General features: G+C 34.0%; 2 protein-coding genes and 1 pseudogene across 2 annotated transcripts; 1 reads left to right on the forward strand and 2 right to left on the reverse strand.

Moving 5' to 3' along the window:
• Positions 1-27916: 27916 nt before the first annotated feature.
• On the forward strand, positions 27917-31061 carry LOC101252537 (ras-related protein RABA4d-like; annotated as a pseudogene).
• A 7755-nt stretch (positions 31062-38816) lies between these two features.
• LOC138338868 (uncharacterized) lies at positions 38817-40754 on the reverse strand. Its single transcript, XM_069289952.1, has 3 exons — positions 39927-40754; positions 39058-39272; positions 38817-38877 (listed from the first exon to the last, which is right to left on the reverse strand). Exons 1-3 carry the CDS (start codon positions 40752-40754, stop codon positions 38817-38819), a joined length of 1104 nt encoding a protein of 367 aa, XP_069146053.1.
• A 21-nt stretch (positions 40755-40775) lies between these two features.
• Positions 40776-41267, reverse strand: LOC138338869 (uncharacterized). The gene has a single exon (XM_069289953.1). It carries the CDS (start codon positions 41265-41267, stop codon positions 40776-40778), a length of 492 nt encoding a protein of 163 aa, XP_069146054.1.
• Between the last annotated feature and the right edge of the window lie 30822 nt (positions 41268-72089).

Here is a 72089-nt window from a genome sequence, read left to right on the forward strand (position 1 = left end):
TTTATTTTTAGCTATTGATTAAACAAGAAAATATATTCTAGACTGATTTTATATTTTAAAAGTTGTATTTTGCAAAATTGTATTCAAAAAGTTGTTATATATGCGTGCGTGCGTGCGTGCGTGCGCGTGTGTGTGTATTGATGCATGACTCTTGATAAATAAAGTTAAAAATTCTTACATGAGACTTGTCCATAAATGATGATCAGTCCACTTCACTTCTACGAAGAATGAGGATTATCAATGGACAATTGAAAATCGATAACAAGATCTTAATAAGAATTGTTTAATTAAAAAAAAATTATCCAACGAAAAGTGAGACAAATCCATGAAAACTTAAATTCAATTTCAATAGAGTTATTCGAAAATAGATATTGAAAATATGTAGAACAATGGTGAAAGGTGTTTAAAAAAATAAGAGAGAGAGAGATGACAATTCATATTTTTCCAATTGCAGCAAATTAGTAATTAGAGATTTAAGCGATTTTACCTTTTATAAAATATCTCTCCCTTGATTTTCTACATTCTAATGTTAAAGATTTGCATTCTTTCTAATTAAATAAATTAAATAAATATAAAAATTAGTCTAATATAAAATTAAAATATTATCATTTTAAATAAATATTAAAAGTGTTGACAAGAGATCCTATTAAATACTAAAATATTATTGTTTTGAAAATTTTCCCTTCTTTTATTCATAAATTGAATAATGTTTAATGCGTCATCTAAAAAATTCTAAAGTAGGCCCAAACGTCATTTTAGATGACCCTTTTTCTATTCAATAATTGAATAATAGCTAATGGGTCATCTGAATCTTGAGTCTCAAATCCATCATTGTAGATGATTAGATAAACGATTCACGATTTCGAATCATCAAGTCGAAATCACTGAATATAATAAATCGTTGAGTAATTTGAATTCAATTTATACATAGATCTGATTGGACAACCTTGGATGCTACTAAATTGCTAACACGATCCCTCTGTCAATAAGTAAGTTTCTATTACCCTTTTTCATCTTTCGTTTCTTAAACTTTAATTTGATTTCAGAGAAGTTAATTCGGTCTTGTTTAGAAAAAATTAACGAATCTGAGAAGTTCCTAATAACTAATATTTTTCTCAAGTGCAGTTGCAGATCCAAATATATATATATATATATATATGTGTATATATATATATATATATATATATATATGTGTGTGTGTGTGTATATATATATATATATATATATATATATCCATTTTTTGAGCATTATATGTTACTATTCGGGATCACAAGTGATGTATAAAATGCTCTACAACATCTTTAGAATCATTACGCCTGACAAACTGAAAAGGAGGACGTATACCGCGCGTTGAATCATATTGTAGTTGATAAAATTCAAGTTTAACTGCTTAATGTTGTACACACTGCAGTGTTACATGAGTTTTGGTACTCTAACAACTAAAACAAAGTACTGGTCATTACCTTTGGACATTTTTCTTCGGCATAAACAAAATCTAGTGATTAATTACAAAAAAACTCATTTATGGTTTTGTTTTTCTTTTTGATATAAAAATATATAAGTCATGATACATTAGTAGCAAACGACGCGCGTATATTGTAATTTTGAATCTATGAATATTGATGTAATAAATATTTTGTATCTAGATGAGATTTGTATAGAATGTATCATCATAATATATTGTATATGATGCATGTAATAAGTAGATTAACAATTGAGATTGATCATATATGTTTTGAATATCGGTGTGTACAACAAATAGGTATAACTGTACTAGGGTTCAACCTATTGTTGTGTATATTGAACATATAAATAGTGTAACAATCAGGATATGTAAATTACTTATTTTGATCTATAAACAAGTGTGGGTGATATATATATATATATATATATATATATATATATATTGGATTTTGTTGAATGGTTGTATCATTGATAATTTTAATGTATCTGGTACATGCTATAAGATGGTTAAAAAATTGTGTCGTTATGTGTTAATTTGATGCTGAAAGAAAAAATATTGTTTCTTTCAAGCAAAGTATGTAATTGTGATGGATTTCAACTAGATGGATACCTTGTGGATGTTGTAGAAAGAAGAATATATTACTCATTATAGATTACTATTACTAAAGCATTTAGTAAATGTCTAAATATTGTAATCCTATCAGATACATTAGAAAAGTAAAGATTTTCATAAAATATTTTATTTTAGATCGATACATTATTGTGACCTAGTTATTAAGTATCATATACATACAGTGCTAGTTTGTCAAAGAGTGAATATGTATCATATATGTATTATTAGATATGATATATAATGCTTCAATTATAGAACATTATGATTTATGTATCAACATTATAATTGGGGGTAAGACAAATATTGAAGAGTTCAGATACATAAACACAACTGATTTGTTACTGCTAATAACCTTTTAAATCTGACTAAGATTGATGATACATGTAAATGATACATTAGGTATTGTTTATGTATCGACAACATTTATATTGAATATGATCAAACTCATTGAATATTCAATAATATTAGGGTTATGTATTAATACCTTAAATACTAATATAATATATTGCATAAAACAAAAGTTATTGTAACAGATATGTATCATATCAATGATGGCACTTACAAATTTTAACTTATTAATTAAAATAAATGAGATACATTGATTTAGAGACATTAGACATATCTATTTATGTATATTTTTGAAATCATATGTATTATAAAGGATGAGCAACAAAATATCAGAAAAATCAAACAATTAATCTGTTGAAACCAAAAAAAAGTGACGAAGAAATCCCCCTACACTTCTTTCTTTACTCCACATCAACTTCTGTATCGTTTTTTTACTCCCAACTATAAAAAGTGTTTTCACCAACAAAAGAGGATTCTCTAGAAAAAAATGTTATCTGGAACAATGGGAATTCATTATCTCTTTCCCTTTTCCTTATACAATTTGTGAATGTGGAAAAGAGGAGATATGGTAGGTCTTCGAAAAGAATTTCAGAGCGAAAAATTACTTGGATTCCTGGAAAAAGTAATGGAATGATATGATGGTGAGAGAGCTAATCTGAAAATAAAAAAAGAAAGGAAATAAAGATTGAGGGAGTGAAGTAGGGAGAGATTAAGGGAGGAAAATTAGGAAGAGAAACATATGTTTTGAGTTTTGAAATTTTATGTATCTGGAACACTGGGGTTTAGGAGGAAAAAGAGGGATTTTTGAGATATATTATTATTGTAGGGAATAATGGAAATTATGAAAAATAAAGTAGTGTATGTAAGTAATTTATCCAAACAAGGATACAAACAAAGACAAACAACCCCAAAATACAAACAAGAATATAGGAAATTACATTACTATTTTAACATCTCGTAACTCAAAAAAGATAAGATACTAAAAAGAATCAATTTTGAAAAAAATGGAAAAATCTAGAATATTTCCTAAGTTAAGAATGTGAATTTTTTTCATTTTCAAACAGTCATAACTCCTAGATTAGGAGGAGTTAGAGGTAGTTTTTGATATAAATGGAAATGCCTTAAAAAGATCATTTCAATGCTGTTGAGTTTGCACATTTTCAATATCCTATGAGGGAGATACGTTTTTCGGAAGTTGGGTTGTTGAATTAAGGAAAAACCCAATCCGGTTTCAAGGAAGGAAAAACTAGTATTTTCATCAATTAATTTCTTATTTCGTTTTACGGGTTTATTTGGGGTAAAAATAAGTTTTAGTTCAGATTGGAAAATTAAACTTTACGTTTAGGGCTTGGAGAAGAAAGAAGAGACGAAGGAAAGAGAGAAAAGGCACTAATTCGCAAAGAACACCAAGGTTTGCGAGTGGAATTCGTCGAAGGTGATCCTTATCAAGGTATGTGAGATCTTTTCGTGTTGGGTTAGTTCACCCACACACCAACTTATTTAAATTCAGCGATTTTGTATAGATTGAATGATGAAAAGTGAAGTTCTTCAAAAACATTGTTGAATTCCTGTTGGTTGACTTGTTGCATGCCTAGTGTTGATTTGTTCGTGTTTCTGGGTTGTTTTTCAAGCCAAATCTATTTGATATTGAAGGTAATAATGATACTAAGTGTTTGGGGAAATAACTATGGAAGTTTAGAGGGGTTTGATATTAAAAAATGGAGGATAAAAGTCAAAACGACTGTCTGTAGGGCCCTAGGGCACCGCACCTCCAATAGCCCCATATGACAATTTCTGTTCGCAGGGCCTTAGGGTGCCACGCTAGCCAGAGCGCCCTGCTTGGCCTCTGAAATTTGTGGTTTGGTGCCCCACGCCTCTCAGAGATCCAAGGACGCCAGTTCATCCCATTCATTTCCCATTTTTTCGTACTAGTTCCTAAGTGATGTACACACGTTTTTTAATTGATTCCAACACTCTAATGTACATCTAAACATCATGAAATCATTCATAAACATGAGATCATGAACCTTGAATCTATAATCCAATTCAACGAAAGTTATGATCAAAGTCTAAGAAGTTGAGAGTTAAGTCTAAAGGTTAAGAAGTAAGTCCAAGTAAAGTTTCTTCAAGTTTTCAAGAGTCTTTAATAAACGTTTTAACATTATTTTAAGGCTGAAGTTTCAAGTTAAGTAAAGAGTAAAGATTTGAAGTCTTTCGTTCAAAGAAATATAAAGGAAATAAGTATTTCCTAAGAGTTTATTTAAGAATAAAGTTTCAAGTTAAAACAAAAAGTAAAGAGTTGAGTTTATTTCTCAAAAGTTATAAGGCAACTAAGTATTCCCTAAGAGTTAACATTTTTAAAAAGAAAGGAAGTTGAGACTTCCAAGAGAGCCTTTGGCTAATTTTAGTAAAGAGGAAACTATGATTTCCAAGAGATAGTTTAAAGATAAGTTTGAGCAATTTCCTCGAACCAGAGAAGAAGTTATTTTAAAAAAATATATGAGCTCAAGTATTTTTGGGAGTAGTATTGAGCACCGATATGAGATGTGAGTTCATATTAACTCAAGCCTCCATAAACCATGTAGCAAACATGGACAGAAGAAGAGTCAAATTTGTTAGATGGTTCCTTTGTGCTTTTAGCATAGACTATTGGAATCACTTAGTAGTTCAATATCTATACTGACGGCAAGGTATAGGATGGTGCTCTTGCAACATGAGGTAGGATGTTGTACCATCACTCAAGCTAATAGTGATGGTTGTTAGTTAAAAAATCTCCATAGAAACTATAATACTTAATATATAAGTAAAGTTATGTTGTTACTGCATTTTCTTTAACGAACTAAATGTTTTCATTGTTTTACAAGCTTTTATACATTGCATATGCTTTATTGCTTTGTATTAAGTCAAGTTATTCATTATATGAGTAGAGCCAAGTTTAGTGTTTCTTCTTACTCTTTTTCAAGCTTAAATTGTTGTTAGCATTCAAACAAGTATACTCATACATTCAATGTCTTGATGCAAGTTAGACTGCATCTTATCATGGTGAAGAAGCATGTAATAAGGATCAACATCATCCACCGCCTCGTTGATCCAACTGAGTATTTAGAGTCAGTGGTGAGCCTCCTTACATTCTAGAGGACACATTTATTGCTTTTTCAGTCTTTCTTCTTAAAGGATGTTGTGGGGTCTGTCCCAACATCCATCTTAGTATTTTATAGTCTTCATAGACAGTCAGACAGTTTAGCGTTGAGTCTCTTCTTTGTATTGCATATATTCTATTATGAGAGTTAAGTGTCATTTTTGGCCAAGTTATTTAATTCAATTTTTTTATGAGAACGTTTCTTGTAGTGAGTTAAGTCTTTCTCTGAGTTAACAAAACTAGGCTAATGGTCCACTCAAGGCCAACAATGGTCATTGAGTGCCATCCACGTCCAGGTGTAGGCTCAGGTTGTGACAACTATATGTTATAGGAGTAAAATAAACACGTAAAAAATTAGTTGTTCACAAATGTTTTAAAAAATTTACATATATTAAATGTGTTTCCTTGATTTATTTTGAGTTAGGTTATTTATGAGTCGAGTAGAGTCAAATTAAGTGTTCTTTAAAATTATTTTCAAGCCTATATTATGTTTAGAAATCTAACTTGCATACTCGTGCTTAAAATGTAATGATGTCAATTGTTATGTATCGTCCTTTGATGTAGACGCAAATAACAAGGATCAACATCCAACGCATCATTTATCAGGTTGATCACTCATAGTCAATTGGTGAGCCTCATTGATTTCCAATGAGCTCCTTTTTCATTTACTGCAGTACCTATCAATTGTTAGGATGATCATGTGTTTTATCCTAACATCCATCTTAGTAATTAGTGGCTTGATATATAGACATTTAGCATCTAGTTTTCTTTACATTTTTATTCATTATGTATAAAGACTTGAGTTGATATTTTTGCTAACTTGAATGTTTATCTTTAAAAATGTTCTAAGTTATCTTTTAAACAGTGAGTAAGTTCATTTTAATTCCTTGTATTAATGTTTTAAGTCTTCCGCTGAGTAAGTAAGTTAGGCCGGGGGTTCGCTTGGAACCAAAAATGGTCTTTGAATGTTAATCTCGCCCATGGTGTAGGCTCGGGGCATGAAAAACATGGTATTAGAGACCAAATTTTAAGATTCCTATGGAGTCTATGAAGCCATTTCTAAAGGTTCCTAATTATGGGTGTGAAGCGCGCCACATATGTTATTAGGAGGCTGCAACATTTACAAAATTCCTTCACTTATTTCATAATCATTTTGTGCGTTGGAGTTTTACCTCGAGAAATTCTTTCTAATTCGTGCTTATGCATAACCATTTGTGACTTGGGTTCGTTTATTAGACTGCAATCATGAGGCGTTTCTTTCCCCATAAATTAAGAGAAACAAAGAAATGCTTATTGATATGAGAAGAAAGATGATTATGTTCATTGTTAGGATGTGTCATTTTCCATGTAAGAAAGGCAAAGTCAACAATGCTAATAGGTGACAAGATATCTATGGGTTGATGGTCTATTTGCAGAAGGCTGAGGAAGAGAACATGAGGGATAATAAGGAATTCAAAAATTAAAAAGCTAAGACAGAGAATGAGTCCGGGAAGGAGAAAGGTAATGTGAATGGTTCATCCTTTTAGCAAAAGAAAAAAGGACATGCACTATCATCTGCTAGTGCACCTGGACCCAGGAACAAAGTGAGTATAATTTTTAGAATTCTATGAATTTCAAAGCTAGACCGGCATAGTGTCAGGGTAGTGTAGCACAAGGAGGTAACTGGGCTCTTGCATGTACTAGGTGTAGTACAACTCGCCCAGGTAAGTGTCTTGATGTACATAAATGTTTCTCCAAGTGTGGACTAGAGGGTTAATTCATAAAAAGTGCCAAAAAAATAGGCAAGGTAGTGAAAATTAGGACAGCAGAACCCAATCTTCATCAGTTGCTCCACCATAGACAGGGTTGCAACTTCAGGAGCTACATCTGGTACTTGAAGAAGAGCAAACCTCCTTTATGCGATCACTAGATTCCAAGAGCGAGAAAACTCTCCAGATGTTATCGTTTTTATGATAAAAGTCTTTACTTTTGATGTTTATGATTTGCTAGACCCATGAACAAGTTTGTCTTTTGTAACCCCTTATGTTGCAAATCAATTTGATGTTATTCTTGAGAAACTCTACAAACCCTGTTGTGTTTCAAAACTAGTTAGGGAGTCTATTATAGCTGAGAGAGTATATTGTGATTGTGCCATTTCCATCAATCACAAAAATAACATGGATGATTTAATTGAGTTAGACATGGTAGATTTTAATGTCATTAGAGGTATGGACTGGTTTTAAGTTGATTATAAATTAAAAGATTGTAGGACTCGAGTTATGAAGTTCCAAATTTCTAATGAGCTAGTCTTAGAGAAGAAAAGTAGTTCAGCAGTGCCTAAGGTTCGTTTCATTTAGTACCTTAAGTCAAGAAAGTTAATTTCTAAGGGTTGTTTTTATCAATTAGTTCCAGTTAATAAACCAATTGTTGATATACCTTTAATTTATTCAATTCCCATAGTAAAAGAGTTTCTAAAAGTCTTTCAAGAAGATCTACCCAGAGTCCCTCCTAAGATAGAAATGGACTTCGTTATACATATTCTTTCAATTACTCCTCTTATATCTATTCCACCACATAGAATGGACCTAGTGGAGTTAAAAGATCTCCTAGGTAAAGGTTTTATTCGACCAAGTGTCTCACCTTAGGATGCTCTGGTCTTATTTGTGAGAAAGAAAGATAGAACCTTTAGGGTATGAATAGATAACCGTCATTTGAACAAGGTTACCATCAAGAAAAAATATCCTCTTTCGAGAATTGATGATTTATCGGTCAGCTTCATAGTGCGTCTTATTTTTCAAAAATAGACCTCAGATCTGGCTACCATCAATTAAAAGTAAGGGAATGTGATATTCCCCAGATAGCATTTAGGACCTGTTATGGTTACTAGGAATTTTCGTTCATGTCATCCGGTTTAACCAATGCACGTGTTACCATCTTCATTGATGACATGCTAATTTATTCAAGGAAAGAAGAAGAACATGCTAGTCATCTAAGAATATTTCTTGATACTTTGAAAGATAAGGATGTATATGTTAAGTTCTCTTAATGTGAGTTTCGGATTGAGTCTATGGTGTTCTTGGGACACATACTTTTGGGTGATGGAATTAGAGTTGATACCCAAAAGATAAAAACATTGTAGAATTGTCTTAAACCCACGTCTCCAACTGATATTAGGAGTTTCCTCTGTTTTCCTTGATTTTATAGAAGGTTCGTAGAGGGGTTTTCATCTATTTCATCCCCTTTGACAAAGTTAACTCCGAAGTGAAGTTTGAATGGTCTGAAGCTTGTGACAAAAGCTTTTCAGGAATCGAAGAAGAGGTTTACTAGTTCCCTAGTTTTGACCTTACCTTAAGGTACTCAAGGTTTTGTGGTGTATTATGAAGCATCTAGAGTTGGTTTGGTTTGTGTATTGATATAAGGTCAAAGTTATAGCTTATGCCTCCAAAAAGTTTAAAGTTCATGAGAAGAATTATCCAATCCATCACTTAAAGTTTGTTGTTGTAGGTTTTTCTTTAAGAATATGGTGCCATTATATATATTGTGTACATGTGGATTTGTTCACCTATCATAAGAGTCTTCAGTATGTGTTTACCCAAAAAGAGCTTAATCTCAAACAATGAAGGTGGTTAGAGTTATTAAAAAATTATGACATGACTATTCTTTAACACCCATGTAATGATGATGGCTTCAGCAGGTTGTGTATGGGTAGTACCTCTCATTTTTAGGAAGGTAGGAAAGAGTTAGAAAAAGATGTGCATAGACTTGAATGACTATAGTTAGACTAATGGATTCCACAGAAGGAGTAGTAGCAGTGAAGAATGGGTTTGTATCCACATTTGTGTCAGAGGAGAAGGAAAAGCATGACCAAAACCCCATTTTGCTTGAATTAAAAGGAAATGTTCATTAGCAAAAATTAATGGCTTTTGAATAAGAGGGAGATAGTGTTTTGAGGTATCAAGGTGGATTATGTGATTGATTTCAAGGGTAATTGAGATTATTACCTACCTTTCATTGAGTTGCTTACAATAATACTTACAACTCTAGCATCTAAACGGCTTTTTATAAAGCTCTATACGGGAGAAGATACAGATCTCCTATTGGATGGTTTGAAGCTAGTGAAGCTAGGTTGATAGGATCAGATTTAGTTCATCAAACTATAGATAAGGTTAAAGTGATTCAAGAAAGGTTGAAAAAGACTCAAAATCTTTATAGTTTTAAGTAGATAATTGGGTTTACTTGAAAAGTTCACCTAAGAAGGGTATTATCAAATTTTGTAAAAGGGAAGCGTAGTCCCGATATTGTGCCCTTATATAATATCGAAAAGGGTAAGTAGTGAAGCTTATGAGTTAGAGCTACCATAGAAGTTAACATCAATTCATCTTAAATCTCCATGTTGAAGAAGTGCATGGACGATCCTTCATTTTTCATACCAACTGAATGTAATGGTATCAATGATAGCTTATCTTATGGGGAGATTCCTACACAGATTTTATAACACAAAGTTCGCAACTTGAGAACAAAATAAGTAGCATCAGACAAAGTTCCATGGAGAATCAGTTTGCAGAGAAGCTAAAGAGGATATGAAGAAGAGATACCTACATCTCTTCGAATCTAGAGAATTTCAGATTTAAGGTACTAATCCTTTTCTTGGCATTTTATTTATGAGTTAGCATGTTGTAACTATATTGCTTGTTGTGTCTTTGAGATGATTGTTGCATGTTACATTCTTAGACTAGTAAGAGTAATCTCATTCGAGGACTCAAAGTAAAGATATTGTAACATCTCACAATTTGAAATAACTAGGAACAATCAAATAATTGGAAATAGCCATTTTTGTAAAGTATATGAAAGTCTAGGAAAATTGTGAAGTACGTTAGATGGGTTTTTGGTCAAATTCAAATGGACACAACTACTAGATTAGGATGATTTAGGTGTACTTCCAGGTATGCTAGAAAGCTCTAGCAATAAGCTTTTAAACACCACCAAGTTTGCGCGATTCTGAGTTCGTATGAGTTAGACATGCCCTTTGGAAGTTGGGCCGTTCTAATAAGAAAATGTCCAATGCGGATTTTTAAAGGGTTTTTTGTTTTTTTCCATACCCTATTATTTTAATTCATTTTTTGAATCAATAACGGGTCAAAACTGAATTGGTCCAGTTTAAGCAATTGGAGATTTACGCTAGGGTTTTTTAAGAAAGAATGCAAGAGGACAAAAAAAGAAAGAACAAAGTTCGTCGATCTTGAAGGTTTAGCTTGTGTATTTCGACACGAGTTGATCCCTAAAGAGGTATGTGATTATTTCATAGCGTTGGGTTTGTTTATACATGCAACATTGATGTTTATTTCACTAAAGTTTTTTTTGGAATGTTGAAACGTGATAAATACTGAATGGTGTTCATGAAATTTGCTTTAGTTCTTTAGTTTAATTTAGATTGAGATGTTCCTTGAGGTTAAAATTTTCTTTCCTTGTGTTTTTTGAGTTTGGTTCTTGTGTATACATAGTGGTTATCTAAATGTAAAGCTAATTTGAGAGGAAAAAAAACCAAGTTCAGGTGGGGGTTAGAAAATGAAAATGGAAAAGTTCGGCAAAAACTGGGTACACGTTACTCACAACTCTAATTTTCCCTTTGCGCCACACTCTCTACCTCAAAAGTTATTTTTGCGACAAAAAATTAAATACATATGCCCGTCACGAACTACTTTCCAGCAGTGATTTCTTGATCATTTGTCATGTTTAGCTAACTAAAATTGTTCCTAAACATCATAATATATTTCCTATCACAAATCATAATCCTTGAATCCATAATTCAATTCAACGAAAATTAAGAGTCAAGTCAAGATAGATTAAGAGTGAAGTCAAGAAAGTTAAGATTCAAGTCAATAGAAGTGAAGGGTTATGTTAAGACAAGTTCATTAAGTTTTCCAAAGTTATTTTACAAGTGTTTTTACATTTTTTTTTTAAGGCTTGAGTTTTGAGCTGAGTAAAGATTAAAGTTTGAAGTGCATTTCTTCAAAAGAATATAACGGGACGTGTATTCGCAAAGAGTAAATGTTTTCACATTAAATAAAATAAAACTGAGATTTCCAAAAGATCCTTTGAGATAGTTTTCTGTAAAGAGTAAGAGTAAAGTTCCCTCCTCAAAGATTATAGAGGGACTAAGCATTCCTAAAGAGTTAAAATGTTTTCACATTTGAGCAAGAAAGGAAACTGAGATTTCCAAGAGACCTTTTGAGCTAAGTTTTTTAGTAATTATTCTAAATTTATGTTCTGTTTTTACAAACATATGAGCTAATGCATATTTTTAGAGTAGTATTGAGAACCGATATGGGGACGATCTTGAGTTCAGATCAGTCACGTCTCCATAATCCATGAATTCATCATGGGTAATAAAGGATCATACTTTTTAGATGACTCCTAAGATATTTTTAGCATAGACTAGTGGGACCACTAAGTTAACAGTTCTATGTGATGGCAAAGTATAGGAAAGTTCTAGCAGTGTGGGCAAGACGTCGTATCACCACTTAGGCTTCTAGTGGTGGTTGTCGGTTCGAGAAACTTCTACATAAACTATATAAATTTATTATATGAGTAAAATGGAGTTTCTTATTGCTTTTTATTTAATGAACTAATGTTGTTTTAATGTTTTATAAAGCATACCATATACTGAATGCCTTATATTGGTTTATTTTAAGTTAAATTATTCATGAATTGAGAAGAGTCAAGGTAAGTGTTTCTTTCAAAAAAAAAATCAAGCTTGTGGTATGTGTAGCATTTCAACTTGCATACTCGTACATTAAATGTACTAATGCTAGTTGACCTAAATCGTATTATGATGCAGATGCAGGTAACCAAGATCAGCATTTAGCGCATCATTGATCATGTTGAGCACTTAGAGTTAGTTGGTGAGCCTCTTTGTTTTCTACGGAGATCCTTTTTCATTTAATTCAGTAGTTCTTAGTTGTTAGGATGATCGAGGGTCTTTTTTCGACATCCATCTTAGTTATTAGGGGGTTCATAGATAGACAATTAGCATTCATTTGTCTTTACATTTTTATTTATTATGTTTTAAGACTTGAGTTGTCATTTCGGCTAAGTTGAATGTTTTATCTTTAACAATTTTCTAACTTATCTTTTAAATACTTGAGTAAGTGAATTTTAAATCCTTGTATCAATGTTTTAAGTCTTCCACTGAGTAAGTACTTCAAATCAATGGTTTACTTGGGACCAATAATGGTCTTCGAGTGCCTGTCCCACCCATGGTGTAGGCTCGGGGTGTGACAATTATCATTCAAATGAAGTTAGCAAATCAAACTGAAATATCTAGACTTAATAAGATTGTACCTAAAAATTAGAAGACATTTTTGTACCCACTTAAAAATGGAAGCTTATGCTGAATGACTAATATTGAGTATGTTTAGATAGTGTAGTCTTGAAAATATGTTGGTAAAAACTCTTTGATATTCGTCAATTGCTTATTTTGTTTCCTTTCAACTTCTCATAATTACCAAAATATGTTTCGACTTCTATATTAATTGAAACTTTATTAGTGTTCATCCATTACCATCAAAAGAAAGAAAACACTTAATGATAATTTTAAAAAGAATATAATATTTCGTTGTTTCACACATAGTAGTTGAGTAGGACTATTGAACTTTCTCATTTTACTCCTCTATTATATAATTAGGATATTACCCATTTACTTAGATATTTAATTTACATTTCGATTAATTATTTTATTACATATTAATTTTGTATATGGGAAAATAGTAATCTAGCTTTGCACTATTAAGTTTCCTATTTTTAATAATACTAGTTTCTGAGTACGTGCATTGCACGTGTTCCAATTGAGAATGTTGTGATCAAAGATAACTTGTCTTATGAGTAGGTTCTGATTTAGATTCTAGATCTTCATGTTCGCAAGTTGAGAATAAACAATTTAGCCTCGGTCAAAGTCCTTTAGAGGAACCAATTTGTTGAAGAAGCTACTTGGGAAGCTGAGGAGGACATGAAGTAGAGATATCCGCATATCTTTGAATTCGGTAAAAGTGCAGACCATGGTACTAATTTTCTTCTTAGTACTCTTTAAATCTTTAGTATACATATTATTTGGTTGAATTATCTTATGGGTGATATGACTGGGAATGAGTTTGGACAGTAGAAATGTGGTATGAATCGCCCGCAATTTTATATACAAAAGGGGTCTGCACCATCATCTTCTAGTGCGCATCCACCTAGAAACAAAGTGAGAATCATGTCCAGAATCCACAGATCTTCAGAGCTAGACAACCACAGTATCAATGAAGTGTGTCACAGGAGGTAGTTGGGCTCATGCATGTGCTAAGAGTGATAGAACTCACCCAAGTAAATGTCGTGATGGCCAGAAAGGTTTCTTTAAGTGTGGGAAAAAGGATCACTTCATGATGGAGTTCTCTAAGAACAAGAAAGTTAGTGAAAATTGGGTAATAGAGCTCAATCTTCATCAGCTGCACCACCACACAAGACTGCACCTAAAAGTGCTACTTTCAGTATTGGCAGAAGGCCAAACCGCTTCTATGCGATCATTAGTAGCCAAGAGTGAGAGAACTGTCCAAATTTCGTCCTTTGTATGATCAAAGTCTTTACTTTTGATGTTTATGCTTTGCTAGACCCAAGAGAAATTTTGACTTTTGTAACTCGTTATATTTTTAAAAAGTTTTAAATTCTCTATGAGAAACTTTGTGAACCATTTTGTGTTTCTAAACCTGTTTGGGATTCCACTCTAGCGGAACGAGTCTATCGTGATTGTCTTGTATCCATCAATCACAAAAATACCATGTCTGACAAGTGGAGTTAAATTACTCAAGGATTATGAAATGAATATTCTTTACAACCCACGTAAGGATAATGTGGTTGCCAATGCTTTAAGCATGTTATCTATGTAGAGTGCCGCCCATGTTGAGTAAGGAAAAAGAGAGTTATCCAAAGATGTGCATAGATTTGCACGCCTTGGAGTCAAACTTATGGATTCCACAGAAAGAGGGATAGTGGTGACTAATGGGGTTGTATCATAACTAGTGTCAAAGGTAAAATAAAAACAAGACCAAGACCCTATTTTTCTTGAATTGAAGGCAAATGTTCATAAGCAAAGAGTATTCACTTTTAAACAGGGGGGAGATGGTGTGCTGAAGTATCAAGGTAGATTGTGTGTACCTACAGTGGATGGACTCTAATAGAAGATGATGGAGGAACCTCATAGATCTAGATATTCCATTTGTTTAGGTTATACAAAGATGTACCGTGATTTCATAGAGGTATATTGCTGAGAAGGTATGAAGAAAGGCATTGCTAAGTTTGTTGCCCAGTGCAGAAATTGCCAACAAATTAAAGTAGATAACCCAAGGCCTGGAGGGTTGGGTCAAAATATTGAACTTAGGAAATGAAAGTGGGAGATGATTAATATGGACTTCACCATAGGGTTACCAATATCTCGCAAGCAGCGTATTTCAATTTAGATGATTTTTAGTAGAATGACAATATCAACCCACTTTTTTCTGGTAAAGACCACTCATTTGGCAAAGGATTATGCAAAGTTATACATTCAGGGGGTGGTGAGACTTCATGGAGTCTCAGTTTTGATCATTTCAGATAGAGGTGCACAATATACTTCACATTTCTAGAAATATTTCCAAAAAGGTTTGGGTTCCAAGATGAACTTAAGGACTTCTTTTCATCCTCAGACGGATGGGCAAGCGGAGCGTACTGTCTAGACCTTAGAAGATATATTGAGAGCTTGCTTGATTGATTTTAAGGGGAATTGGGATGATCACCTACCTCTCATTGAGCTCGGTTACAACAACAATCATTATTCGATCATCCAAATTGCCCCATATGAAGATCTTTATGGGAGAAGATGCAGATCTCATATTTGGTGATTCAAAGTTGGTGAAGAGGGTTGATAGGGTCAGATCTAGTTCACCAAGCTATGGAGAAGGTGAAGGCGATTCAAGAGAGATTTAAAACAACAGAGAGTCGTCAAAAATCCTACGTAGATGTTAGGAGAAAGCCATTGGAGTTTAGGTGGATGATTGGGTATATTTAAAGGTCTCACCCAAGCAAGGTGTTATGAGGCTTGGTAAGAATGGGAGACTTATCCCCCGATATATTGGACCTTATCACACAGCCAAAAGGATTGACAATGTAGCTTATGAGTTACAGTTTCCACAAGAGTTACCAATAGTTCATCCTGTGTTTCACGTCTCTATGTTGAAGAGATGCATGGTCAGTCCTTCATTTATTGTACCAACTGAAAATGTTGGGATTAAGGATATATTATCCTATGAGGAGATTTCAGTTCAGATTTTAGATCGCCGAGTTTGCAAGTTTAGAATTAAAGAGGTTGCATCAGTCAAGGTCTTTTGGAGAAACCAATTTGTTCAATAGGCTACTTGGGAAGCTGAAGATTATATGAAAAGAAGATATCCACATCTCTTTGAATCCGTAGAAGATGCAGATCAAGGTACCAATTCTCTTCTTAGTACTTTATAGACTATAAGTAAGCATGGTGTTACTTGCTTTTGTTGTTTAGTGTTGAACTTGATGTTACTATCCTTAGCTTAGTGAAAGAAATCTCATTTGAGGGTGAATTACCCAAGGGGGAGATATTGTAACATCTAACAAATTTATATAGCTAAGAAACTAAAAACATTTATTTTTGGAAAGAAAGGGGAACATCTGGAAAATTTGTCTAAGTTAAGAATGTGAGTTTTGATCATTTTCAGACCATCTAACTTCTAGATCGAGATGACATGGATGTTGTTCATGATATGGCTTGAAAGATCTTGGAGATATCTTTCCCAAGCCGTCGAGTTCGTGTAGTTACAATATCGTACGAGGAAGATATGCTTATCTGAAGTTGGGTTGTTAAATTGAGGAAGGTTCGAATCCAAATTTATGGAAGGGCAAATTAGTCTTTTCACTAAGTAATTCCTATTTCATTTTTTTGTGATTTATTGGGGTAAAAATTGAGTTTACGTCAGTTTGAAAAATTAGAATTTACGCTTAGGGCTTGGAGAAGAGAGAAAAGAAGAGAGAAAGGGAGAGAAGTCAAGGTATTCACCATGAACGTCAAGATTCTGAGTGGAATTCGTCAGGGGTGATCCCTATCCAAGTATGTGAGATATTTTGTGTTGTTCTAGTTCAGCCACATTCCAAACTTGTTTCAATTCAGTGATTTTACAGTTTTTACATATCAAGAAGTAAGTTCTTGAAGATCCTTGTCAAATTTCTATTGGTTGAGTTTTTGCATGCCTATTGTTGTTTTGATTTGTGGTTCCGGGTGGATTTTAAAGTTAAAGATATTGTATATTCAGGGTAATAATGATCCTAATAGTTTTGGAAAATAAATATGGAGGTTTAGCGGGTCTAGGGTTGAAAAATAAGATAACAAAGTCGTCAGACGCACTTGGGCAGAGCCAGCCGCAGCGTGCCCTATCTATGCCAGAAGGCCGGGGGCAGCAGACCTGCAGTATGCCAGAATGAGGGCTCTTAAATTCACCCTGCCGCAGCGCTCCTCGGATGCGCCCGAATCGGCGTTTTCTCCCAATTTTCATACTTTAGCCTATCTAAATCCTCCTAAAGTGTATTAACACTTTCCAATGAGTCTTACTACATCAAATGATTTCTAAACACCTAGAAATTACCAAAAACGCAAATCATAACCTTGAATTCATAACTTTATTCAAGAAAAGCTAAGATCAAAGTTGAAGGAGTGAAGATTCAAGTCTAAAAGTTAACAAGCAAGTCAAGGAAAAGTTCTTGAAGGTTTTGAAGAGACCTTAGTAATGTTTAACTTTGTTTTTAAGTCTCAAGTTACAAGTTATGTAAAGAGTAAAGAGTTAATTACTTTCTCAAAAGTTATAAAGGAACTAAGCATTCCCTAAAAGTTTATAATTTTTTTCACATTAAGATAAGAGGAAACTAAGATTTCCAAAAGAGTATTGAGAAAAAAATGGGAACATCGATTCCGAGAGAGTTTTTAAAGCTATTTGTTGAGCAATAATCTCAACCAAAAGAAAGAAGTTGTTTTAAAAACACATGAACTAAGTATATTTTTGGGATTAGTATTGATAATCGATATGACGATGCGAGTTTGTAATAACTCAAGTCTCCATAAACCATGTAGCCATTATGGGTATTAATGGGTCATACTTTTTTAGATGATCACATAAGTAAATATAGTGGGTCCACTAATTTAATTAGTTCTATGCGACCACAAAGTATAGGACAGTTCTAGAAGCATGGGCTAGATGTTGTATCACCACTTAGGCTCATAGTGGTGGTTGTCAGTTAGAGAATCTCCCACACAAGCTATATTATTTCATATATAAGTAAAGTAAGTTTGCTATTGCATTTCTTCGACGAGCTAATTTTTTTCATTGTTTTACAAGCTTTTATATATTGCATGTGTCTTATTGCTTTATATTAAGTCAAGTTATTCATGAGTTGAGCAGGCCAAGGTAAGTGTTCCTTCTTACTATTTTTCAAGCTTAAGTTGGTGTTAGAAATCCAACTTACGTACTCGTACATTCAATATATTGCATGTGTTGCTTTCTTTTAACTTAGTAGTTATAAGCATATAAAAGGGAAGTAGGATTTTTTTATTTTTAAAGAAAGTTGAGCCATAAAAGAAACATTTTGTCTCTCAAACTCTTTCATTTTCCTCTTCACCCAACAAAAACCACTATTCTGGAGATTTGTTGTTCCTATCATCTCTGATTGTTGGACAGTTCTGGCAGTGTGGGCAAGACCCATATCACCACTTAGGCTCATAGTGGTGGTAATCGGTTAGAGAATCTCCCACAGAATCTCCTACATCGAAAAAACTAAAGATAATTCCAAAATTGAATATAAATGAAATTATGGGACCCGCGTTGGAAATCTGAAAGTTGATTACGTCAATTGGTTCAATTTTACTCAAGAACTTTTGCCTAGAATGTGAGCTCAAGACGAGCACAAAAAATAGCAAAATCAGATCATGCAACAATCTCATATAGAAATCACCATTAAAGAGGTAACCAAGATCTCTCGGGACAAGAAACTTATTATGCACTCCCCGCACCTTCTCTATGATCCCACCATGTAGTCTAGCAAATTTTCTTGAGTTCTTGATATCCTGAGTTCTATAACTCAAGATATCAACTTCAAAAGAATAAAAATGCTCTAAAAAGGGGACTAGTCTTAATTAAGAGACCAGTTAAATGACTTCCACAATTGCGGGACACAGTTGGTGAAGACGGGAGTTCATCCCTCCTTATATATGTGAATGCGGCATCGAGCCTGAAAACATAAAGGATCGGCTTCCTTGAAAATTGTGCACATAGCATAAGGCCTACGAAACGATGACCAAGACCTTTGGTCTCCATGAATGCCAAACTAAGATCGTGAACAATACTCTCAAAAAGTGCTAATATCCATTCAGAACTACGTGCATCAAAACAAAATAAGTTAACCCACAAAAGTCATTATTCTGGACTCAACAAGGATGTTGAACTTTTCAGTTAACGTCGTTTCGACAAAACATGGATCTCACACCCTTTGTTTGAATCCAAAATCTACGATGTTGCTTGGAATGAGCCTAAAAGCTTAAGATTTTGTATCAAGGGTCCTTGTAGACAAAAATCGACGCTATAGAGCTAATGGAACAACAAAAATAAAATTCTAAGACTTTCTACCAGATGTTTTGACTGACCAAATTGTTGGTCCCAACAAGTGATAAATGGTTTGGCATGGCTATAGGAAAGCTTCAAACTATTAATTTTCCAAATATAATGAACTTTCAATACAATTAATTAATTTTTCACAATAATGAACTAGGAATAAAAACTATAAATAGAAGTTTGATGTCAATCAATGTCTAAATATTAAATTAACTTTTTCTTCACATTGACTCTTTCATAGCTTTGTCCAATGACTAAGGCCGATGTCGCTGTCTCTTATATCTCACTGAAAATTGTTACAAGCAATGACTTCTGTAATGATGGTATACCTTCAGACAGGGGCGGAGCTATAGCTAACGAAGGCTGTGCAAGTGAACACCCTTCGTCGGAAAGTTATACCGTACCTACGAGACACATTATGATATGTATAATAATATTTAGGTTTGCACACACTTGAGTAATTATAGGAGAGGGCTCAATGGTAAAATGAGGGTTGGAAGTGCGAAGCGGAAGGTTGAGGGTTCGATTTTTGGTCCGTTCAAGTGTTTTCAAACATTTTTATTACTCAAAATTCACATCAAGGAGTACTTTTTAAAATTATGCACAATCTTTATAAAATGGCTGGCTCCACCACTGCGGCTTCGAACCCATTGTTGCTGCTAGGAAGCTACGTTGATGTTGATCTGGATGTTAGGGTAACACCACCAAACCAAACAATAGCGATGTACATAATGAAGAAAATGTGTATGATATAACTTGGAGTAAGTTAAAGATTCATATAAAGATTACACCTATGTGTCAAGTGAATCCATATAGGTCGAAATGGTTGCCAAATAATTGGACCTTAAGTCCATAGCGGTGGAGCTAGTGCAGCACAAAAGGACCTTAAGTCATAAAACATGTCTCAAGAAGGAAAAACTTTAACCTAACTGTGATGCTGCTACACCATCTAAGGGCAAACAACAGAAGAAGAGTGGATCGAAAAAAGAAAAGAAGAATGTTGATTAATTTCCTCAATTAGTGCAGTAACTAGTGAAAAAGAATTTGTTTTACTTTCTCTAGCATTTTATCCATCTTTCACAATTTTAATTTGTTTCTATTTCATAGGAGTTAGTTGTTACTCAAAGTAGTGTATTCAACATGGAAACATGTGCACGTAGTTGCTGAAATAAATGGTATAGTTATTGCATTTTTCTTGTATTTTAGCACCATTTCTATTTAATGAAAGATTATTTTTTGAGCAGGAAATATTTCTTTTCTTTGTCTTTCCTTTATTGATGTTTTTGGAGTTGAAATCTCCACCTTTGAAACTCCAACCAAAAGTGGTATGAGAGAATTTTCTTGAGGGATCAATAATTGGGGAAACTAATTTTTCTTATTCCTTTTTTTCATATGTGTGTTCCTAAAATCCTCGCATTGCACTAGCACCACCTATCTTCAACGGTAAAGGTTGTCATGTGTGGGAATCAAGATTGGAGGCACATATCGAGGCAAATGATCCGTTGGAAGCTATTTATGAGGACTACAAAGTTCCTCCCTTGTGTAAAAATAAAACTATGGCGTAGATAAGGGACCACAAGGAGAAGAAAACAAGAAAATTGAAGTCTAGAGAGATCTTATTTGTTGTTGTCTAATATAAAATCTTTGTCAGGATTATTAAAATTTAAATAAATCAACATTTGAGATCTAAAATTTCCAAAAGAAATAATATAAAGGAGATGAAAGGATCAATAATAAGTGTATTCTCAACCACAAAGGAGAATTTGAACTTCAAAAGACGAAAAATTCATAGTCTGTTATGTGTTGGCAAGATTCTTGACATTGGTTTCAAGCATCTCTTTGAAATCAACTATTGTCAAATCAAGTATGAAGATGGAAATAATTTATTTAAAATAATGGTGAAGGTGGTTCACGCTCACCTAGAGAGAAGGAAGAACCTTTTAACTACTATGGTAAAAAGCCTCTAAGATGTTATTGTTGCGGCGAAGTAGGGCAGATAAAGAAATATTGCCGAGTCAAGGAGAGTAATATGGCTCAAAAATTTTCCGAAGAAGAAGAAGAGTGGGGAAAATGTTTAGTAGTTGACGCTTGAGAAATAGATTCCATGATTTCCATTAATCTTGAGCATTTAGAATATAATATAGACGATCACTAGAGCAAGAAACTGATGTTGTTGACATTAAGCAAGAAATTTTTGAGGATGTTCCAAGTGGTTATATGATAGCTTCTATTGAAGAAATAGAACAAAAAGATCCCAAACAGACAATATCTGAAACTACATGTGCTAGTGGCGACCTTTACAGAGAAAGCATTGATGGAGATGTATTAGAAGTGGAAGTATTTCGTCAATCATCAAAAATATCAACGCCAATTAATGGGTTGGAGCAATTTTTGAAAGAAAATGGAGAAAGTAGAGACCAAATAGAGGAAGAAGTTGATATTAAAGTCATTGAGTCAAAAGATATGTTGTTTAAAAGTGGATGGAGAAAGTAGAGACCAAATAGAGGAAAAAGTTGATATTAAAGTCTTTTAGTCAAAATATATGATTTTTAAAATTTTTAAACTGCCAAGAAATATATCAAGGAGATTATAATATAAGAATATATGAAAGTTTATTCTATGTTGGTGTTGAGACTTCACAAGAAACTGATAATGCTTCTCTCGATAATATAATTGTTGAGAAATTTGGAGAAAGGAGAGTTTGAGAACTCAACTAGGAGATAATCAACATGGATCAGAAGGAAGAGGAGTCCGAAAGAAAATGTTAGAGATTTTCACGAAGACATGGCTCAAAGCTTTGTTTGAGTTCTTCCACAACATGCGCGGGGTAGTTTCCAAAAATCATTGTAAGGGGGAGTGTAAAAAATGATACAGTTAATCTTTGGAATATCATAGATTTTTCTAATATAGTTTCTAGAATGGTCTAGTGTAGGACTTGGAATAATTATCCTGAAGATATATCTATATATTCTAGAGAAAGTGCTAGAAGATAAGTTCACTAGAACTTTCTTGAAGATTTTTTTTGTAGTAAATGATATAATAGTCTAGAACTTGTAGTATCTAGAACAATCTATTGGCTAGAATAAATATGGGATGATATTGTACATTTGTAATCAACCCAAGTAAACCAAGAACAACCTAATAAAAGAGTATTCTTCCATAAATAAGTTCTCATTTCTAGTTTTCCCTTCATTAGTTGAATCTTCCGATCTTAGTTAACGATCATGGTGTAGCAGAAGGTTTCCTAGTTACATTTTTCTTCTATCCTCTACAGGATTAGTTACAGAAATTTGATCCCCAAATCTCACATTTATTTTATAATACAGAGACCCGTGTCCCTTTAAGGACATCCAATATATTTTAACGATTCAGGATATACTAGGACACTGCTTATATTCAAAAAATTGAATGAAAACACAAAGGCAGCGAGCAATATCATTAGATACACAATCAACTTAACAGAAAAGTGTATGGGAAAAGCAGTTAACCATTTATCGAACTGCTAGAAATTAATATTATTCATTAAAACATCAGCAGAGAATATTAGTAAGTCTACTACTATGCAGAGTGAAGAAAGTACTGTACAAGATCTTTTTCTTGCACGAATCAAGTGAATGCTAGTATATCCTTTTTTTTCAACAAATAGTCCTTATTAACTAGTAGATCATAGCTATGATGTCCTTTGTTACCAGTTGAGTACCTTTTTTCTAATCTTAACTCTGAACTATGAAGTATGAACTCTGTTACTTGTTTTTATTAGTAATTGGTAATATGAAGTGAAAGTTTAAAAAGGAAATGTGTTGGAGAATTTGGTGCGAAAATGAAAGCTGAAAGAGCAGCGATATGTAGATTTTAATATGTAAATGAAAGATGCAACGGAGAATTTGTGCATTTAGGCATAAGAATAAGAGTGGGGTCAAAATGATAGCATTTTAAAGTCTTAAAGTAGTGAAGCTGTCACGAATCAAAATGAGACGTGAGTGGCACCCACACTTACCCCCCTAGGTGGGTGAACCAAGGAATCTAAACCCCCAACATATATCAATAATGTATCGGTGAATACTAGTAAAATGCGGAAGCTCAAAACATATGAAGTAACAAATTAAATAAGCTTCTAAAGTATAACACTTATTATCCCCCAAAATCTGAAATTCATCACATCAAGGACATTTATTTTCGAGTTACAAAGTCTAAGAGTGTTTAAGAAACAAAAATAAGCAAAAAAATGGCCCATGTCTGAAACTGAAAGACATCAAGACGTGAGTGAGAGAATCCAGCATGAGCTAGAAATAATAGCTCACCCTAAACTCTGATGTGCTGGAGAGTGGCTAGAGCTGAGGGCGAGTCAAAGTCGATGGTACACTTACTACACGGCACAAAAGAACAAAGAAGAAAATACAAGTAGGGGTCAGTACAATGAACATGTACTGAGTAGATATCATCGGCCAACTCAAATAAAAACCAATATATATTGAATAATAATATAAAATCAACTACAATATTTAACAGGTGGCAAGCAACAAAACACATGAATCATTGGCTACAACACCATAACAGGTACACCATCAATCACAACATCAAGCACACTTATGAGGACTCATGCCTCCACACCATACTCATTTGGAAAATAGACTCTTTTAGATTAAGTATATTAAGTTACTTCAAGATTCCTTCCCTTTAATGTTATTGTGTCGGAACGTGACACTCCGATCCCATATACCTTGTCAGAATGTGACACTCCGATCGTATAATACCGTGTCAGAACATGACACTCAGATCCAATAATACCGTGTCGGAACGTGACACTCTCATCCAATTATTTCATTATTTTATTTCATCAAGTCTTCAAGGCTTCATTATAATAGAGAGGGTTCAACATTAGAAATTCAACAGTCTCATAATTTTAGGCCAACCACAAACCACACAATCAAGACATACAGCCACACAATCAAGTACATAGAAGACTTTACAATATCACTTAATACATATCAATCTCTATTGAGAGTTTATCTATCAAATAGAAATAAACCATAACCTACCTCCACCGAAGAATCGGAGTCAAGGGTAAGTCTTAGTTTCTCCCATTAGCATGTTAATGTATTTCATATAATGTACTACACCTTTATTTAATTATCAATCACAATATGTTAAAACTTATTTTATAATATGATAATGAAGTAAAATAATAATGGTAAACCTAGTTGAGTAGCAACCCATGACGTACTGCAAAACATGGAAAGATTAACATATTTCTAATTAATTCCTATAACTATTGCAATACTCAACATAATGATCAGCCATAATAAGGCATAATAACTAATAAAAATCGTTACTCTTAAATTTAGAACATTATCACAGTTTGACAAATTGAGACCTTTAACATTACAATTCTACTTTCATTCTTCTTTCTCAATTATAATAACACCTTAATAGTATTATAGGATTGCTAATCATCCCATCTTTGTTAGCTAAGTATAATTAAATTAATGGCTATTAAAGTTTTTCCCACTTTCACTTTATCAACCCCACGCCCCCAATATTAATTCAATTGAAAATCACTCTTCCCGACTAACATATAATATTAGTTTTTAACACTTACATTTTGTATCAAATTTCACAAGAACAAAGTCTGGAGAGATTGTACCTGATGGATTTTACAAGCCTTTTAATTGTCACCGCCCTATTCTCTCTCTTTTTTTTACAGATTCTCTATTACCCTAATATTATATAACTAATTATAAAAGTGATAAAGGTGACCCACTATTTATTTAATTGATATTTTCTTTAACCGCTAACTAAATAAATTATAAAAATTACCCCACTAATTTCATAATTATAGTTATGAATAGTTCAATACACCCATTTAGATCTACCAGGAAAGTATTTTTTTGACATAAAAATTTTTAGTGACCAAAACGATCGAAAATGGTCGTTAGAATAGATACCAATTTACCCATCGTTCGTCCTCGAATGATCATATGAAGAATGGAGAGGGTGAGAAAGAGTACCTGAATCTGTAAAAAGATGTGGATATCATTCTTGTATATCAACCTCACTCTCCCAAGTGGACTCTTCAACTTGTCGATTCTTCCACTGAACCTTGATAGATGTAATCTCCTTTGATCTCAACTTGCGGACCTCCCTATCTAGAATAACAACATGATCCTCCTCATAAGATAGAATCTCATCAAGAAGAATTGAATCCCAATGAATAATGTAGTTTCCATCACCGTGGTGATTTTTTAGCATAGACACATGAAATATCGGGTGCACTCCTGACAGCGAGGCAAGGCCAATTCATAGGACACCTCCCCATGCTCTTAAAAACTTCGAATTGTCAAATATACCTTGGACTAAGCTTACCTCGCCTACCAAACCGCATCACACCTTTCATGGGTGAAACCTTCAGCAAGACTTGTTCACCCTCCATAAAATCCAAGTCCCTAACCTTCCGATCTTCATATTCCTTATGCCTACTCTGAGCTGCTAAAAGCTTTTCTTGAATAAATTTCACTTTGTCTAATGATTCCCTCAGAAGATCATTACCCCAAGTCCTAACCTAAAATGCATCAAACCAACCAATGGGAGACCTACATCTCCTCCCATACAATGCCTCAAATGGGGCCATATCAATACTTGAGTGCAGTGGCGGATCTAGGAATTTGAGGTTGTGGGTGCTCTAAAGTGAAAATATAAAAAAATATGTGTTAACAGTGAGATTTGAACCTTGGTATAAAAACACTAAAAAGGTCTTAATTACCCATCCAGGAGCCATTGGGCCTACTAAATCATATATTCATTGGGTGCTCTATGTTAATTTTATATGAATACCTATCAACTTCTACATAGATATATATATTCCGTAACGAAGTTAATGGGTGCTTGAGCACCCGACGGACACCATGTGGGTCCGCCTCTGCTTGAGTGATAACTATTGTTGTACGAAAACTCTGCTAAGGGTAAGAATTTATCCCAATAACCACCAAAATCTACCACACACGCACGAATCATATCCTCCAACACTTGAATTGTTCGCTCAGACTGCCCATCGGTCTGAGGGTGAAATGCAGTACTAAGTTCCAATCTAGTAGCTAATTCAACATGTAGGGTCCTCCAAAACGTAGAACTAAATTACATACCTCTATCTGATATGATGGAAAGTGGAACTCCATGCAATCGAACAATCTCCGAGATATAGAATTTTGCTAACTTCTCTGCATTGTAAGTCATCTTGTCTGAAATGAAGTGAGCAGACTTAGTTAACCTGTCAACAATTACCCAAATAGAATAAGACTTACCCAATGTCTTTGGAAGAATAACTACAAAATCCATTGCAATTCTTCCCAACTTTCATTCAGGAATGGGCATTCTTTGAAGTGTCCCTCCAGGCCTCTGGTGTTTATACTTTACCTACTAATGATTCGGTCATTCGGAAACAAAATCAAAAATGTCACACTTCATTCTACTTCACCAATAATGTTGCCTTAAATCACGATTCATTTTGGTTGCACCAAGATTTATAGAATACCTCAAACTATGAGCCTCTACAAGAATAGTGTGAGTCAAATCATCAACACGGGGCACACATACCCTTCCCTTAATTCTCAAAATGTCTTCCTCATCAATTACTGCCTCTTTAGCCTCCCCTTGCACTACCATATATCAAATTCAGCTCAACTTCTCATCAGCAAACTGCCTTCCCTTAATCTTGTCAAAAAAAGAAGATCTTGCCTCCACACAGGCCAAAAATCCTCCTTTCTCTTGTACTTTCAGTCTCATAAAGTCATTAGCCAGAGTTTGAACCTCTCTAGCCAATGGGCATTGAGAGACCTGTAAGTGGGCTAAACTACCCATGCTCCCTGCTTTTCTACTTAAAGCATCTGCCACAACATTAGCTTTATTCATAATATCATAGTCTTTCAATAGTTCCATCAACCTCCTCTTCCTCAAACTTCAATATTTCTGAGTAAATACATATTATAAACTACGATGATCTGTATAAACTTCACATTTGACCCCATATAGATAATGTCTCCATTTCTTTAATGCAAATACAACTACATCCCACTCCAAATCATGGGTTGAATAGTTACGTTCATGCATTTTCAATTGTTTCGAAGCATAAGCAATTACGTTCCTCTCCTGCATTAGCTCTGTACCCAAACCAGAATAACATGCATCACAATAAACAATAAAATTCTTACTTTCCACTGGCAAGGTAAGAATTGGTGCGGTAGTCAACAAGGTCTTGAGTTTCTGGAAGCGTTCTTCACATTCGTACGATCATACAAATGAAACATTCTGCTTAGTCAAATTTGTCAGCTAGGAAGTAATACAAGAAAATACCTTGATAAATCGACTGTAGTAGCTAGATAAACCAACAAAGCTCCTTACCTCCGAAACATTAGTAGGTCTTACCCAACTCTTCACTTCTTCAATCCTAGAAGAATCCACCATCACTCCATCCTTAGAAACCACGTGCCCCAATAAGGACACTGAATCGCGTTGAAATTCACACTTGGAGAATTTGGCATAAAGCCTTTTCTCCCTTAACAACTCCAATACAATTCACAAATTCTCCTCATGTTATTTCCTGATCTTTGAGTATATCAATATACCAACAATAAATACAATAACAAAGAGGTCCAAATATGGCTTAAAATCCCGTTCATCAGGCTCATGAAAGCAGCAGGGGCATTCGTAAGCCCAAAAGACATTACTAAGAATTCATAATATCCATACCTCATTCGAAAAATAGTGTTTGGCATATCTGTTGCCCGCATTTTCAATTGATGATAACCGGATTTCAAATCAAATTTAGAGAACACACAAGAAACTTGTAACTGATCGAACAAATCATCAATGCGAGGAGTGGGATACTTGTTCTTGATAGTTACCTTATTCAGTTGCCTGTAGTTTATGAACATTCGGAAACTTCCATCTTTCTTTTTTCACAAATAAAATAGGAGCACCCCAATGGGATGTACTTGGTCTAATAAAGCCTTTACCTAACAACTCCTGAAGTTGGGCCTTTAACTCCCTTAACTCATCAGGAGTCGTTCTATAAGGGGGAATGGAAATGGGGTGAGTACTTGGCTCCAGGTCAATACAAAGATCCATATACCTATCCAGTGGCATACCAGGAAGGTCTGTAGGAAACGCATTAGGTTAAAACTTATTTTATAATATGATAATGAAGTAAAATAATAATGGTAAACCTAGTTGATTAGCAACCCATGACGTACTGCAAAACATGGCAAGATTAACATCTTTCTAATTAATTCCTATAACTATTGCAATACTCAACATAATGATCAGCCATAATAAGGCATAAGAACCAATAAGAATCGTTGCTCTTAAATTTAGAACATCATCACACTTTGACAAATTGAGACCTTTAACATTACAATTCTACTTTCATTCTTCTTTCTCAATTATAATAACACCTTAATAGTATTATAGGATTGCTAATCATCCCATCTTTGTTAGCTAATCATAATTAAATTAATGGCTATTAATGTTTTTTCCACTTTCACTTTATCAACCCCACGCCCCCAACATTAATTCAATTGAAAATCACTTTTCCCGACTAACATATAATATTAGTTTTTAACACTTACATTTTGTATCATATTTCACAAAAACAAAGTCAGGAGAGATTGTACTTGATGGATTTTACACGCCGTTTGATTGTCACAGCCCTATTCTCTCTTTTCTTTTATAGATTCTCTATTACCCTAATATTATATAACCAATTATAAAAGTGGTAAAGGTGACCCACTATTTATTTAATTGTTATTTTCTTTAACCTCTAACTAAATAAATTATAAAAATTATCCCGCTAATTTCATAATTATAATTATGAATAGTTCAATACACCCATTTAGATCTACCAGGAAAGTATTTTCTAACATAAAAAGTTTTAGTTCTCAAAACGACCAAAAAAGGTCGTTACAGAAGCTCTCATAATTCCATATATTCTTCTTCTTCTTTGATAGTTTAAAAAGAAAAAAGTAATTGTTGCTTCTGTTTTTTTCTTCAAATTTTTCATCTTTCCTATGAATGTATGAAGCAAATTCTAAATTTCCCACACAATTTAAATTTTATGAGAAATTGATCTTGCTCATTTCCATATTTATCAGGGATTTTTATTTATTTGTATATTTTTTGATAGAAATTTTGATCAACACATCTCAAATTTTCAATCATATGCTAAAATCCGGAGAATTGGAAGATACATTCATACAAATTTTGGGTTGAAGAGGAAATTTTTTGAGTTTTAATATCTTCGAATTTGTATGTTGATCATTATAATACAAAAATTGATTATATTTTTAAGATTTTTATAATTCGAGATTCCGTAGTTGGTAAATTCTCAATTATGGGCTAGATTTTCAAGAAATAAATTTAGTTTAGATTCAAAGCCTACAATTCAGGTTGAGTTTCAAACAAAAACTTTGCATGTTGATAACAAAACCATAAAGTCACAAACTTGGGATACTGCGGGACAAGAAATGTCAGTTTACTTTTTCAATTTTTCTATGTTTGGTATTTTTCTCGAATTTTGTCTTTTTTTTCATTTTATCGTGCAATCCATGAAAATTTAGTTAAAATTTTGTGTAGATTGTATTAATTAGTTTGGAATTATGTGTTAGTCATGTCAGTACATTTACTTTAGGTCCTATGTTTTGCTGGAAGTCGTTTGGTTACAAAAAGAAGAGAATTTTAAGTACTTTCTATTTTTGTGTAATATTGGTTTGACATGAGCCTAAATGTAACGACCTGGTTAGTGAAGATTTTGATATCCGACCCTAACTTGCTTGGAATTGAGGTGTTTTGGGAGTTAGTACGTTTACTATTTCTTGGAATCGTTTAGTTTTGTCAGAGGTATAAAAACATATAGAGAAATCCTAGTGCTTTTTATATTTTATTTTTTGGAGTATTGGTCTGAGATGAGCCTAAATGGAGCGACTTGGTTATTAGTTAGAATTCATATTGCTGATATGACTTGTTTGAGATATTTGAGACGACGGTCTTGTTTTTGTGATAAATCTTCTTATAGAGTGGTTTATATTGTGAATTAGACTTTAATATGTATATTTCTTCTTGATTTACAATTCATCTCTTTTAAGTCGAGGATCCGTTGGAAACAAACTCTCTACCCCACAAAGGTAAGGGTAAGGTCTACATACATATTACCTTCCCTAGATCCCATTTTTGTTTGTAAACAATTTCCTTTTGTCAAGCTATGTTGGTCAGAATCTTGACAGAATTGTTGTCGGTATCCTTCAAAATGCTCTACATCTGAAGGATCCGCTTTTGAATCATCTCTCATTCTCTCAGGTATAGAGCAGTAACAAATGCGTATTATCGAGGTGTAGTTGGCACAATGCTAGTCTATGACTTAACAAAACGCCAATAATTCGATCATATGGCTAGATGGCTAGAGGAACTAAGAGGTCATGCGGACAAGAACATAGTTATATTGCCAAAAAATGTGATATAGGAAGTCTTCGAGTTGTACTAGTTGAAGATTGTTAAGAATTCGCAGAAAGGGAGAATTTTTTCTTTATGGAAACATCAGCACTTCAATCCACAAATGTCGAGGGTGCATTCATGACATTTTTAACAGAAATTTATAAAATCATTAGCAAGAATATGCTCATTGCAGCTCCACGAGCTAATTATGGGAAGTCACAATCTTTTAAGGGAACCAGGATCATAATTCCTGGCCAGGACTCGGATTCCGGTGGGAATAGTGGTGGTTGTTGCATGTCGTCATGATTTTTTATTGAGTTATGAAGTTCTTTTTATTTATCCGAAATCATAATATTACTAGGAATGTTTTATGTTTTATGTAGAATAGGGAATTGTTGTTGATGATGAAGTTGATTTAGTTAGTTTGTTTAGCTATTTGTGTATACACTTCATTAAATTGTTCACTTGGGCATCAGCCTACAACCCGGTCTATAAGTTTTATCATGTATTTGTGTTAAAAAAATATCAATTAATGCGTATAAACAATTTATCCAGAATCTACTATGCTAGCTTTTCTAGAATACAACACTGATAAACTCAAAATCCTAACTTCGTTAAAGTTACAAACACACGAGTACGGTAAACACCATTGATAAAAAAATCTTGTAAGAGATATTATACCACCATGGCCTAGGTCTAGGGAGACAAGCACATCTACGGTTGATAATAAAATTAGATGGGCCCGCGATTGTACGCCTGGAAGAAAGCAACATTGAAGGTTACAAGGTAAAAATCTATAAAATTATGCCTAACCAACTAAAATTAAAGGCAACAAGGTTTTCATTTCATGATTAAACACAATGAACACGTTTTACAAACTTCAATCTTGTTGAACTGTGAAGGTAAGTATAGTCAACCAGGATAAGGATTCCAGATCCCTCAAGGTGGAGTAACTACAATATATTACTCCCACGAACATATGTATCAAGTGATGTTTGAGGTTTTACTTGGATTATTACATTGAGTACTTACTGACTTCTGGCATTACTAGCTTCTTGTTCCTGCAGGAAACAGAGAATGCTAAAGAAGAAAGAGATGACTGGCTTATTAAGTGAAACAAAGTTGATGAAGTATCTAAAACGAAAAGAAAGCAGTAGAACGCAATTGGAATATGTAGCTAGCGGAATGAGACATACCTTTTAATTGAAACTTTGTTGTATCCGTTTATTCAGATCCTCTACTTTCACCTCATAATCAATGTTCACACTTTTGAGACAGGGTGTACTCACAGATACTACATGTTGGACAAACGTCTTCATTTCAGGGCATTTAACAATCGTCATTTCACTGAGAAATGGAAATGTAAGAGCCCCAGCTTAGGAATACGGATAAGATCCAACAGTTCCAATCAGGGAAATAAGGTTATGATTCCTTCTCCTTTTGTGATAATTTCTTTCATTGATTCACAAGCAGTTATATAAAGTTTCTTGAGATTTAAAAGACCTCTGGCCACTGATGGACACATAAGGTTTCTCAATTTTCCACAAAACCATACTTCCAATGTTTGAAGTTTGTTGAAGTAGGCAGTTGGAAGTTGGTGAAAACATAGAGCACTTATTCCTTCGAGTTTCCAGAGGTGTAGGTATTTGAGGTTGGGACAAGTGAGCTTTCAAGTATCAAACTTTGTTGCAGATACAGTTGAAGTTATTGAGTGGAGAAGCCAAAAGTGCTTACACACATTTATTTAAAAAAGTTTTTTAGTATCTCAAATGATAGAATGTATGCCTTCACTTAATAAGTAATGGACCAGGTCCCTTACATCACTTCAGAAAAATACCAGAAAGTTAAAATGCAGTAAAATCAACACAATGATTTTACGTGGAAACCTCCTTGCTTAAGGGAGTAAAACCACGACCTGTCTCACAGGATTTTCAATCGTTTTCACTAATCTTCACAAGCAAAAGCAAAACACGATTACACCAAACGTAAGAAAGAGTTATCAATCTTACCGTTAAGCAATAGTCCTCTATTGCTCAACAAGCCTAAGTAGAAAAACAATCTACCCACTAAGCTATCCCACCTGGACAACCTAAACTTCTAACACAACACACCAATTCCTTTATAGAGTTAGGAGTGGTTTACAATTTAAGAACAAGAGAATAAATTCCTAAACAACTAGACGATAAGCTCCAGATGTTGCTGTTGTTCTTGGAATAATTCTGCCTTTGCTTTGTGTAGCTTTTACAAGAGTTCTTGAAAAGTTTTTATCAAGTTGCAAAAACTAAGTCACAAATGTTTAGGAAAGTGCCTTTTATATGGGCAAGTCACTTTCCTAAACTTCTTTGCCATTGGCTGGAAAGGTCACACTTTTCTGACGCCATCGGGAAGTGTGCACCTACTTTCTGTACCGTCTCCAGCTGGCAGTCGACTGGCTCATCATCATGAGATCCTGGTACCTCTACTAGGTCCCAGGGTTTGTTTCATCTGCAATACTTCAAACAAGACACCTGCAATACTCAAGTAGAAAACCCGGTACCTTCATGAGGTCCCTAAGTTTGTCAAATCATCAAAACTACAAATAACATTTTCCCCCTTTTTGATGATTACAACAATGATATGATCTGAGATCTGTTCCCCTTGACAGTGTATTCCCCCTTACTGTATATTCCCCCTTATTTAGGTACTAACAGATTACTTCCCCCTTGTTTAGCTACTAACAGCTTACTTCCCCCTTATTTAGCTACTAACAGTTTACTTCCCCTTTTTGGCATCATAGAAAAGATGTGCAGTAAACCATTGAGTCAACATAAATACTGAGTAAGATCAGAGCTAATAAGCAATCAAACAGTAGAGGAAGAGAAATCACAAAAGAACATAGGAAGAACAGCAAAGGAATAAAGTAACCAACATGTCATTATAACATAAATACATTAAAGACAAACTAAAAATCCATCAACACGATGATCAGCCACAAAAAAATGACACAGGGAAGGATTTATTGACAATTTAGGAAGGGGGGAGTTTGAGATAGGGACTGGATAACAAGAGCGAGTCGTGCATTGGCAGCATCATTATCCTTGATGGCCTTTTCTTGCAGGGCAATTATCTTCGCCTTCAACTCATTGTTCTCTTTCTCCAGAGCTTGTACAACTAAAGAACCAGGTCCCTCACTCTGTGCAGAAAGCAGCTCTGCTTTGAGTACAGCAATTTCAGCCTCTTTACTACTCAACCGCACAGTGAGTTCTTCAGTCTCATGTTTAAGCTGATTCAGGTCCTCAAGAAGTTGAGCCATCTTGCTTTTTGGTAAGCCTCTGCCTTCAATACATTCACATTCAAACAAGGTATGCTCAGAGATAGTTTATTTAACTGCCCCACCTTTCCAATACCAAGAGGAATCTGAAAGTGCTTGAATACTTCAGTGAGAAGTATCCATACCCCATTCCATGTACTCCTTTCCTCTCAATAATTGTTTTGTGAATGTGTTCAATCATGAGACTAAAAAGGCTTAGAGCCTCAAAGCTGCACAGCATCTCCATTACGTACAAGTCAGCAGTAGTAGCAATTGTTCTCTTTTCTGTGCGAGGAAGAACCATCTTGTTGACAAACTCGAAGACCAGCTGATACTCACTCTTCATAATTTTCTTATATATCCCAGCAACCTTAGTTGTGGGAGTCTTAGAAATCATGGAGGCAAATTCTTAAGAGCAAGTTTTGTTCAGCACGGACCGAGTCCCCTCTATAGGCACTCTGAGGATTCTGCCCAACACCACCTCATTCAAAGAAATAGCAATATTGTTCACACGTGTGAGGAGACTCCCATCTTCCATGAATTGAACATTATAATAGAATTCACGAACCTCTTCTTCATGGAGGATGGGGGATTTCTTGTTGAACAGGTGCAGCCAAGATTGGATCTCCACCATGTCATGTAGAGAATCCATGCCCGGAAGAGTAATAATCCCCATATCAAATACTCTTCCAGCGAGAACTGCTTGTTTCCTCAGACTGTCAACTACTTCCTGCAAGTTGACATTCTCAACTTTCCTGGCTTGAGGACCAGGTCCCTGTGTCCGCTTTCTCTTTTTCTCAGATCTCTTCCCTTTTGACTGTGACTTTTCAACCTTCTTTGTAACCCTTTCCCTTTTCTTTTCTGACTTCTTCTTGTTATTTTTCTTTTCAACCTCTTCTCCGGACAACTCAACCAATTTTTCTTTAGGTATCCTAAAATTTGATACCTTGAAGGTTCGTGCATTTCTGACTACAGCAGCAGAGCGTGCGCTTGCCTTCAAGGCATCTACCATCAATTTTTGTGCAGCAGACCTTGTATTAGGTCGTCTCTTAGGAGTCTCCTCCACGACCTTTTCTTTCCCTTTTCGACTCTCAACCTTTCATTTTAATGGTACTTCCTCACTTGCAGATTCAGATGAAGAGGAAGAAGAGTACCGCCCCAAATTGGGGGTTTTATCGAAAATGGGTTGAGAATGCCTGACCTCTTCTCCTTCCAGGACATCAGTGTTTTCTGCTCTGTCCTCTTCTCGCATCATTGCCAGACTTTCAATCACGAATTCCTCACTCGCTGCCAGAATATTAGACTTAGAAGCCCTATGTTTTGGTACATCCCCTTCAAACATGTTGTCAGGCAACATGTCTTCACATGGAACAGGTCCAGTGGGCACTGCAGAAGTTTTTAAATCTATGGAGAAGAAAGGGTTATCAGGAGTATTTTGTGGAGGACTGGGTTTGGAGGAAGTCTGGCTTGAGCAGTTGTTGGAGAATAGAATGCAAGGGGCTCAATTTCACTAAGGGCATCTAACATTTTCTTAGAAGAAGATGAATAGGAAGACATGTTTGTGATACTGGAAGGTTTCGTTGAAAAGAAAGGGAAGAAGAAGACAGGTTTTGCCTTTGAATTTTATAATCCTTTTGATAAAAAGAGAGAGATAAAGTTAAGATACAGATGAGAGTTCCAAAAAGAAAAAGTCCTTCTTAAAAGAAGTGAAAGGGTGCCAGGTCCTTGATTATATGCGTCGTTTGAGGGAGAAACGATTGGACTAATCAGTTAGAGTAACCGATGACTTACACGTGGCATTTTCAACGGTCAAATTTTTAGTTTAAATTTAATGTAAAAATGCTAACCTGGACAGGTACCAGGTACCATGATAGAGTTTAACTTCATTCCTTAATTGTTGTAGTCTCTTCTTTTGCTGAGCAGGTCCCTATTGAGAGTATACCTACGAAAGATACAAAAAGTGATCTTGTTCAAATATTTAAGATTCACACAAGGGATACCTGCACTGCAATTCTAACCATCAAGGGAGTTCTACTATTGGAGGCTAAAAGCATCACTTGGAGATCAACATCCCCAACTTTAATCGATTTCTCTCAAATTGATCCTTGCTGAGAGCCTTGGTAAAGATGTCTGCAATCTATTCCTCCGTTAGACAGTATGTGAGCACAATATTACCCTTCTCAACATGATCTCTCAAAAAATGATGTCTGACATCAATGTGCTTTGTTCTCTTATGATGAACTGGGTTCTTTCCAATACTCACAGCACTAGTGTTGTCACACATGAGAGGAATTGCTTTAATGTGGATTCCAAAATCTTCTAAGTGTTGCCTGATCCACAACAATTGAGAACAACAGGCTGCAGCAGCTACATATTCAGCTTCAGCAGTTGAAAGAGCCACAAAGTTCTGCTTTTTGGTGCCCCAAGAGATAAGTGATGATCCAAGGAAATGAGTCATTCCACAGGTGCTCTTCCTGTTAACTTGATAACCTGCAAAATCAGCATCTGCAAAACCAACCAGATCAAAAGTATCACCTGCAGGATAAAAGAGAACCAGGTCCCCTTTTTTCTTCAAGTATCTAAGAATATGTTTTGCAGCCTTCAGGTGTGAATCACGAGGACATGCTTGAAACCTGGCACACATTCCAACGCTATACACAATATCAAGCCTGCTAGCAGTCAGATATAGCAAGGAGCCAATGATTCCTCTGTACATTGTCTGATTCACAATGGGATCAGATTCTTCTACTATCATCTTGGAATTTGTTCCCATAGGAGTGTCAATAGGTTTGGAATCAAACATATTGAATTTCTTCAGCAGCTATTTGATGTACTTCTCCTAGCATATTGAAATTCCATTTGATGATTGCTTGATTTGCAGCCCCAGGAAGAATGTCAACTCACCCATCATACTCATTTCAAATTCCCTTCCCATCAGTGATGAGAATTATTCACAGAGATGTTCTGAAGTAGCTCCAAAAATATGTCATCCACATAAACTTGAATGATAAGCAATTCTTGTTCTCTTTTTAGTAAGAACAAAGTATTGTCTATCTTGCCTCTTTTGAAACCATTCTTCAGCAGAAACTTTGACAACTTTTCATACCATGCTCTTGGAGCTTGTTTCAGACCATATAGTGCCTTATTCAATCTAAACACATGATTTGGTAGCTCTGTATCTTCAAAACCAGGAGGTTGCTTGACATACACATCCTCTTTGAGATCTCCATTCAGAAATGCACTCTTCACATCCATTTGATACAGCTTGAATCCCATAAAAGCAGCAAAAGCTATTAAAATTCTAATAGCCTCCATTCTGGAAACAGGTGCAAAAGTCTCATCATAGTCAATTCCTTCTTCTTGATTGTATCCTTGCACCACCAGCCTAGATTTATTTCAAGTAATAACTCCATTTTCATCAAGTTTGTTTCTGAATACCCACCTGGTTCCTATTATTGTTCTGCCTTCAGGTCGAGGAACCAGGTACCATACCTTACTTCTTTCAAACTGATGAAGTTCTTCTTGCATAGAATTGATCCAGTCTGCATCACCTAATGCTTCTTTAACATTCTTAGGCTCAATGGATGATATGAATGCTGAGAATGCAACTAGATTTCTTGTTTTTGATCTAGTTTGAATTCCAGAATTCAAGGGAGAAATGAGATTATCAAGAGGATGTGATGAACTATGCTTCCATCCTGATCTTGCAGCAGACTGGTTTGGCAGATCATCATGATCTTCTTCATCAGGAGTGACATCATCTTCTGGGGAGTCTGATGTACTCTGGCTGGAGTTTTGAGTAGTACCAGGTACCCTATCATCCTGTTCAACCTCAGCATCCTCTTCAGGTAGACTGTGATTCTGATCATCACAATCATTTTTGAGTTGTTGATCTGCATCAGTTTCAGCACCTTCAATCTTCTTGGATTTTAGCATTTTGAGCATATCATCATCATCATTTGATCCATCATTCTTCAAGCTTCCATTTTCATCAAAAACAACATGAATGCTTTCTTCAATGCATCGTGTTCATTTGTTGAATATTCTGTAGGCTTTGCTGGATGAAGAATATCCAACAAATACTCCTTCATCACTTCTGGGATCAAATTTTCCCAGATCATCCTTCCCATTATTCAGCACAAAACATCTGCATCCAAAAGCTCTAACATAGTTCAGCATTGGCTTCCTGTTGTTGAGAAATTCGTATGGAGTCTTATTCAACACAGCTCTTATTAGACACCTATTGGTAACATGACATGCTGTGTTAACAGCTTCAGCCCAGAAACTTTGAGGAAGATTTGATTCAATAATCATAGTTCTGGAATTGTTCACCAAGGTTATGTTCTTTATCTCCACTACTCCATTTTGTTGAGGAGTTCTTGGAGCAGAGAAGTTGTGGCTTGTACCATTTTCCATACATAATCTATCCAGTGTTGAGTTTTCAAACTCTGTCCCATGATCAGATCTAATGCTGCAAACAACTTGATTCAATTTGATTTGAATCATTTTAAAGAATACCATCAGCTCATCAGCTGTATCTGCCTTTGAACTCAAGAATCTCGTCCCAGTGTATCTTGAATAGTCATTAACAATCACCAAAATGTACTTCTTGCCATTTCTGCTTTGAACCTTCAAGGGTCCACAAATGTCCATATGAAGCAGCTCTAAGGTTTTTGATGATGTTACCTGATTCTTGGGCTTGAATGATGATCTGATTTGCTTTCCTTTAACACAAGCTTTACATATTTTATTTTCAGCAAACTTCATTTCGGGCAACCCTCGGACCAGGTTCTTTGAAATCAACTTATTCAATTAAGATGAACTCACATGTCCCAGCCTAGGATGCCAGAGATCAGCATTTTCATTTTGAGCACTGAGACATGTTAAGTCATCTCCATGAGAGATTTCCAAGTTTGCCACATGTATATTTTTACTTCTGTGTGTAGTGAGAATTACCTTGTTTGTAGTTAAACTCACCACAGTGCATTTCTCAGAAGTAAACTTGACCTCATTTCCTTTGTCACAGATTTGTGACACACTTAGCAAGCTGTACTTCAACCCATCCACATGGTAAACATTGTCAATTGAATCTTCAAGAGATCTTCCTACTTTGCCAACTCCAAGAATATACCCCTTCTTGCCATCACCAAATGAGACACCTCCTCCTTGGAGGGTCTTGAGTGAGAGGAAGTTCTTTACATCACCAGTCATATGTTTAGAGCAGCCACTATCCATATACCAACATTGAATGTTGCTCCTCTCACTCACCTGCACCAAAAATTACTTGTTAAGCTTCGGAACCCATTTCAGCTTGAGTTCCCAGTAGGCAGACAAAGGAGTGATCAGATTGTACTTGGTCCAATATGGTAGACTTTGAGGCTTTCTAACAAAATACATAGGAGCAAGAACAGATTTTTTCTTTGAAAATCTGTGAGTTGAGACAGGCTCTGTAGGACCAGGTCTCTATTTTGGTACATTTTGTCTTTCAACATAATTAGAGTATCTTTCACACGAGTTTCTCCAGCTAACACACTCATTCTTCAAATGTCCGTTCTTACCACAATGAAGACACAACATATTGTCAGACACAAACACATACTTACTATGAGGATTGTAAGGAGGACTTATGTTTAGACTTCCTAGTCCTTTCTTATTGAAATTACTCTGATTTGTCACATTTGACAGCAACTTTGAGGATTTGGTCCACTTAAGAGAATTTTTAAGCTCTTCCTTAAGTTTCACAATATCCTGTTCCAATTTGTTACTCTATTCAAGTGACAGACTAAGATTTTTCTCAGAGTTTTTCAATTTTTCTTGAATTTCAGCTTGTAGACTATTTGACTTTCCATTCAGCTTTTCAGCTTATTCAGTAATCTGACACAACTAGTTCTTAAGTTCAGAGTTATTTAACTCTAGAGACACCATTCTTGACATTGTGTCTTCAAATTGACCTTTGTTTTCAGTTAAAATTTCAAGTTCAGCATTCATGGTATCTCTTTCAGATGTTAACTCTATCACAGAATCTAGCATGACTTTTGCCAAGGTTCTCAATTTTTTAAGAGAATATTTATCCAAGTCATTTTTCATGTCAAGAAGAGTTACCTGATTGTCCTCTTCTTCATTTTCTGTGTGTGCCATCAGAGCAAACATTTCATTGAAGACAATTTCCTCCTCATGCACAGCAACCATAGACACATCTTTTGGCTCATCAGGATCTTCTGAATCACTTGAAGAATCCCCCCATGCAGCAAGAGCCCTTTTGAAAACCATATCAGCAGCAACTTTACGATCTATGTTACCACGTACCAGGTCCCTTCTGTTTTCTTTGTCACCCCTGTGTTTTTGATGTTCCTTGTTTTCATTCTTGAGCAAAGGACACTCTCTGATGAAGTGCCCAGATTTTCCACACTTGTAGCAAGTATCACCTTGAGCAGCATTTCGAGTCCCGTTTGTTCCTCTTTTATAAATTTTGTTTTTTCTCACAACCTTTTGAAATCTACTGATGAGATATGCCATATCATCATCATCACTTGAATCTTCATCTGATTTATACTTCAACATCAATGACTTGTCCTTCTTGGCTTCCTTTTTTGACAAATCATAGTTTTGATTCATCTCATGTGTTTTAAGATTACCAATCAAGGCATCCATGGTCAGCACCTTCAAGTCCTTGGCTTCTGTAATGGCATCAACTTTGCTATCCCAAGACTTTGGAAGAATTTGAAGCACTTTCCTGACTTTTTTGGTCATGCTTATAGGTTCACCCAGACTTCACAGCTCATTTGTAATGGAAGACAACTTGGTGAACATGTCATGTATTGTTTCTCCTTCCTTCATTTTGAAGTTCTCATATCGTGAGGTGAGCATGTCAATCTTAGATTCTTTGACTTGTTCAGTTCCTTCATGTGCAATCAACAAGAAATCCCAAATTTCTTTAGCATACTCACAGGCTGACACTCTGTTGTACTCATCAGGTCCTATCTCATAGACCAGAAGAGTTTTAGCTTTGAAACACTTTTCAATCTTTTTCCTGTCAGCATCATCATATTTTTGCCTGGGCTTTGGAACAGTAATGGTCTTTTCTCCATCCTTTTCTTCCATCATTGGAACAAAGGGTCCATCTAGTATAATATCCCATAACTCGCTATCTTCAACCATGAGGTAATCGTGCATTCTAACTTTCCACCAACTGTAGAAATGTCCATTGAAACGAGGAGGTCTGTGTGATGACTGACCTTCTTCGAGGTTAAGTGAAGCTGTCATTCTAGAACAAAATGACTTCCTTGGTGTTAACCAAATAGGTAGTGTCTGCTCTGATACCACTTGATAGAATGTATGCCTTCACTTAATAAGTAATATACCAGGTCCCTTACTTCACTTAAGAAAAATATCAGAAAGTTAAAATGCAGTAAAATCAACACAATGATTTTACGTGGAAACCTCCTTGCTTAAGGGAGTAAAACCACGACCTGTCTCACAGGATTTTCAATCGTTTTCACTAATATTCAAAAGCAAAAGCAAAACACGATTACACCAAATGTAAGAAAGAGTTATCAATCTTACCGTTAAGCAATAGTCTCTATTGCTCAACAAGCCTAAGTAGAAAAACAATCTACCCACTAAGTTATCCCACCTGGACAACCTAGACTTCTAACACAACACACAAATTCCTTTATAGAGTTAGGAGTGGTTTACAATTTAAGAACAAGAGAATAAATTCCTAAACAACTAGATGATAAGCTCCAGATGTTGCTGTTGTTCTTGGAATAATTCTGCCTTTGCTTTGTGTAGCTTTTACAAGAGTTCTTAAAAAGTTTTTATCAAGTTGCAAAAACTAAGTCACAAATGTTTAGGAAAGTGCCTTTTATATGGGCAAGTCACTTTCCTAAAATTCTTTGCCATTGGCTGGAAAGGTCACACTTTTCTGACGCTATCGGGAAGTGTGCACCTACTTTCTGTACCGTCTCCAGCTGGCAGGCGACTGGCTCATCATCATGAGAGTCTGGTACCTCTACTAGGTCCCTGGGTTTGTTTCATCTGTAATACTTCAAACAAAACACCTGCAATACTCAAGTAGAAAACCCGGTACCTTTATGAGGTCCCTAAGTTTGTCAAATCATTAAAACTACAAATAACATCAAATACATTAGTATTTCACTTTTTTTCCATTTAGGCTAGGTCTAGAGGGGTAAAAAAAAGTGTGAGAGTTCATGAAAGCCACATGACATTTTTGAAAATAAAAAATCACTACCATATATATTTAATTAAGTAAATATAAATTTATTAACGAAAAAGAAAACTATACACCATATATTAGACGGTAGAGGTATATATGCATTATTTTTATTAATAAGAGGTATATTTTCTCAAAATCACAAAGTTGAGCAGTATATTCGTCTCTTTTCCCTTGATTTAGTGAATAATTTAGATTTCACTCATCTTCTTGTAAAGTTTATTATAAATGGCCTAATTTTCTGGAAATATAAAAAATAAACAAAAAATGGTCTAAAATGCCTTTATTGTTACTTAATAAATCAAAAATGACCTTTTTCAAATAAATATATTATTTATTTTCTTTCTTAACACATTCTTTTCCTTGTGATATTTTTTTATTAGCAAATGTTCATCCTACTTCAATTGAAAAAAAAATAACAATAATTATATTTCTTATTTTTATTATAAATATCAAAATTCAAATTAATGATTGATTTACTATTATCTTATATATATGACATATACAATCTGTTTAAAGGGTACACTTTTAATATTTAAAGCAATTTTAAAATAAAGAAAACAAGAATAGAGTATTTAAAAGTAATATCTTTTAATAAGAATAGAATTTGTTTAAAAAGAAAAGAAATAATGAAAAAAAAATATTTTTGATTCAGTAACTGTAGGAATATTTCCTGAACAAACTACTAACGGGAAGAATATTTTTGGACAAAAATATTGAGGACAAGGACATCTTTGAAGTAAACTATAAATTGAGGTCATTTTTTTTATCATTTCACGTAATTTAAGGCATTATCGACCCTTTTTTTGAAAAAATAAATTAGAATATAGCTGGCAAAAAAATAGCCTTAAATTTTGTTCTTACTTATTTTTTCTTTATCATATCTATTTATTTTCACACTAAAGAAATGAAATAAGAATATGAGACTCAAATAATGACAAGCTAATAAATCCACAAGGGAGATAATTAAAATTTAAAATAAGCGTTGAATAAAAAATTCACATCAAATATAGCCCTATATCGATTTTTTAAATAACAAATTAATTTAAAATTAATTTTTCACTAGTTAGACAAAAAGAATATATCTGAGCAATAGGCTTTGTTTAAGTAAATATCTTTAATGCCCAAGCAGAAGGTAACATTTTGGTGATAAGAAGCTAACCTATTCATCAAAAAGATGATTTGAGTTGTTGGCTGTAGGCGTGAAATTCTGGAACTCAGGTAGTTCAAAGAAGAACATTGTTTGTAACGGAGGGAACTCAATGCGCTCAACATTGTCACTGCAAATGTGAGTCAGGCATCCCAAATGTCCAAGCTCCAAGTAATATAAATTGGGGAACTTGATTACTTCATGTGTTCTCTTCGATAAATGTGTCACTAAATCACAATCAAAGAGGCAGAGAAATTTAACGTTCTGAAATTCATTCAGCTGCAACTTAGTCAACACATTATTATAGCCATTTCTTCTTGAACTTACAAATTTTCTTTCCTTCAACAGGTGGCATATCCAATTACCCAATGGGGCAGTCTCCGTGACAACTAAATCAATACTCTTGTCGTATTCATCAATGCTTGACACAACCTATTTCTTGCATCTTCTAAATTTTCAATTCCCAAAAATATGCCAAGCCCCATTCAATATTTAAGCGATTCTTCAATCCAAACATCACTATCTTTCTCGAACAAAGAACAAAGCAAAAAGAGGTACTTACTTCATTTTCTCCCAAGTGATCATAGCTTCGCCGCAGACATTTGTACACCTTTTCGTACACTCCATGGATATTTCTTGCTTCTGCACGACGTAATTTTCTAAGGGAATCCTCCCATGAAGGCTTGATTTTACGCTTACGTGCTCCTGCAACTATAATAATTGCAAGTGGCAGCCCCTTAAATTCTCTGGCAACATCTTTTGTTGTGCCATGAATAGAAGGAACGTCGACTGAATCACCAGCTTTATCCTTGAAAAGGCACCATGCTGCCATGGCTTCTTCTTCTTTCAATTTTCTGGAGTCAAATACCTCACCATTGTTACTAGGTATATCCTCACTTTGAATTGGACGATCGAAGGAGATTAGATCAGGCTTGTTTCTTTCAGTTTGAAGTTCAATCAAATCAACTGTAATTTTATTAGCTCCCGTGCTTATCGAGTAACGTGACTTCAGGTTTGGACACCAGCCATAAAAGCAACCGCTATCAACTTCAATTCTATCTCGTCGCAATACAGCGGCCACATATGCAGTAGTGGTATTAACATTCCTTAACAAAGACTTGCCATTGGATGAAATTTTTAGTAAGTTTCTCCGGGCATCTGTGCCTCTTTCCTCCACCTAACTTTTGATATTCTTCAGCTTTTTAGATTCTTTATCCAGACATCTGATGTTTCTCTTGTTATTATAAAAATACCCAATCCATCGCACAACTGGCTGCATCAAGAAACCTGTGACTTTTTTCACAAAAACATAAAAGAATTCAATAGCTAGTAATAAGCCTTTTTTCAACTATCAAGTTTTAACTCTACTATTACTTTTTCGCTTTCCAATTCTCACTTTTGACTGGTTTTCTAGTTACTAGGAAATAAAGGTGTGAAAATGCTGGAAATGGAGAATTTTGTATGAAAATGAAAGACCAGAGAGCGGAAATGGAGATTTGGTATGTAAATGAAATATGAGAGAGTGGAATTGGAGAAATTGGTTTGAAAAATGAAAGAAAGAAGAGCAGTTTTGTACAATTTGGTGTCAAAATGAAATATGGAGCAAAAATGCAGATTTTTGTATGAAAATGAAATAGTAGCAATGTTGGAGAATTTGGTATGAAAATCAAAAAGTAGCAATGTTGGAGAATTATGTGTGAAAATGAGTTTCTAAGAGAGTCAATGGAGAACTTGATTGTGTTATTCGAAGCAAAAAATTCACAGAGATTTATAAGTTATCAAAATAGTATCTTTACAATGAGAGTATTGATAAGCTAACATGTTAAAGTAGTGAGCATCTGATTCCATATCTTCCTTCACTCAAATTCTTGTTAAGACTCGAGTATTGATTACGTAACATATTAAAGTAGTGAGCATCTGATTCTATATCTTTCTTCACTCAAATTCCTGTTAAAATTCAAGTATTGATTACCTAACTTATTAAAGTAATGAGCATCTAACTCCATATCTTCCTTCTCTCAAACTCATGTTACGACTTCCCCAAAAATATGTGCTTTCTTGCAATGGCAGACACTATAAAGAAGAAAAAATGTAAAAGTATATGCTTCTTTTGGGAATTTTCATCTTGCTTGCCAAGTGCTCAAAGATCAGACTTTGTGATGGTTATAACATTTGTTTATGACAGGGAAACTTACAGCCGCTACCCTTGACATCCTTTCAACTCAACTTTTACTCTCCTTGCATCAAGGAAAGAAAAACAATTTAAAAACTCAGCAAATCAAACCATATAAAGGAAGTCATGACAAGGTAAAAAAATAAAAAAAATCCTAATATGGATTATTGTGCACCAAAATTACAAGTTATCAAACTTCCATCACTCAGCAAAGGATAGAAACTGAAATCTGAAGCAGCCAGCCACCTTATCTATCTAACTATATAAGAAAAAGGAAACTCAATTCGATTAGCAAATGGATTGTACTCTTCAAATTTGAAGATAAGTTCCTCATCGTACCATATTTTAGATAAAAAGGACCGAGTGTGGAATATAAAAGAGAGAAAAACTTCATCATTTTAAAAAATTAATAATGGACTTTTTTCTCCACATTGAATCTTTCAAAGTTTCCTCGGATGACTTAGCCGATGTCGCTATCTCTTCCCGTCCGCCGACAGTTGTTACCAGTGAAGACCTCTACAATAATGGTATATACCTTCAATCCTATTGTTGCATCTAGAAACCTACATTAATGTTGATTTACATTATAGGTTAGAAACCACCACAACAAACAATGGTGATGTACCTAATGAAGGGAAAGTGGTTTATGTAACTCGGAGTAAGTTGCAGATTAAGAGAAAGATTATGTTGGGCTATTGACCATGTTCCAGCCAAAAGCTAATGGCCTAATCCTACATAGAAAAGGATTGAAATTATTCTCTTTATTTTATTTTCAATTCTATTAGGAAAAGGATTGGAATTGTAATCCTATTTGTAGTTGGTTTTGACTTTGTAAGGAAAAGCACAACTCGATAAATAGAGGATATTCTTGAGAGAATAATTAATTGCTCGTTGATATTGTCTTTGAAAGACATTAGAACATAAGAGAGGTTTTTTGAGAGAGCTTTCAACAAGAGAAAAGAGAGAAGAAAAAGGGTTCTTTTGATGCAACCCTTTTCTCCGACCAGCAATATTCAAATCGTGTTTCCCGATTAACTAACCATTGGATATGGCTAAAATTTTAACTAAGTGTTCCTGTCATCTTGGTGGTTGATTGGAACGGTGGAGATCAGATTCAAAAGTCAGCAAGATCCTGTTTGAGGTCTCGAACAGAAGTTGGGTTTGGGTGGTGTTTCTTTCTATTTATATTTTGTTGGTGTAGCTATTTTTTGTCCTTTTTTAGAAGTTGTTGTGTTTCCATTAGAACAATATTCGTAACCCTCTTATTGTTATTGTGAATCAATTCGGATCTTGTCGATACCGTGGTGGTTACCTTCGGTTTGAAGGGTTTTTCCATGATAAATTTGGTGTTCTTTATTGTTAGATTTTCGTTTTCATTTTTTCGCACAACAACTGGTATCAGAGCTAAGGTTATGTATATGGAGTGGAATATAAGAAATATGGTATGTCTAAACGGAAAAAACTACAACATATGAAAAAGAAAGATAAAAGATCTATTGTTCGTGAAGAAGATGCATCTTCCGGTTTTTTCTGCTCATAAACCTGAGATTGTGACCGATGAAAATTTGGAATTTGAGAACCAACAAGTATGTGAATATATAAGACAACGGATTGAAGATAATTTTTACAATCATATTCTGAATAAGACACATGCTAGAACATTGTGGGAAAAGTTGGAGATGTTTTACTCTTCAAAAACTAGCCATAACAAGTTGTTCTTGTTAAAGAAATTGATTACCTTTAAATACAAGGAGGGCAGTCCTATTCTTGATCATATAAATGACTTTCAGGGTATTCTTGATCAACTATAAGGAATGGGTATTAATTTTGATGATGAAATACAAGGACTTTGGCTTCTTAATACTCTACCGGATTCTTGGAAACCTCTTCGTGTTTCTTTAACAAATTCTGCCACTGGTGGAAAGGTGACTATGGTATATGCAAAGAGTGGTGTGTTAAATGAAGAGGTTAGAAGAAAATCTCAAGACACATCTTCACACTCAGATTTTCTATATACAAAGATCGAGGGAGACATAAGACAAAAGATCTGAGGAGTAGAGGTAAAAGCACCAACAAGTCAAAATTCAATAATTCAAATATTATATGTTATCATTATGGAAAGAAAGGACACATTAAAAGATTTTGTAAGCAATTGAAGCAAGATCTTAAAGAAGGGAAGAAGGAAGAAAACAATGAAAATAAGTTTGTTGTTGTCCAAGATGACCTTCTCTTCGCTTGGATAAAGACGTTATCAATTTTGTATCTCAAGATACAGGTTGGATAGTAGATCTAGAGCTACATCACATGTCACACCAAGAAAAGACTTCTTTTCATCTTATACTTCTGTTAACTCTGAGGTGTTAAAGATGGGTAATTCTGGTGAGGTTAAGGTGTTTGGTGTTGTCACTATTTGTTTGAAAATCAATACCGGTTCAACGTTGGTCCTTAATAATATCAATCATGCTCCAGACATTCTCTTAAATTTGATCTTTGTAGGACAACTAGATGATGATGGTTATCATAATGACTTGTGCAATGGCCAATGGAAGCTCACCAAACGCTCACTGATTTTAGCTCGAGGAAGAAAATATTCAAATTTATACGTGACACAAGGGTTGATTCTTGGTTACTCTATAAATTTGGTGGACAGCGAGACTTTATCAGAATTGTGGCACAAGATGTTGTCATATGAGCAAGAGGGGGATCACATGTTTGGCTAAGAAGAATTTGCTTGCTGGTATTAAACAAACAAAGGTGAAAAGATGTGTTCATTGTTTAGCAAGGAAACTAAAAAGAGTTTCTTCTCACAGTCATCCTCCTTCAATAAAGTCTGAGCTATTGGAGCTAGTACACTCAGATTTGTGTGGTCCTTTGAAAGTCAAGACAAAAGTGGTGCACTTTACTTTGCTACTTTCATTGATAATCATTCTCGCAAGATTTGGGTATATCTTTCAAAATCTAAAGATCAAGTTCTTGATGTGTTTAAACAGTTTCAGCCTTATCTAAGAGACAAATGGGAAAGATATTAATATGTATTCGCACTGATAATGGTGGTGATTATATTGGTCCCTTTTATAACTACTGCAAATCGCAAGAAATCATTCATCAGAAGACTCCTCCAAAGACTCCTCAATTAAATTGTTTGGCATAGAGGATGAACAGAACTTTAGTTGAGAGAGTTAGAGGTGTGCTTTTAGAGGCTAAACTTCCAAATTCTTTTTGGGCTGAAGCACTTAACACTGTTACCTATGTTATCAACTTGTCTCCTATTATTTCTTTGGATGGTGATGCTCTAAACAGAGTTTGGTTTGATAAGGATGTTTCTTATGAGCAGTTGAAAGTGTTTGGGTGTGAACCTTGTGTGCATGTTCCAAATGATGAGAGGTCGAAATTGAATGTTAAAATTAAGCAATGCATCTTTATTGGTTATGGTCAAGATGAGTTTGGATATCCCTTTTATGATCCAATTTATAAGAAACTCATTAGAAGTTGTGATGTTGTGTTCTTTGAAAATCAAACTATTGAAGATATTGACAAGACTGAGAAACTAGATTCTCATACTGATGAGAGCTTAGTTGATGTTGATACAATTCCTATTTTTGATACATTTTCTGCACATGAGGGAACCCAAGGTAATGATCCAGATAATGATCCGAGTGTAGAACATATAAATGTTCCTACTTATGATGTTGTGGTTGATAATCAACAAACTCATGGTGAGATAACCACTTCGAATGATCCAGAAACCTCTTGTAGAAGATCTACCATAGAAAAGCAAAGTTCAACACGTTATTCTCCTAATAAGTATATCCTCTTGACTGACATGGGAGAACCTGAAGATTATGATGAAGTCATGCTAGATACTCATAGAGATAGGTGGGTTGAAGCCATGGAAGACGATATGAAGTCACTTCACGAGAATGGCACATATGAGCTAGTGGAGTTACCGAAAACTAAGAAAGCTTTAACAAATAAATGGATATTTACATTAAAGCAAGATCAACATACATTTTCACCTAGATACAATACTAGGTTAGTCGTCAAAGGTTTTGGTCAAAGAAAGGGGATTGACTTTGATGAAATTTTCTCTGCTATTGTGAAAATGTCCTCTATTCATATGGTTCTAGCCTTAGCCGCAAGTCTAGATTTAGAGGTTGAGCAGATGGATGTCAAGACTGCCTTTCTTCATGGTGATTTAGAAGAGGAGATCGACATGGAGCAACCTGAAGGTTTTATATTTAATGGGGAAAAAACATGTTTGCAAATTGAGAAAGAGTTTGTATGGCTTGAAACAAGCTCCAAGGTATTGGTACTTAAAGTTTGAATCTGTAATTGAAAATCAGGGATACAAGAAAACGTCTTCAGATCATTGTGTATTCTTTCAGAAGTTCTCTGATGATGATTTTATTATCTTACTACTTTATGTGGATGATATGATGATTGTTGGCAAAAATAAATCTAGAATTGCAGTCCTTAAGAAAGATTTAAGCAATTCGATTGCGATGAAGGACTTGGGGCCAGCAAAGATCTTAGGCATACAAATCCATCAAGATAGACACAAGAAGAAGTTATCTCTATCCCAAAGGAGTATATTGAGAAAGTATTCAAGAGGTTCAACATGACAGAGACAAAAGTGGTTAGTACACTTCTTTCTAAAAACTTTAAGTTGAGTACGACTCAAAGTCCATCGACTAATGAAGAGAAGAATGAGATGTCGAGTATTCCATATTCTTCTGCGGTTGGTAGTTTGATGTATGCTATGATTTGCACTAGACCAGATATTGCACATGTTGTTGGTATTGTTAGAAGATTTCTTTCCAATCTTTTAAAAAAACATTGGGATGCATTGAAATGGATACTACGATATTTGAGGGGTTCGTCCGATATAGAGTTGTGCTTTGGTAGTGGCAAGTCTGAACTAGTATGCTACACGGAATCTGATACCACTTATTAGGACCAAAAATAAGCAGGTGTAAATGCGGATCTAGCAAAGCAAACCTCAAAAGACCAAGAGTAAGATGACAAAGGAGAAATATACTAAAAGACACAAAAATTTAACGTGGTTCGGTAAGTCGACCTACGTCCACAAAGGAGATGAGCAATCCACTATAAATATGAGAGTACAAAATATAGAAAGAAACAACCTCTACAAATTCACTCAGACTACATGGGAGGTTCATACAAGTGATACGGTATCAAACTTGTGACCCACAATTTCTCCCCTTGACCAAAAACTCTCAAAGCCTTTAAGACTATATTGTGAATGTTGATTAAGTTAGAAGGAACATGTCTCTATTCATAGAGTTCTAAGCCTTTTCCTACTAGAAAAAGGATTAGTTAATTCAAAACCTTTTCCTAAAAGGAGAACCTATTTATGGTAAGAAATCGGGACAAATAAAACTCAACAAATCTACCCCTTGGCCTTAATTTCTGACAAAATAAATTTGTCCACCTTCTTCACTTAATCTTCAACAATTTGCTTTTCCTCTCCATAATCTCCTTTGAAAAACTTATGCCTCAACATAGAAAACCTCTCTGAAACAATTTCTCCAACAAAATCTTTATTACTGTCAAAAAAAGGTTGCGGCTAGAACTAGACCTGTCAAGATGAACACCCCCTTCTCACCAGGTTCAATTATCAATTATCGAACCACTAAACCTGACTCCATTATTAAATCTGGTTGTGATACCACTTGTTAGGAATGGAAATAAGCAGGTGTAAACACGGAAGCTAGAAAATCAAACCTCAAAAGACCACGAGTAAGAAGACAACAAGAAATATACCAAAAGACATAAAGATTTAACGTGGTTCGGTCAAACGACCTACGCCCACAAAGGAGATGAACAATCCACTATAAATATGAGACTACAAAATACAGAGAGAAACAGTCTCAATCAATTCACTCATAATACATGGGAGATTCACACAAGTGATAGTGTATCAAGCTTGTGACCCATAAATTATCTCGCTAACCAAAACTCTCAAAGCCCTTAAGACTACATTGTGAATGTTGATTAAGTTAGAAGGAACATTCCTCTATTTATAGAGTCCTAAACCTTTTCCTACCAGAAAAATGATTAGTCAATCCAAAACATTTTCCTAAAAGGAAAACCTATTTATGGTAAGAAATCAGGGAAATAAAACCCAATAGATTACGCATGTGATTCGATTTATCTAGATAGGCCTAAATGGTTGCATGAGAATTGGAGGTTTGAAACAAAAGTTTGCACTGCTAGAAAAAGAGATAGATACTATTTTAAACTGGTGCTCGAGAGTAAATTCAGCTCAAAGGATGAGATGGGTCATTTCCTTAAAACTGGTCGCAAGCGCAAGATGGAAAAATTAAACTTCAACCATGATGCTGCTACACCATGTGAGGGCAAAAAACAGAAGAAGAATGACTCGAAATAGGAAAAAAGAATGTCAATTAATTTCCTCAGTTAGTGCATTAACTAGTCAAAAGAAGTTGATTTACTTTCTCCAGAATTTTAGTCATCTTTAGTAGTTTAACTTAGGTTCAATTTTGTAAGAGTTAGCTAGTACCTTAAGTAGTGTATTCAACATAGGAAGATGTGGAAGTAGTTGCTGAACTGTGTGATATAGTTGTTGCATTTTACTTGTATTAAACACCATTTTATTTTATTGAAAGATTGCCTTTCCTATCGTAAATATTCTTTTATGCATCTTCCTTTTATTTAGCTTTTAGAGTTGAAGTGCAACTTTAAAGCGCCAATAAAAGTGCTATCAGAGTACTCTTCACTACAAAAAAAATGCCAATTAGCAGGGGTTATATGTACAAATTGTAGGGGTTGAGAACCCCCTAAAAACAGTTGTTATGGGGGTTCCCAAAACTCCTTTTGATATGTCTGTCACACTTAAATTTTAGATTTTTTTTATAACGTCTACAACCAATTTGTGGCAGGGTTTATAAACCCCCACTACTTGTTACCAATTTGTGGCTTGGGTTATAAACCCCACTACTTGTTTACTATTATTTTATTATTTTTATATTATTATATTATAACTAATATGAATTTTAATATAATCAACAACTAAACTTGTACATTCATAATAACAATAACAACTAAAGTTTGTTCTCAGTAGAATGACAAAAACACAAACTTTGAACCACAACAACAAAAATTTTGCATGAGATATGTTAACAATTAATGATTAGTTCAGTCTAAAATTTAGAGAAGCATATCATTCAAATGTAACACCATCAACATTTTATGACTTCCCTTGTACAGAATATAGAACAAAATGGCTCTCAAAAAAATATGAGAATCCAAGCATAAGAGTATTGACCTTCTTACTACTCTTCAATTGCTCATCACTGCACTTTGAGAAAGTATCAGACTTCATAGCTGCATCAATACTCCCTAACATGTTTTTGCAGTTCTCTTAGTTTGCTCGGCCAGATGCTTCAGTTTAGCGTCATTCTCCATTTGTCTTTGATATTCCAAAGTTCCTTCAAGCTTTCTTTCCTCAGCTTCGAGTTCAATAGTACGTCTATACTCCTGTTCATTCAAGGAATCACCATTTCCAGCAGTTTCATCACCTTGATTGTCTCCATTATGAGTAACTGCAAATGAGCTGCAACAGCAAAGTTATAGCTTTGCTGATATTAAAGATAATCATGACTTCTACATAACATGGAGTTTCAAGCTTATGGAGAAAGCATTTGTTTGGGAAAATACATAGACATCTTCCATAGTCCAAATAGGAAAGCAAATGCAGTTTGTTGCCACTAGTAGGCTGCAAATAAGAGTCAACTGATTACTTCCCAACTCAAACACACTAACATTTGCATTAGAAAACGTCTTAACCATTGAACCGTTGGCTTTCCGGTACTCTTTGAGAGTGCAGAAATTCTCACCTCCTTACTTGGCACCTGAGGTGGAACAACACAAGCCCCAAATTCTTGAGAATGGAGCCAACAAGGAGATGAAATATGATCAAAACTTCAAGATCAATATCAAGTTGGATGAAGTTGTAGATCAGACTGACATTAAGGTTACAATGTATGCACCACCTTTTACAACACATGGCTACCTCCTAGTAACAATATTAAATGGTGGAGTTTCACAACATTGTTGATTGCCAGTCGAGAAAGAACAAGAAAAAGAAAACTTACTGGTCACATAGCTTGTCCTGGTGACAAATGAAAAGCCTTCATCTTTTTCTTCTTGCTACTCAGTTCTGATGAACAAATGAACCAAAAAATAGTAACTTTAGAATAAGCACTGCTCGATCAATCCTTGGCCAGCTGAAAAAAGATTCCAGTTTACCAGACTTTTGGATATCCCTAATATTAAATCTTAAGAAAGATAACACAGATACCAAGAACAAGAGAGACAACAACCACTTCAAGTTTAGAATAAGACAATACTAATATATGCCAAAGATAGAGAAGAAAAAGAAAAACACTCATTTTTAGCACAACTAAGTATCGAATTTGAATAGAGTAAAGTGTAAAGTACCCCCTTATTTTGGTCCTGACCTTCAGCTTTTAACCTACTGGTCTGTCAGAATGGGCGGAGGTTCATCCGAACCCCCTTCTTCAGAAAAATTATGTTATATATAGGATAATTTTTTTGATTTACAGGCATATATTTAGTGATGAACCCCCTGAACACAAGCAAAGGACTTGGCTCAGTGGTTTGGGGGTTTAGGATTTCACAATATTATCGCTTACTTTGTAAGTTCGAACTTGGCTATTTGCATCTTTTTTTAATATAATAATTTCAACTTTGAGCTCTTCTTATTTTTGATTTCTAAATGTGCGTGAGTTCGAATCCCGGTAACAACATTATTTTTCTATAGTTTCAGGTGCTTTTTATTTTCTATTTTTATAAAATCAAGTTAAACGTATAAAAAAATTTAAGTTTTAATAATTTAAATTTGAAAAACCCTCTCTCATACTCATTTTAAGTCAAATAATTCATTTATATTTTACTAAAGAATTATATAATTATAAGTAATATTAAATAAATAGGTGTAATCATTTAAAAATTTATAAATAATTATAGATTTTTCGCGATATTATTCCATCTTGATTATTATTTTTTCAACATGAAATTTATTGTCTTGATTGAATTTGGAAATATATATATATATATATATATATATATATATATATATATATATATATATATATATACTTCTTTGATTTTTATTGTTTGTGTTGAGGTAGAGTTGAATTTTATGTAGTTGCTTAAATTAAATTCGACCAGTTTATATTTGACTTGTCCACCCCGCTTTTATTTGATCCGATCCACTTATTTGTGTATATTATTAGTGTGCTTATTTATTTTTTGAACCCCTCAATAAATTTTTTGCCTCCGCCACTATCTGTCAGGTCCTTTGGACTCTGTTAATTGTCATAAGAAAGGTAATGAATTGAATGTTTGAATCAGGTTAAAAAGGAACAAGTATACTTGACAGAAGAACAAGCACTGCCAAGAAAGATTCAATTTATGGAGTTATTTTGTCAATTTATGGCGATTAGGGGTTTCGCAAATTAAATTGTGACGGCTTTTAAAAGCACTTCAATTACGGTTGCCACAAGCATATCTGTAGCAATTTAGTAAACCTTCACGACGTCTCCCACAAAATAACATCTAAATTTGTGGTGGTTTTTTTGTGTCAATCTGTGACGGTTTAGAATCTTTACAATATGATCTCCTAATTTTAAAAGTTATAGTTGCGTGGGTTTAAAAGTGTCATAACATAATATTAATATTTACATAATTTGATTTGTGGAGTTCAAAAAAATTATTATTTTTATTTAACAATTAAAGTGTGATTTGATATACATCAGCCTTCAAAATAATAAATAATTTTGCTAAATGGCACATTTAAAGGAATCAAATTTCATTAAATATTTATATTAATAAGATCAACAAATTTAAATTCATGTCAAATAAATGTAATATAAATTTGTGTATAATAACTTTAACATTATAATTGTAAATCCTTTAAAATCTACATCAATAAACATTAAAAATAAAAACATCTATAGCATTTGCTTGGTGATGTAAGTTGTTTTCATTCAATATTTTCATGCAAAGTGAAATAAGTTCAATCTCCGCATCAGGCTGAAACAATGAAAACAATATACATAATTGAATAAATATATATTAATACATATCTTTCTACTTCTTGATTCAAAAATTAAAATTCAATACATTTCAAAAGAAAATTCATATAAAGCTTTGGTTTGAAAAAAAAATTATAAGATACCGAAAAAATTTACTTTAGTATTCTCTCATACACACTAATAACATGAATAATAACGACTTAATGATTATTCCTACATAAGAACAAGTCAGATTAAAGTTTTCCAAAATCATATATTTATGTTCATTCTATTTAACACGGTGGTTCTACCATTTCTCACCTTTTTTAACTTATATGTCAAAGACTTCCTCCTTGACCTTATTTTTTCCTTGTATTAACCAAAAAAATTAGTTAACTTCAACTATTTACCATATTGAATAAGAATATATGATTTTAAATTATATTGATTTCAATCTCAATTTAGTATGAAAAAATCTTCTTTAATTTGTAATAGTCAAATCCAATAAAGAATAAAATGATTAATACGATCCTTAACTAAAAAAAAAATTGATACTTACCAAAAATCAAACAAAGATTGGGTAATGAATTAAATAAATTTTTGGAGGTCAATAATCGCCACAAACAATATAAAGTTGTGGCGATATTTTCTAACTTCCTTAGTAAAACCACCACCAAAAAATTTTATTGTAGAAGTTATAATAAAACATCACAAAATGATTTATTAGTGGGATTTCTAAAAACTCCCATAAATGGAGCTTTGTTTTTGTAGAGAAGAGTGTTAGGATCGAATCCTCGCACACACACTTGATGAATGAAGAACACAAGAACTTTCAAGAGAAAGAGATGAGAGATTTAGAGAGAGAAAGAGAGAAACCAATATTTTGTGGTAACACCCTCTGAGTAAACTTCCACGGCGGTGGGGTATATTTAAATTAATAAATCAGAGTATTTTTTATTACATAGAATAAATAGTACTACCTAAAATTTAGGTCGGGGCGCTGCCCGAACCACTCCGTCGGATGGGGGGCTCCCGCACCCCATAACCCTCTGGCAACCTCACCGCGGAGGTTAAATCGCGTAAACAGTTATATATATTAATCAGGCTCGACAACCTAACATGTTTTAGAATTGCTCTGGATAGAACAAGCGCACAAGTTTGAATTACAAAATCAAGAAATCACAAGTATATTACTGTTATAGAAAGATATCAAGATTATGATCATAAAAGCAAATAATTTTTATATGCAAACTTCAAGGCCTGAAGTCTAAACACCCTAAGCAATAAAATTTCGTTGATGAGGTAGAGAACTAAATCCCTTTCATTTATATACATACATATATATATATACATACATACATATATATACATATATATATATACCTACCAATTCTTTTATAGGTAGGGTCCCAAAAGACAGCTTTTTAATTTAAAAGAACTCGACATAATTAAAGCAAACAGTACTAATTACTTGATTAAAGGAAAATTCAGTCCTTATTTCATGTATTACTTAGGGCCCAAAATTAAATAAATGTTTGGGGATAGATAATTGCCACAAACAATATAGAATTGTGGCGATTTTCTAACTAGTAAAACTACCACAAAAAATTTTATATTGTAGGAGTAACAATAAAACGTCACAAAATGAATTATTAGTGGGATTTTTAAAACGCCCATAAATTATACGCCACAAATTGAGTTTTTTTTTTTTTTTGGTAGGGAAGAGCACAGTACATGTTTTAAAGTTGCTCTAAATTGAACAAGAGCACAATTTGAATTACGCTCTCAAGAAGTCACAAGTATATTAGTGTTATATATAGATATCAAGATTATGATCATAAAAGCAACTAACTTTTATAAGCAATCTTCAAGACCAAAAGTCTAAACACCTTGAGCAATAAAATTTCGTTGATGAGGTAGAGAACTAAATACCTTTTATTTCACTCTAAAAGAAAATACTAGGGTCAAAGAAGACAGTTTTTAAACGGACTAAAAAAAGAAAGCAAGACAAACAAATCGAAAAATGGAAGAATTTATGCACAAGATCCTCTTTATGTATTTGATAACATAGCTAATAAGTGTACCCTAGTTTGTAGTGTCTTCCCATTCAAAATCAACAAATTTGCAAATGGGGTCCAATAGTGTGACCCAAAGCTGGCAATTGGACAGGACCGGATCAACATAATCGATTTTATCGGATCACTTCACGTTATCGAATTATCTTATCGGAACCAGGTTTACCAAAAAAATCCAAAGGTTCCACCCAGTTCCTTAGTAACCGGATAGGAATCGGGTTGGACTGGATCGGAATCGGATCTTACTGGTTCAACCGATACCAGTAATCTTTTTTATTAACTTAAATTATTATATAGTATTATATTATTGAATAATAATATTATATTATTAAAAAACTTCAATCTAAAACTTTATACTTTAAAGTAAATTTTAAAGTTAAAAGTTTAAAGCTTATATTGAATTCAAATTTTATACTGAATTTAAAGTTTGAAATTGACTTTAAAGTTTAAACTTTAATGTTTAAACTTGAAACCTTAAAATTCTATTTTATATTAATGCTTAAAATTTAAACAAATATTAAAATAATTAACAATTAAATTTGTAAAATGACTTGAATTAAATAGAAGAGACTATTTTAAAAGAAAATCAAGGCGAATAGCCGTATATTTATTCAAATAATTAAATTGTACAATACAAATATTAGAAATAGATAAAGAGTACATAATGTAGGTATTTAATATTAATTATTGTACTAATAATTGCATTTCTTTTTAAGTCTTTTCGTAAATTTTGTATCATTTCAAAAGAAAGATTTTTTGGAGTTTCTATTTGTCTTTTATTGCTTCCATGCCATCATCACTATTCTCACCAAAGATTTCATCCATTTGGTCTTCTATTTGGCTACTTAATAGTGGTAGTCCGGTATTTATTCTTTCTACATTGACCCAATCTCGAAACAATTGCGATATTTCCAAACTATCCTTTGCTAATGAATATCGATGATCTTCAATCATAAACCTCGCGGCACGAAATACTTGCTCCAAAGCGACAGATGATGCTTGAATCGCTAGTACATCTCGAAGAATCCTAGCAAGGGTCGAAAATTAATTTTTACTATTCTTCCACCATAATAATATTGGAGGTTGAAGTTGTCCTTCTTCATGCCTAATTTTTTCCCGTGTCTAATTGAAATATAAATCAAAATAGTCTTTATTAAAGGATTAAACCTCAAGATGATCCATCCAATCATTCGTATCATTACTTTAAAGCTTACAACATGGAGGTTCAACTATTCGAATATATATTTCTATAACTTTATATGCATAAGATAAATCTCTGACTCTTGTATAAATGCTACTTTTACATTCTTCAACACTACGAGTTTCATCATATTTAATCCTAAATTTGCATAAATCTTTTCAACCATTCTTTCAACACCTCTTAATTTATAATTTGGGTTGAAAGTAGTAGCAGTCAAATAGATTTGAGGAATAGGGAAAAAATATTTTTGAATTTTTCAATCATAAAAGCAAGTGAATCTTTAAATTGGTCTTTTCCTTTATATTTTGCAAATTCGGATGAAATAGCACAAATACTTACTAAATAGAAGAAATAGTAAGATAATATTGACCATAGCATGAATTTGTTGCTTTATAAAAACACTTAAAAATTCAATAAGTTCATTTGCACTATCCCAATCTTCAAAGCCAATTCTTAAATTGGGTCCCCATTAGGAGCACTAAAAAATAATTGAACTGGTTGTTGATAAATATAAGAAACTTCAAGCATTTCAAATAAAGAATTTCATCTAGTGCATATTTTTTTGGAACTTTTTTATATGCAAGTCCACATTCTTTAGAGCGATTTTTAAATTTTGTAATTCTAGCTTTTACTTTTTCTTTAAAAATTCAATTACTAGAAAGTCTAATTTTTTCACAAGAAACTCCAAATTGAGAAACAACATTTTTTTACTGTTAAATTATCACATGTGTGGCACACTTAATATGAAAAGAATCATTATCAATTGGACAAAGTCTACATTTTAAATAATCAACTGCTTTTAATTATTAGAAGCATTATCTAAAGTAACACTCATTATTTTATCATATATTCCATAATATTGTAAAGACATAATAAACATATTGGACTCTAACCTTGGCTTCAAATTTTAACTTTGACCTCCAACTTTCATAATGCTCAAACAGACACTTTAACTATCCAACTTTTAAATAAATAACACATGAATCATACATGGCACCATGCACGTGGAATACCACGTAGGACAAAAAATGACATGTAGGATGACATGTAGGACATGTGTGTCTATTTGTTCAACTTTATACAAGTTTCAGTGTCTACTTGTGCATATCCAAAGTTGAAGGTCATAAATATGATTTGAAGCCAAGTTAAAGGGCACATTTATGTATTATGCCCATTGTAAAATAGAGCTAACTTTTGTTGCTATATAAGAACGATTTTAGTTTCTCCAACATATTTATACGCTAATATTCATTTTTGCATGTTCTATTCATGGCCAATCCTATGAACATTAAGTTTAAAATAATCATTACCATTGAGACTATATCCCATATCAGAAATAATAGATAATCTACCATCATAATAAGCAAATAAACAACAAAGAAAATGACAATATTCTTTTTTATATTTGAAAAGATCACTTTTAATTGTATTTCATGGAATACTTTCATAATTTGGGTTATATAATTCCCGAATATAATGAACAAAACCAGGATGTGAAGGTGATGAAAAAGCCAAACTACAAACAACGACCATTTTAGCTAATTCTCTACGATCTTTTTTTTAACTATATGTGCGGTGTGTGCTTCGACTAGCCTGGTTAGACATATTTAATAAAATTTGAACCATATTATAACCTCCAACTCCCATAGAATTTGTGGGTATAGGTCTTCCATTTCTATTAGCGCTTTCTCTATCATATAGGTAAGCAAATTCTTTACTACACTTTCGTATATGTGTTCTCAGTCATCTCGTTCCCTTTGTGTACCCATAGTTACATGTTTCATAATCAATTTAAATTTAGTGCAAGTAACAATAGTTTTTTCCTTATTTTGTACCAAAATTTCCATACTAAAGATCTTTTAACACATACGGCGACAACATTTGAAAAAGTAGATAAAGGAGGGACTTCATCTTATTCTGGTAATTTGGTAATCGGACTAGTAGGGGTAGGGGTCTCTTCATCTTCCTCATTTATTTCTACTTCCTCATCTAATTCTTCCTTAAAATTAGTAAAATATCTATTTAAAGCCTCATGATCTACTTCATTTTTTTAAATTAAATTAAATAGTTCCTAGTAACATAAAATAAGTTTCGTTAACATGAATAGTATTAACTCTAAATCTAGGTGGCAAATTTTTAGAACTAGAACTACTTACTCCTCCCCTATTATTTTTTCTTTCCGACATTGCTTTTTTATCACTATTTCTTTCCGAATTCATATTCAAGTTTAAAATAATTAAATATTATGAAAAATAAGATAATAAAAAATAAAATAACTTAATTAATAAACAAATAAAAATTAATATTGGAACCAATGTACCAAATGTCTACGTAAAAGTAGACGTATAACTAAAGCCACAATTGAGAGATGCGAATTGAAGCTTCCGATTTACTTCAAATAAATCTCCGAAATCCAAACTCCAAAATAATATCACAAAATTATAATTATGAATTTAGAAGAGATTTAATATTGAGAGATTGTATAAGATGTTAATGAAATAGTTCGTAAATTTGTGATTTAAATGAAAGAAATGACATATTTATAGTGTAAAGGGGTTAGAGAGAGGTGGGGGGATTTTTTTGAGCCGTTTTTTAGCACAACCCAATGGCTACAGGGACCCAACGATTTGATTCAAACGATAACATTTAAAAAAGAATAAAATGAAAAAACCCGTTGAACTGGTTCACACAGGAAATGACCGAAAATGTTTCTTATCGAACCGAATCAACAGGATAAAACCCGCGTTCCATTTTTATACCTGGTCTGATGCCCTACAAGACTGGTTCCTTACCAGTTTAATCGGTACAAGATGAACCGATACGGGAACCAGAAACTTTAACGAACCAGACAAAAATTGGTCCCTTTGCCAGCCTTAGTGTGACCTGATCTCCTTGTTTACTCTGTCAAGAAAAGTAGTTTATTTAGTAATGATGTGAAAATTTAGTTATTGTGTCATTTTTCACTTCTTTTACTTTTTGTTTATTTTTGTCCTTGTAGTATCAACTTCCTAGTGGATAAATGTACCAAGAAACATTTAAACATTATAATGTTTGCTTATTGCTTCCTTCTGTATGTTGAACATTATAAGCACGAAACTGTTCTCATTTGAGTCATAGAGCTTATGGTCAACAGACCAGGTCCCTTACACACTCGAAGTAAGAACAAAGAGTAAGAAAACACAAAAACCAGCACAATCAGTTTATGTGGAAACCTCCTTGCTCAAGGGAGTAAAAGCACGACCTTTCACACAGGATTTTCAATCATTTTCACTAATCTTCGCAAGCAAAAGTGAAATCCGATTACAACAACGTGAGAAAAAGCTATGAATCGTACAACCAAGAAATAATTCTACTGCTTGAAGAGCCTAAGCAGATTTCACTCTACCCACTAAGCTATCACCACTGGATAATTTAGGATTCAATTAAGCAACACACAGGTTGCCCACTAAATCACCACGCTCCGGATGACTTAGGATTTTTACTAAGTAACACACAAGGTTGCCCACTAAATCATTTGGACTCTACTAACTTAGACTTACCAACAAACCAAGATATAGGAATCCTTTATAATTTGAGGAACATATTTATAATAATCGTTCAGAAGAAATAATCCTAAGACAACTAAGCTTACAACTCTTTCATATTCGAGCTTTTGTGAACCTTTGAAGGAGCTCTTGAGATGTTTTCAAGTTGCAAAAACTGTGAAATGATAGACACAAAACTCAATCTCAACAAAGATGCTTCAGTATTCTTATGAGATCCTCTTGTTGAGTATGAGTATTGTTCTACCTTGAAGATGACCTTCTTTTCAAGCTTATAAATTTTCAAAGAAAATCCAAGTTTAGTTTGACAAGTCTGGAATTTGTGTTTGTTGGAAAATGATAATATAAATCACCACAAATTTGTTGAGACCATACCATTAGCTAAAATCTAGCTGTTGGAAAAACTGTGTACCTACCATATCAGAGGTGGCAACTTTTCTGACAGCTATCTTTTCAGCTTTTCACGTCGCAGTTTTGCAGGGACCAAGTACCTTACAAACTACTTTGTGATTTCTTGTAAAAGATTTATAATTGACTTCCTTCTTTGGATGAAATGAATTTAATATGGTGTTTGTCATAAAAAAATACCAAACATAAAAAGTTATTACCCGTTGGAGAAACACCCTCCTCCATTATGATTGATGTAGTACGCTGACGCCTCACCAACCTCTGACGTGACAGCTTTACAACTGTAACCAATTATGTATCTGAAGGAGTAAACTCTTACTAGGACCAGGTCATTACATTTGTGAGATGCTAAAATATACAATCTCGTCTGCTCTTTTTATTGGTGTAGGACACTGCACTTTTCACCTACCACCTGACATGACAAATTTTACGACTGTACTCCATTTGTAGCTGGACGAGAGCACTTTACAAGGCACAAGGTCCCCATATTTGTGAGGATCATCAAAACACCTAGAACATAAAATTTTCCCCATTTTTGATGATAGCACACAAATATAACCTCACACTGAATTTATCATTCATCTCATTGTCAGCAGTTTCAATAACAAGAATTTGGTTCCTTGTTAGATTAATAATTTTGTTAAATCATCAAAACATCATATCAAGTTCGAGCTAACATCTTAACTCATCTTCGAACTAACATTAATGTTTGGAGAATTGTTGAAAGAAATACAATTTTAAAAGTACATATCTATTCACTATGTCAAAGCTCGCAATTGTCATTTTAACATAGTAACAAAAAACTAGCACAATATTGATAGAACATGGCCAGTTTAGCTACAAGTATATAGGCTTACACATAATGAAAATTTTTAGACCAGCGTAATAATTTAGTTAGATTTGGTCATGGAACATGGATAATTTAGCTAAAAGTATTGGTCCGAGTAGTTCTATCCACTAAGTCATGTCCTTACTGTCGAGAATAAGAAATCACCTAATGTTTCATTGACCACTAATATACGTCCTTAGTGTCTAAAGTTTTCCTCTCTAACTATTAAGTAAGAAAAAACAATGGCTTTCTTAGAGATAGAGCCCCCACTTCCTATAAGTAGTTGCATGTAGATTATTGAACTTTTCAGTTGTTTAGTCTTAAAATCATCAATCAATTCTAAAACAAAGTGGAGTACAAATGTTGATAGTTAAAAAAAGGGCTTGATTTCAGTCCAATCGTTTGATTAGAAGCTACTATCATATTTTGCCTCAGAAAGTAAAAGTAATAAACACGAAGAACAAACCTAAATGCAAAAATGGTTATTGTAGACTAATTCCATCACTGGCAGCGAAATCAACGACCCAACAAACACAAGCCACATCAAATTTGAACTTCAAGACACTCTGATGACGATGCCGGAGGGGATACAAATCTTGAAAGAAAATATTTTTTCTTAATATATGGGTTTAGAAACTCCTCGTAATGTACTAACACCACATGTCTTCAAAGGAAAAGGTTGTTATACTTAGGCATCAAGAATAGATGCACATATGGAGGCAAATGATTTGTAGGAAGTTTTTGAGGACTACGAAGTTCCTCCCTTGCCTTCAAATCAAACTATGGCATATATAAGGAACCACATGGATAATAAAACAAGAAAAATGAAAGGCTAGAGTGATGTTATTTACTGCAGTCTCATCTGAAATCTTTGTTAGGATTATGACAAATAAAACAATATTTGAGGTCTAAAATTTCCTAAAGAAAGAATATGAATGAGATGAATGGATAACGGAATGTAGATTACCAACCTGGTAAGAGAATTTAACTTCAAAAGATGATGGCAAGAAGTACACATCTTAGTAGCTCAATATATTTTCTGAAGAAGTCAAGCTTGAACATCAGCTCACCACTCCATATACTCTAGAACGAAATGAAGTTAGTGAGAGGGACGTACCATAATATAGAAGGCTATATGTTTGTTGTATGAGAAGTATTTTCCATAAGAGTGTTGTACTTAAGTTGCACATACCTTAATCTTTCTACTCAACCTGTTTATGCAAAAACATTAGAAGGCAAGACTTCATTTATGTCTTGTATGGATATAATCCTTTTTTTAAAAATCTCAAAGTGTTTGGATGCTTGTATTTTTCTTATGTGCCATAGAGATAATTCTATATCAAAGTAAAATGATCTAGCCTAAATAAAATGAATTGGCTTATGATGTCCCAGTAAGAGGCACAACATCTCTCTATGAAATCTATCAGACATACAATATGGTTGTCCTTGAGCCAACAAATTTTCAGGAGACAGAAAAAGATCCAAATGGAAAGTAGCAATTAAGTAAGAACTCACCATGATTGAGAAGAAACAGACCTGGAAACTTGTGAAAAGACTTTAAAATAAGACTGCCATAGGAATGAAGGGGATTTTCAGAAACAAGTTGAATGCAGATGATTCAATCAACAAGCACAAAGCCACATTTGTTGTAAAGGGTATACTAAAATTTTTGGTATTGATTTTTCTCATACATTTGTTCCTATTTCTAGATTAGAAACCACTATATTGTTGTTTGCTATAGATGAACAAAAGGTTGGAAAGTGTTCCAATTGGATGTTAAATATGCATTGCAACTTTCTTGAGGAAGAAATTTATGTAGAGCAACCTGAAGGATTTGCAGTAAAAGGGAATGTATCAGCTCAAAAAAGCTTTGTATGGACTAAAATAGGCACCTCGATCTTTGTACGACACGATTGATAAGAATTTGGTGCAACTAGGTTTTAGAAAATGTGTTAGTTAAGCTACTCTCTGCATTCAAGGTGTAAAATTAATTATATTGTTATCTCACTATATGTTGATGATATATTGGTTACTGGATGAAATGATGAACTTGTTAAGAAACTTAAAGAAGATGTGCGACAGACTTTGTAGATGACGAATTTGGAAGAAATAGTGTATTTTCTAGGAATGGAAATCAAGAAAGGACAAAATGAAGTGTTCATCTGTCAAATAAAGTATGCAAAAGACATTTTTTTAAAAATCCAAATGGAAAATTGCAAAGAGACACCTATTCCAATGTGTCAAAAGGAGAAGTTGAGCAAAAATAATGTGTTGATAAAATGGATGAGACTCTTTACCAGTGTTTGGTTAGATGTAGAAACTGGAACTCATTTTTAAGCAATTAATAGGTGATAAAGATATATTAGGGAAACTTTGAATTTTTTAATCAAATGCTCTTCAAATTAGAAGTACGTGTTTCAGGGGTATTTCGATAGTGACTAAGGTGGCTCTTCTGATGACATGAAGAGCACTTCTGGCCATTGTTCTAATCTTAGTCCAGGGGTATTTTCTTGGTGTTCAAAAAAGCAAGATTTGTTGCACAATATACGGTCAAAGCTGAATTAATTTCAGCAACAACAGTTGCTGCAAAACAAGCCTTGTGGCTATGAAAAGTGCTACTTGACATGAATTTAAAGCAACGAAGCGCACAGAGATCTTGTTTTTCTATGGGAAAACCAAACATTTCAATATCAAATTAATATTTTTTTGAGATGCGCTGAAAGAAGGATTTTTTGGGTTAAATCTATTGCAAGGATTTGCAGTTTATATTATTTTGGTGATTAAAATTCCTGCCTTACCCGTATTTTTGGTAGATTTTCGAGGAATCAAATTTCTTATATAGTTGCATTGGTTGTTTCGTGCCTTGTCGTATCTGTTTTGTTGCTTATATTGTGTTAGTATCTTGTTCTTGGCCATAGCCTAGGTGTAGGTTAGTGACTAACTTAGACTCATATTTTAGATGCAATAGGCCCTAGCCCTGTAAGTCCGCACCTATGTAGAGTAGATAATTCAATACGTGTAGCACAAACACCCTTTGAACATATTGGCTAACATTCACATGATAACCCATCCACAAGGCTCCTTACGAAAGTAATACCTTTATCACTTAACCATGATTCTTATCATCTGAAATCACACTAATACCTATGTCTCTCCCAATAAAAGGGACCTAACTCCTGCAAGTAACACCATTATCACTAACATACAGAAACACTCGTTCTTTATTTTCTCTTTTCCCTACTTATTCCTTGTACTTGTTTAACCTTCTAATGACAAAGAGGCTTTGTACTATTTACCCATTTAATACCCTTTCTCCGATACTCTATGATTTTAACATTTGCAAAATCCACTCCATGTGGAAGAGATTGACTTCGAGAATTCTCAACTTTATTGGGAGATGAGAGCGATTTATTATGCTTTAAAATTCACTCATGCAAAGACCATGTACTAGTTGTACTATTTGTGAATGCCGCTCTAGTAAAAGTAAGTCCATACCTATTTGTTGTGTAATTGACATCCTTTATTTCTTATTTCTATTGTGACTTTATAGATAGCAGTAAAACCATGTATTGTTAATAAACATCAGTACGATCTCAACATTCATTTTTATTAGTACTTGGAACAAAGTTCACATAATCCCATGGGTAGACAAGCTAAAGGAATCTATTACAGTTTAAGTTCCTCTCAGAATTTTTGCGTTCACATAACTTAATGTATTCTTTTCTCCATGAAAAGTATCACAGATGTCTTTAAATGGTCACTGGAAGAGGGTATAAACTCCTAGGACTACATCATCGTGGTTGAGACCTTCGACTAGAATAATATCCAAATGCATATATAAACAAGAAACTTATTCACATCTCTTTATCAAAAGGGTTTTCAATCTTACAGGTAGCCACATGAAATTTGAGGTTTTACACACTGACAATGATACATCAGTTCAATTTAGAATTCAAAAGATGATGACGAAATTTAAGGAGCTCATTCTGGGACTAATGGCAATAGATAAGAAATCAACACCAACAAGTTTGATGTCTGTATTCTGGACCAAATACTCTACTCCGTCTGAGGTGAATGCTTCTTAGCTACATGTGTAAGTGGGGTGTATTAGTAATTTAGTTTTATCGATCATTTCAACCAAGACTTAAAAGAAATTATTAGTCTAAGCATAATCCTCCTCTGTTTCAACCATGTAAACCTCTTGGTGATGATCGAAAGATATTTTGTTCATCTTAGAAGTATCTCTTGTTGAGTGAGAATAATATGAAAATTCTCCAATTTTATAAGAATCGACCAGTTCAATATAGTATCAATCAACAATTCATGTAGTGCCACTTTGGCCTATCTAGATTCACACGAACGCATAGGCGCAATTTTTCTCTGAATCTGCAACTTATTTGAAGTTACATTAGACACCTTTGTTTCATAAAATACATCACCTTTGTTTAGTGTAGTCTCTCTAATCTAACATCCAACTCAGTATCAATGAAGGTTCCTAACGCCAAAAATAGGTCTGAATGTATACCATCATTAAAAAATTCTTTGCTAGAAAGAATTATCAAAGGCATGGAAGAGACAACGAAATTGGCCTTAGTCACTAAAGGAAGTTTTGGAAGAGTCAATGTGGATAAAAAATTCATTATCTTGAAAGATTAATTACGGAATTTCACTCCACGTACTCTTTCAAAGATTCTTCCAATGACTAAGGTCGACAACGATGTCTCTTCCATGCCACTGATAATTGTTACCAATAACGACTTATGCAATGATGATACACCTTCAGACTCGTTGTTGCCACCATAAATCAACATTGATGTTTTGTTCAATGTTAGGGTAGAGAACACCTCACCAAACAAAGGTGATGTACCAAATGAAGGGAAAGTGTACGATATCACTCTAAGTAAGTTGCAAGCAGAGGAAGATTACACATATGTGTCTTATGAATCTAGATAGTTCAAAGTGTTCCAGAGAATTGCATGTTTGGAATAAAAGTTCATACCATAGTAGACACTAAAGAAGTTGTTGATAGATACTATATCAAGTCGATTCCCGGGGTAAATTTAGGTTAAAAATTAAGGTAAATAATATCCTAAAAATATGTGGCAAGCGCAAGAAGGGAAAACAAATATTAACGGTGATGTTGATACACCATCTGAGGGAAAACATAAGAAGAGAAGCTTAGAAAAGGAAAAAAATAAATGTAGTTCTTTTGAATTCTACTTTTGATATAATAACAAACTTATGAACCAAATATAATAAGGCTTCTACCTTTGATATAATAATATGTGTTGCTACAAAAGCGCTTCTTGTGTTTTCCACCTGTTTGCAAGAAAATATCCACTTCATTCTTTAGCCCTTAATTTACCCCCGAACACTGGCTTAATATAGTACCTGTCAACAACTGCTGCAGTGGCTCAAGTGATACGAAGTTTCATTCCAAAGCTCCAATTCTCAGGCAATCACTTCAGTCTATCTAGATTCACCCGACACATAGGCATAAGTTTTCTCTGAATCAACAACTTACTCGGAGTTACATCAAACACCGTTCCTCCATTAAATACATCACCTTTGTTTAGTTTTTTTTATCTACCCTAACATCCAACTCAATGTCAATGTAGGTTCCTGACGGTAATAAATAGGTTTAGAGGTAAACCATCACTACAGAAGTTGTCACTGGTAACAATTATAAAACCATGGAAGTGACTACAACATTGTCCTTAGTCATCAGAGGATCTTTGAAATTTGGAGAAAAAGTTCATTATTTAGAAAAATTAAAAATTGACTTTTTGTCCACATTAACTCTTTCAAATATTCCTTCGATGACTAAGGTTGATGTCATTGTTTCTTCTATTCCCTGATAATTGCTACTAGCGTGGACTTATTCTTTGAACCCGTTGTTGCCGTCGGAACTTGTGGGGTTCCAGCCTCATATTAATTGTCAAAGTCTTAATTTGGTACAACAATGTACCAACTAAATATAACAAGATAACAACTTATGTTGCAATGTTTGAAACTTAAGTATTTTCATGATGTCATTGGTGACATTATTAGTTGTAAATTTCTTCTATAAATAGAGCATTCTAGCTCATTTGTAGAACACACCAAGTTTGAGATAAACCATTTTGAGAGCAAAGTGAGATATTCCATAGACTATAGAAGAAAAATAGTCTGTGAAGAAAAATAGAATGTGAGCGATATTTTAGTATGGTGAAAACCAAAAGAGTGTTATTCCTTTTGAGTGTGTAGTAATCACTTTGAGTATTGTGTTCGTGACTACACAATGTAAACTTCCTTACTATAATAATATCAATTGCTCCTCTTGGCCCGTGGTTTTTTCCCTTATTCAAAAAGGTTTCCATGTAAAATTCTTGATGTCGTTATTTTCCCATTTTATTTCATTACTTTTGCCATATATATTGTTATGTTTATCCGCATTTTTTCCAACAAATTGGTATCAGAGCAAAGGTTTTTATCTGAGTATGCTCTATCGTTGCAACATAGTCTGAACTTTTATATGAGAAAAAAATTACTTTGATTTGCGATAACTATATTTTTTGGGGAAAAACAATGGAATCCAATACAAGTAGAATGATTACTTTGAATGGTGTTAATTATGCCATTTGAAAGGGAAAAATGGAAGATCTACTTTATTTTAAGAATTTTTACAATCCAGTATTTACCACTATAAAGCCTGATAATAAAACTGACGAAGAGTGGAATCGATTGCACAGACAGGTTTGTGGATTCATTAGGCAATGTGTTGACGATAACGTGTTGAACCATATTTATGGAAAAACACATGCTCGAACCCTATGGGAGCATCTTGAAAGTTTGTATGCGTGGAAGACTAGAAACAACAAAATGTTCTTAATAAAGCAGATGTAGAGTTTAAAGTATCATGATGGTTCTCCGATGACAGACCATCTGAATAATTTTCAGGGGATCATCAACCAATTATCTGCTATGGGCATCAAATTTGATGAAGAATTTCAAGGCTTGCTTGTACTTGATTCCCTACAAGACTGTTGGAAAACATTTAGAACTTTACTGTCAAATTTTGCTCTGGATGGTGTGATCTCTATGGATTCTGCCAAGAGTAGTGTCTTGAACAAAGAGATGAGAAGAAAAAGTCAAGGTTCTTCTTCGTCGGATGTCCAGATAACTGGCCCTATGGGGACAAACAAAACTCGTGGTTCTCGGTATAGAGAACAAAATAGGAGAAAATCCAGAGGCATACTTAAGGATATTGAGTGCTATCATTGTGGTATGAAAGGGCATACAAAGATTTTCTGCAGGAAGTTAAAGAGGGAAAACAAAAACAAAGAGGAAACTAAAGAAGATGGCAATGAAAATTGCCTAGCCACCGTTACAACCGAAGATCTTGTTACTATCCTTGATGGGGATATTACAAATATTGCTTGTGATGATTCATTTGGGTTGTGGACACTGGTGCCGCATCTCATGTGACATCGAGGAAGAATTTTTTCTCTTCCTATGCTCTTGGTGATTTTGGAACCTTGAGTATGGGTAATGAGACAGTTTCTAGGGTAGTTAGTACTGGTACAATTTGTTTGGAAACTAGTTTTGGAACTAAACTAGTTTTGAACAATGTGAAACATGCTCCTGATGTTCGTCTTTACCTAATTTCTGTTGTTATTTTAGATGATGAAGGATAAGTTAGTACCAACGGTGATGAAAAATGGAAGCTCATTAAGGGTTCTTTAGTTGTGGCTCGTGGTAACAAACGTCGTGGTCTACATTGGACTACGACATCTACTTGTGTTGATATGATGAATGCGTTTGAGAGCAATAACTCCTCAACGTTATGGCACAATAGACTTAGCCACATCAGCGAGAACAGACTTAATGTTCTAGCCAAGAAGAAATTGTTGTCAAATTTCAAAAGTGCTAAAATTAGAAAAGTGTGAGCACTGCTTAGCTGGTAAACAAAATAGGTTTCTTTTAAGTCATACCCTCCTTCGATAAAGACAGAGTTACTTGAGTTGGTGCACTCTGATTTATGTGGTTCAATGAAGAAAAAGAGATTAGGTGGTGCACTCTACTTTGTCACTTTCATTGATGATTGCTCGAGAAAACTTTATGTCTATGTATTGAAAACTAAAAACCAAGTGTTAGGTGTCTTCAAGTAGTTCCAGGCTTCAGTTGAAAGAGAAACTGGAAAGAAATTGAAATGTATTCGTACAGATAATGGTGGTGAATATTGTGTACTATTTAACGAATATAGCAAGCATCAAGGTATTAGACACCATAACACTCCTCTCAAGACTCCTTAGCTTAATGGTTTGGCTGAGAGAATAAACAGGACCTTGATGAAAAGAGTTAGTTGTTTGCTTCCTGAAGCAAATTTGCCGAACTCATTTTGGGATGAAGC

Source organism: Solanum lycopersicum, chromosome 10 (assembly GCF_036512215.1).
Source record: "Solanum lycopersicum chromosome 10, SLM_r2.1".
NCBI classification, from domain to species: domain Eukaryota; kingdom Viridiplantae; phylum Streptophyta; class Magnoliopsida; order Solanales; family Solanaceae; genus Solanum; species Solanum lycopersicum.

What these genes read in the sequence shown, in the direction of transcription:
- LOC138338868 (XM_069289952.1), bottom strand. Translation starts at nt 40,754, where the DNA reads ATGACCAAAAAAGTCAGGAAAGTGCTTCAAATTCTTCCAAAGTCTTGG. An exon ending in AAGACACAATGTCAAGAATG is followed by an intron (nt 39,273 to 39,926) that starts GTGTCTCTAGAG and finishes TTTTTGGTGCAG; the next exon opens with GTGAGTGAGAGGAGCAACAT. An exon ending in TACCATGTGGATGGGTTGAA is followed by an intron (nt 38,878 to 39,057) that starts GTACAGCTTGCT and finishes AACATGTCTCAG; the next exon opens with TGCTCAAAATGAAAATGCTG.
- LOC138338869 (XM_069289953.1), bottom strand. Translation starts at nt 41,267, where the DNA reads ATGACAGCTTCACTTAACCTCGAAGAAGGTCAGTCATCACACAGACCT.